Raw genomic sequence first — 72,089 nt, forward strand, 5'->3', positions numbered from 1 at the left:
GACTTACTTGATCCCAAAAGTGAGGCACTTATGAAACAAAGAAACATGAACAAACACTTAAGGCCCTAATTTGTACCTTCTCAATGGTGACCACAGACATTGGTGTTTGGGAGAATAAATCTCCTCTCAGCTGTAATGCTGAAATAAACTATGTAATAAATCTAGATTTGGGGAGAAATCTTTATCTTACATTATGTGTTTCTGTGAGACTTGCACCGTCTTCGCTCAGTTATCAGCTCTGCTACATACAACCTTGGGACTTAGGACTAGTGCTCTAAGGGCTGCAGCTGTTGTGCTAACTGCTGTGGTGCCAAATTTTTAGACTAATAATGGAAGGAGATAAGTCTTTTCTCTGAAAAATTGCAATTAAAATATATAAAGGATTCTGAGATACTGATGCCGAACCTAATTTTTCCAAAGCAGAAGGGATAACTATAAGACTATAGCCAAATCATGGCAGCTGATGTACGATGACAAGAGGACAAGAAATGTCCTCCAATTTCCTCCTATTAAAACTCTTCCACATTATATAGAATAATATTCATTAAGGTGGAAGAGGAGACCAGGTGTGATTATGATTGCACAGAGCCCTTTCTGTGGCACAGAGATCCAAGATTCCAGTCTCTGCTCCTCTTCTGTAATTTTCCTCCAAAATAATTTTGCAATTATCACTCAATATCATTGAAAAACTGACCTCTGTCTGATACCACAGACCTCTCCCTCTACAGTATATAATACTTTTACAGAAGTGTTGGAAACACAGCTCTGGCAGTTCCTCATTGTGCTGGGAAATTTGCACAATAAAGATGAAATAACACCAAGTGGGGATAATTTACTACTTTTAGTTTGACTCATGGGTGTGCAAGCAGTGATGATAGGCATGCAGAAGTCACTGTGTGAGTATTGGTCACACTAATTTTCTTGCATGTAAGTTTTCTTCTCTTCTGGAGACTGTAAAAGATGAGTGACATTATTTTTGTTTTTTGTGTTTTTTTGTTTGTTTGTTTGTTTGTTTTTTCTTTGTAGTTTTTTGTCATTATATAGTTTGGAAGAAGCTGAGCATCTGTACTTCAAATGACCATGAAAACGGAAGGTGGATGGGAAGCTGTGAGGTGGTGACAGACAAGCATCAATGCATGTTCAGTAGAAACATAAATGATGAGCAGTGAGGGTCCTTTCTGAACTAAGCTGGCCCACTTTTTCTATTCTCCTGCTGACAAGAGAAGTGTCAGAAACTTTCATCAAGTCTGACTTCATTCAGGGAACATCAGCAGGAAATTTAGCAAATAATTAGCAGTCAGAGTTTACCGTGAAGAATAAAGTTGCAGGGATATATTTTCTGTCTTAAGGTAGAGGCTTGATAATGAGGACTTCCAGTCTGTCAGTCTGTCGTAAAAGTCACAAATCCGTTTTCCCATGGCTTCTCTTTCTGTTAGTCTGAAGGTTACAACTTAAAAAAAAAAAAAATTTCTGGGCTTGATTTTTGTTTTTCGTATGTGTGTGTGTGTTTTTTTTGTTTGTTTGTTTGTTTGTTTTTTTCACTTTGATGAGGACACTCAGCATGGCTAGTCTAATTATTTTCTTCCCACTGTCTCTATTGCCAGCCAAAATAGCAAGTTTGCGTATGTAATGGTCTATACAAACTACTTACCCTCTCCACCCTGGCAAACTGGATCTTTCCAGAGCACAGCTCCAAAAAGAGGTCAGGTAAGAAGTCAAGCACCCACAGCTACCATTAAGTCGCTAGCAAGATAAAAGTATACATTGTCTCTCAGGACCAGACCTTCTACATACAGCTCAAAGTTTGATGCTTGAAGTCCTGCCAAGCACATCACTCTCATAGCTAAACCTCATTAAACATTAATTGCTTGTATCTTGCACCCAGATCTTACTAGGAGAAGTAAACCATGGCTCAGTACAATTAAAGCCACATGAGAAGTGGGATGTTGTTTGTGCTCTGCTCTGCTCTCCGAGACCCTACCTGGGTGCTGTGTTCAGCTTTAGGGCCCCCAGCACAAGGACATGGAAATATTAGAACAAGTCCAGAGGAGAGCCACAAAGATGATCAGAGGGCTGGAGTCCCTCTCCTATGAAGCCAGGCTGAGGGAGTTGGTGTTATTCATCCTGGAAAAGAAAAGGCTCTGGGGAGACCTTATACTGGCCTTCCAGTACCTAAAGGGAGCTACAGGAAACCTCAGGAGGGACCCTTTGTCAAGGGGTGTACTGATAGGACACAGCTAAAAGGCTTTAAGCTAAAAGAGAGTAGATTTAGATTAGATGTTTATGGAAAATTCTCCACTATGTGGGTAGTGACATACTGGAACAGGTTGCCCAGAGAAGTTGTGGATGTCCCGTCCCTGGAGGTGTTCAAGGCCAGGCTGGATGGGGCTTTTGAGCAACCTGGTCTGGTGTGAGGTGTCCCTGCCCATGGCAGGGGGGTTGGAATGAGATGATCTTTAAGGTCCCTTCCAACCCAAACTATTCTGTGGTTCTAGGATTCTGTCATTCTATACGTCCTAAAATCCCATTCATGTATGATGGGACGAAATTTCCTCAAATATGTTTACACATATTCTACACATCTACTGACATAGCAGACCCCTGAATTATGATACCAAAAGCATAATAATGACTACATATGTCTATGTTAGACCCTTGCCTAGGAGTTAATGGGCTATTTATAGAGTGAATACCTATGTACAAGGTTCATTTCTCAGAAATTTGAGAGCAATTTGGTTTAGGTTTTGTCTAAGTTACAGAGAAATACAGTGATAAGCTTACTGGGATGGTGGGGTTGCCTGGAAAAATTTGCTCCTGGGAGTATGTGGGACATAGAGCTATATAAAGGGGGGTTTTCTGAGGATTATAGGGATCAAAATTGCAATCATTGCACAAGAACTTCTGAAACACATACATCGGTGTTTTTCACACACATAGTAAGGGATAGGCCTTGCACTTTGAACTGCTAAACCATGTTTTTCCAGTGGTAACAAATGAAAATTACTGCTTAAAAAATAAAATAAAATAAAAGAGTTAAATTCAAGATATATTACTTTTTCCACTTTGCACTCACATTAGCTTACTTTTAAAGGATGGAGTAAAAATAACAGCTTCAAATAAAAAAAAAAAAAAAAAGGCAATTAATGTTATTACTGTTCAGGACAAAGTCAATTTTCTCATTAAAATAATTTACTCAATATATTACAACTATTTAATTTTCTAATTTTGATGATAGCAAGAAGTAGGACAGGAAAGGAAATGCCTGCATGGGACAAAGGAATCAACCTTGCGTTGGTGGAAGCTGTGGTTTGTGCAGTACCTCCTGTCTCTTCCAGAAGCACTATTACCTGCATTATATTCAGCATTTGCCTTCTCAACATTCTTTGTTTGCTATGGTGTCATTCACCTGAGGATCTCAAATGCTTCACAAACAATTAAACCAATCATCAGTAATTCAGCGCTGGAGGGCTTACTCCCTGCTTACCCAAGCTGCCAGCCTTTAAGTCCCCACTTGGTCAGTTTTTAAACCAGAGCTGGCATTCTCAGCATGGGAGATGTTTCCTGCACACAACTGTAATGTTCCTTCACCATTCTCCTTCAATCCTTCCTTGAAAATCACCTTTGCCAAGATGTCAACAACATTAAAACAAAACATAAATTTGACACATGGGTACATGGATGGAGCACAAGGGCTCCTGTTATACCAGCCTGTCATACACTCCTGAACCTGCTGTACCCAACCATTCTCTCCCTTCTTCTTCTTGGATTATGAGATCCTTCAGGTGCATTGTGGAGTCTCCCTCCTCAGAGACCGTCAAAAGCCACCTGGATGTGGTCCTGGGCAACCTGTTGTGGGTGGTCCTTCTGGAGCAGAGGATGGAACAGATGCCTTCCAGAGGTCCCTGCCAGCCTCAGCCGTTCTGTGATTCTATGGGATTTTTGTTTGATTATTTATTTGATTTTTGGGGTCCATGTCTATTAACTGTTAATTAGCCTAGGTCTATGTACATAACTGCAGATTGTTAGGTACTGTGATATTGCAGATATTATAGAAATAAGTAATAAATATAACATGCAAGTAATAAATCTAACATGTGAATGATGTCCCTACATGTGAGGAAATGAAAAGCGAAGCTCTTAGTTAACTTACTGAGTACTTAATCACACAACTTTCTAGTATACTTAAGCATACCCAATATAGCTGAAGCTGCGATTTCAGTCATCAATTATGGAATGTATAATGGTCATTTTTAATATTCTCAAGGCCAGTCTATTCATGTTCAGAAAACCACTCTCTTTACATGAAAGAGAAGTAAATGATCCCTTGGATACATGACAACTTTTATCAGTAATATAATATATTTCCTAGGCACATACTGCTGGAGCATTGAGGCCCAGAGGTATCATCCAGTGAAGTGAATGGAAGGACTCCCATTGAATTGCTGAGAGTGTGAATCAGGGATGAAGCCAGTTAAGGGAACCAGACATTGCTTGACTAGCACAGCATTTATGTGAGATGCCTCACTTGTTTTGAAAATTAGAAATCCAGGAAGGGGAGGATGATTGCAAAAATGTCCCATTCTCTCCTGAGTTTAAATCAAGACTTGACTTCTTTATTTGCTTGATTAGCAGGGAGCAAGTAAGCGGTCACAACTCTGATATCCAGAATGGACAGGAACCTGAATGTTCAGGTAGTCATATATCAAATGAGAAAACTGGCTTCTCTTATTTTAAACCTTGATCTACTAGAACTGAAATGAAAATCTCCATTGGTCACAAGCTTTACGATCACATATCTTGTACTTATTTTTCACCCTATTCATTAACTTGTTTAGAACCTGAATTCAATGGGAATTTCAGCAATGACTTCAGTGAGAGCAGTGTCAAACCTTTAAACCTCAGTACTTTTAGATGTGTATTTTAAAAGCCATCCAGAAGGGAATCATAGGAAAGAAACTGTTGTGATTTTACCTTTCTTCAAAGCTCAGGAGAAAAAAAAAAAAAAATATATATATATATATATATATATATTCTTCTTTAAATACAGCATCACGTACAGCCTTGAGAGAATATTTTAAGAAGTCAGAGAACTAAAATCTTGCTCTGTGATTGTATTGACTATCATTTCAACACCAGCTCTAATTGATGGCATACTAACAACTGTCTCTTTAACAAATTTGGTGTTGTCTGGTGCTCTCTAAATCTGACTTACTTTTTTCCAGTCCAGAATTTCTGAAAACCTTCCACTACCTGTTTTATATGTCCATCCCAATCTTTTCTCTTCAGTTCTTTGCACCTCCTCCTTCCTACTGCTCCCATCCCAATCTTTTCTCTTCAGTTCTTTGCACCTCCTCCTTCCTACTGCTCTTGCAATTGCACTCTGTAATTAATATTTATCATCTCCCTTCAGATGGCTTTTGTTCCAATAATTTGTTGTCACATATACTCAAATTGTCCTGGATACCATCTGACTCCCCCAGCCATTTGCAACTTCTTTACGGTTCCCTCCATGTGTAGAGGGTCCAAGTGTTCTTGTCTCTATCTGTCACTTCTGCCTGCTGGAAAGTGTTGATGCCCTCATTCAGCTGGAGACCTCAATGTATTGTTCTACCATCTGAGCCACCCAGTTTTGTAAGGAATGTGATTATGTTACCTGCAAAGCATTTTACATGCTGGAGGCTGAGCAGCACTTCATAAGAGGGAAAACAAGAAGGTCAGAGCTTACCTGACATCAGTGAGGCTAGAGGAGAAGTGAAGCTTTAGTCTGACCATACAGTATTTGGGATCTCCTTGAAGAAAGGAATGCCTTTCCTGCTAGTGTTCACTTGTTTCCTATTGAATGGACACCTCAGCTTCCCAGCGCATGTCCAAAGGGAAGAGATAAAGGCAAAAACAAAGAATTGCTTTCACCTGTTCTCACTTAACAGCAGCACTGCCTTGGGCCTGGGGACTGCAGGCAGTCAGCCAGATTTCTACCCTGATTTCCCTTCTGCTCTGTGCTGCAGATTTATTTATGCAAGTGCTTTTTGAAGCAGCAGCCCATCACCTTTAAGTGTTTCCTTGATCACCTGCTGATTTCTCCAGCCTGTCTTTTCTCAACAGTTAAGGCAGCATTAGACCTGTGAGTGATTTATAAAGAAAGGAAATACTAATGGTGGGACAAATAAAGATGGAGGTATTGGGCCTATTTTTCCTCTTCCTAAACCAAAGGTCAAGCATACATTATCAGTCTGAATAACCTTCAGATAAAGAAAACTACTAGCTGAGAAATAAAAAGAAAAATAATAATAATAAATAAATAAATAAATAGATAAAATAAAATAAAAACAATATATTTAAAATACTGTTACCTTGAAAAATGGTGACTGATTTAATAGGCCGAAAGAAACCTTAGGCTCTTCTGAATTTCTGTGACACACCTGAAAGAAAAAGTTCTAATTCCCAAGAACCAGCTGAGGGCCTGTGGGCCTGAAAGAATGTACTGCCCATGAGGAGAATTTCTAAAAATTATAATGGCTGGCCTAATAAAACCTTACCTCTTCTTACATACCCGGCCTAGCACTCCGTGCATATGCAGCTGTGGTTACAGAAAGGTATATGGTTGTACAGAGGAGTGTATAGAAGGCCTACCATCTTAGCAAGCCAGCAAAAAGTTATTATCTTCATAAGACTAGGCACAGGTTTGCAGTGGGAGACATTCTTAATGAACAACCTATTTGTGCATGTGCATTGATGTAATCAGCTATGGCCTAATGTTACAGTGATCAGTGTTACCCAGATGTAGGGATCTTGTCCAGCTTCAAATCAGGGTATGCCAGATTTTTTACTACAGTACAGATTTCTCATCAGAAGCACCTACCTGTGAATGCAAGACATCAACCTGGCAGATCAGGGCCTGGGACACCACCTCTCACTGAGCTACTGGTGATAAATATTATTTGGTTTGCTTTTGCTGTTGAATACCCATTAGCCCTGTTCACCTTGTGTTTCCTCTGCTGACAAGTACCAGGAATAACTCCTATGAGAGACATTTCTCATCTGGTTTAGGAGTGGATTAAAAAAACTTATAAGCATCTATGGAACTTAAACAAGACCCTACTTTGGATTTCCGAAATTATAAGCTAATTGTCCTCCAAGAACCCACTTTCTTAAGAGCAAGCATGGAGTTTGTGTCAACGACAGAAAGAAAACACCTCTCCGAAGTGACATAACAGAAACAATATTTCTAGATGATTGATAAGAGAAGGACTTCCTGGATGTAATTTTGGCAGGTGCCCATTAATTCTATTCTCTAGCTGCCACTATGACTCATAAACCTGCCAGTGAGAAGGGACCTCAAGTGGCCACCTACTCCCTCCTCAGAAGAAGGATTAAGCTTAAACTTTGACCAGACTAAACAAAGCATGCATAGCCTGCTTTTTTGTACTCTCACTGAAGGGGATTCTCTCAGCAGCCTCTTCAATTTTATTTCTTGTGCTCAACTTAAATCTTCTTTTCTGCCAAATTACCCCACAGGCATAGCAAGTAGTTTGCTCTCTCATTATAACAGCTTTTTGCATATTTGAAGACTGTTATCATGTCCCACATTTATCTTGCTTTTTCCAATCTGTACAAACCAAATTCTTTGAACTTATTCACAGTCTGTCTTAACCGATTCTCTGATAATTGTGTTGTTCTTTTCTGGGCTTTCTATCAACTGCTTTTTATTCCAAGAAGGACTTTTTTAAAATGGACACTTTATTTCAGGCAACGATTTCTCAGGACAAATGGAGGAGAATATGTCTCCTCTGCCTTGTGTATGACAATCTTACAATAACTGTCCCATAATTACAATGTCTGTTCAATGTGTAAATGCTGATTTTCCACACTGCTTTCACAATCTCTGTATTAAGAAATGTCTTTCTGTTTAATTCCATAATAAAACTAAATTTTAACTTTCATCTAGGAGGCTTATTTTAAGTCTATTGGACACCCCAATTAGTCCTTTGTTACACTTACAGTCTTTGTGAAAATTGCAGTAATTCCCAAAATGTCATGAGAAATTCTGTGTTGCAGGATTATAGGAAAAACTGTTTCTATTACTATTCTTTGTCCCATTCACCTAAAGGCAAGGACACTGAGCACTTTGTCATCTAGAGCAAAAGATCCCTTCACACATTCCTTTTCATGCCCATCCCATGAAAACCTACCAGATTCTTCATTAGCAATAGCATTCAGTTGAAGATGTGACATTTGAAAGCTGGTGTAAGTTGCCAACCCTGCTGAGAGAAAGCTTTGTGTGCAAAGTGTGGAATATGCACCTCTCTTCCCCACTGGAAGTGGAAACTGATGCAGAACAGTAGGATTTTTCTTAGGTAACCGAGTTTGTTTATATTCCAACTGCTAGTTCACCAAGAGAGACTGTCAAATGACACTCACACAGCTTCATTCAGAATAACAAGGCAGTTCCACTTGATGTATTGACTTGAGTTAAAGAGATTAAGACAGACAACATGTTTGGAGTCTGTTTTGGTGTCTCAGCCCCTACCAAAAAAATCTAACAACATATTTCCTCAGAGATGAAGAGTGTACACAAGAAAAAAGGAAATAAATTAAAAAAAAAAAAAAAAAAAAAAAAAAAAAAAGATCTTTTGAGGGTGGATGAAATAGCACCACCTGTTGCCCAGGACTCCCAAGAGCCAGGACTCCCCTGGATCAGCTCCACAGAGAGTGGGTCCCAAAGAAGAAGAAGATAGAGATTTTCCACCGTATCTATCCATGATAGATATAGCCATGGCCTTTTAGCTGAAGTACTTTAATTGCTTCCAAAGTGTGACCCTAGGATCTAGTTAGATGTCATTTCACCTGCTACAGTCAACCTTTTGAAGTGCTTGATTTTCTCTGTCTGGACAGGCAGGGAAAGTTATTCTTTTGTTGAAACAGTAATGAGAATGGAATTGTCTTTTGAGAGGCTTTTGTTGAGTAGAAGCTATAGATTCCCACTTTCCTTTTATTCTGCAGCAAACTCATTACTGTGGCATTGGCCACAAAGCAATGTATTATCCCTTTCATCTTATCCTTTGTCTTATTAAGACAAAGCCCCATCTCTTTGCTATTATTCCTTTTTTTTGGTCTATGTAATTAATACCCATGCCCTCACAAAGTCCTGTTTCTCAAAGTGTATTGGAAATAAACAACCAGAGCCACAGTCTTGGGCAGAAATCCAGGTTCCATCATCTACCACGAGGCCCAAAAGAAACTTTGTTTACTAGCTTCACCAGCGGCTATGTTTATTACTGCTTCCTGCTGTTCAGTTGGGATTGATTCTTTTGCAGATTATGTTTTTTTTTGTTCTGATTTTCCTTCTCCAATAGTACCCAGCTTCCTGTACCACATATTGCTCTGGCTCTGACAAAGCCTCCTAACCCATACAACTCAGACTTACTATTGATTCAAAATATTCCATCTACTTCTTTGAAGAGGAACACTTTTATCTGCTTACTCGGTAAAAGACACACTTAGGTTTCATGAGTTTGGCCACAATCTATAGGCCAAAAAGTTATTCCTCAGTAACTTCTTGACTGAACAAGCTTTTGTTACCTGCCTGACAGGAATATTTGAGGAAGGTGAGAAGGAAGCCACAAGTAGGTAGAACAATCTGAGTAACTATAAACATTAACAATATCCTGAGATACTTAGGATCCTTCCTGGAAAAGATAGGTTTGCTTTATATTCCATGTGTTAATTTGTGATTTACACAATATTGGTACCAACTTATAAAAAATGAAAACTGTGATAGCCAGCATGTTTTAAAATGCATTCAATTTCCCTACTCAAGGCTGGGCATATGAGATTTGAGCAAGGTAAACCTCATTTGAGCAGAAGGTCAGATTTCATGTGAGCTAGGCCAAAATTTTACAATTCCAAAGAATCTTAGCACTTCACACTGACAACAAAGATGTTTTTCCAAGTTCCTTGTAAGCAATATGAAAAACATATAAACAAATATGCTTAATTAAATAGCAAAGAATTTTAATATTCCTTTCTTAAAAGAAGAGAAAGATTGTAAAAATTGCATGTACATGGTATGGGGCAGTTTGTTGAACTTTTTTCAGGTGTTAAGGACAGTCAGAGAGATTTTAAGCTTACCTTGATAGTAAAGTGCAAGTACATAAATCAAATGTTTTGTGTGAAGCAAAAGGCACAAGGAGATGCTGCTCAGAATGGCACTGCAGGAGAAATTACACAAACCATTGCCCATAGAAAACACAGTATAATGAATAAAATTTGTCTTGAATTATTTATTTTTGGTGCTTTATTTTATCCCCTCTATTTTGCAAGGCCTGGAAATTGTTCTTGATGAGAGCTTTTTGAGTGTCTGAGTCTCAAATTAAAACAACACATTAATGTCTTCTGTATAGTACAGAGGTAGGAAGATTAGAGTGCTTAGAAATGCACTGGATTTGCCACTTTCCACTAATGGGACAACTACTGTGTACTGCTTTAATTTACTGTCTTAAAATATATACATGAGATACAGTATTCTTGAATGTATGATGGCTGAATAAAATTTAATAGATATACAAGTGACAGAGCAGAACTAATCCTTTACAAGGTACCAGCCCTGTCATAAACTGTATTTATTTTGGAATCTGATTAAAAATATATCTTGCAGCATTAGCAAGACCTTACAGAGAGGGAAATCAAATGTAATGTGGGTATAAGAGATTTCAAATGACCAGATCTTCTATAATTGGAGTAATTTTTTTTCTTCTTATTGAGGAAGGATTTTTTTTTTCTTTTGGTATCAGTGCCTGTTATCCTTTTAATATGTCTTTAGAGCCAATCCTTCCTGTCTGTGGATAACAAAGGAGAAACCTCCTTGCTGAAATGTATATGTGCTGGGCTTTACATTCCGGAGAAGCTGCTGATGAGCAATCTTCAGTATAAAATGCTACCTAACCTTAATAGATGGCTGTATCACTGCAGCTTGTTTGTTTGCTCTTAGCCCACACCAAATGCCACATCAGGCTTGGCTTTTAGTAAAAGGGGATTTACAAAATATGTGCCATGAACCTACCTGCGAAGTTACTGAAGCTGATGAAGGGTAAAGGTGACTTGACAAAAATCAATTTAAATCCATAATTCACTTGAGCCCTTAGTTTAGATGTAATGCTCTAGTCTATTGCCAATCTGATAGATTGAATGGAGGCTCAAACTGTCTCCATTTTCAAAATTAACAACATGTGCTCTCCAGATTCCTGACCAATGATGCCAGAATAAATTCTTGATGTACTCACTTGCAACCTTTTGTTCATAGAAAAAAGAAAATAATAATAACATTATGGGCAACTTTAGCCTCTCCCACCTCTGTAAAGAAGAACTTAAAGTATGTATCTAAGCACAGAAAATATCTTTAAAAACATTAACTGAAGTGTTTTACTAGATCACTACAGAGCTGCACATGGATAGAGTTGCAGTTCAAGATAAGAAGTAATGTACATTTCTAGTAAAGAAAATCATAAAGTCAGATCTGGGAGAATCTAGGCTGACTCTTTCCAGCAAAACCAAGGAGGACAAAGCATTATTAAGACCATATTATATTTTGCACACTCCAGGAAAGTCTCTTCTTATGTCTTAGAAGAGAACAATTGTTTTTTTTTGACATTCTATGTCATGATATAGATTGTCTGGCTCCAAGACAGAAAGAAAAAAAATATATATAAAAGTCATATATATATATCACAGAATCACAGAATTTCTAGGTTGGAAGAGACCTCAAGGTCATCGAGTCCAACCTCCAACCTAACGCTAACAGTCCCCACTAAACCATATCCCTAAGCTCTACATCTAAACGTCTTTTGAAGACTTCCAGGGATGGTGACTCCACCACTTCCCTGGGCAGCCTGTTCCAGTGCCTCACAACCCTTTCAGTGAAGAAGTTCTTCCTAACATCTAACCTAAAACTCCCCTGGCTCAACTTAAGCCCATTCCCCCTCGTCCTGTCACCAGGCACGTGGGAGAACAGGCCAACCCCCACCTCGCTACAGCCTCCCTTGAGGTACCTAAAAAGAGCGATAAGGTCACCCCTGAGCCTCCTCTTCTCCAGGCTGAACAAGCCCAGCTCCCTCAGCCGCTCCTCGTAGGACTTGTTCTCCAGGCCCCTCACCAGCTTTTATATGACTTTTAATGTTAGTTAAACTTTTAATTCCCACAGATTTAATTCTCTCTAAAATAGGTAGTCCCTTGCTGACATTTTATGAGATGTCTAAGGATAAGGATATGTGCAGTTAGAAGGATAATATCCACTTTCAAATCTGTTTAGAGAGAAGAATCATTTTGCTATTTCAGTATTTTTCAGCATATCAGAACACATTAGAGAACTGTCTTATGCATAGGAAGAGGATAGGAAGTGTTGTATTCACTTTTGAATGCTAAATATTTACTAATAACTAGGTATGAGACCCAAAGCTTTGGCTGGATCAACCTGAAATGTTTGGAAGAAAATACAGTCTAAAACTGATGACAGTAAGAAAAGTTTTAGAGGCAAACTCAGTGAAACATCCATTGCATACTGTTATACAGTAAAAGAGAACCAAGCTATCTATAAACTTCTCTTGATTATGAAAATAAAAGAAAAAAAAATCCAACCGACATATTTCAGTCTAAACTACCTTACTACCATGTGTATATAGGCAATATGTCGTATTTCTTTCACTTCTTTTCCTCCCACACCTTACAGAAGAACTCAGAAGAAAGAATAATGAGAGCACCTGATAACAGACACAGGAAGGTCACTAAGGAGGCCAGCAGAAAGCTTATTCCTGCACAAGAGACCCAAACAAATCTGCTACTGTAATTTCAGTCACTGGTTTCTTCAACATGTCCTTTGTTATCACTTCAAGTCCAAATACACAAAGTAAGCTGTTGATGTTCTGTAACAGAGAACTACAAAATGTTAATTTTTCCCCCTTTTTTTTTTAATCTTGGAAAATATCTCTTTTTCAGTAAAAGCAGATCTTTTGCATGTGGAAACAACTATTATTTCAAGAACTTTATGTACTATCTTCAGAAAAGACATTTCAATTGAGTCTTTTTGCCAGATAAGGTATTTAGGATGTAGAAGGTTACACCCAGGGTATAATGGGACCAGAACTGAGTATGGCATACCAAGATACACAGACAGATGGTTTAATCTAGAAGACCTGTAAGTAACCAAACCACATGTCTAGGGAAACTCCAGCAAATTTTCATGCTTTCTTAAAAGAAATACAAGTCTGATGGAAGTTTAAGGAAGAGCAGGACATTTTGCCCCACTACACCACCCAGCATCCTAGGGAAGGTGCTCTTCAGTCCCTGAGATTCACCTCCCTCTTCTGAGTATTTCACTTGTTGTTCATCCCCTTTGGGGTACAGAGTGTGAGACCTGGTAAAGTTTGCTCCCTGTCTAGCTCTACACATCAATTCACAGAGAGAAGCCTGGTGTAAGTTTCTCTCATGTATTTACCCTGTATTTTTTTCTGAGGAAACTTACTTATAATAAATGTAAATGAAATTGTACCTCCATAGATTACTCTTATGTCCATCCCTCCAACATACCGCATCTCCCATAGCAAGAGAGGGCAGAGCAGAAATGAAGGATCCTGAGCCAGGTCTCACATTTCTCAGTTTCATATTTTTAAGATTCATGAATCCAGAAACAAGCAAACTCTTCAGGGACCTTCTTCTCATGTGTCAAAGGCACTGAAACATTTTATCTTCACCTGGTCTTTCCTGCTTACCTTGCCAAAGTGGCAGCCATAGAGGATGAGATGGGGGAACAGCCAATTTTTATATCAAAATTTTTGTTATCAGAATAGAAAGTCTTCACTCCCTCCCTGTGTGACAGAGAACTAATCTGTCACCTTACCACCACTCTGTCAGACACTGCTTCTTTGTGCTTAATATACCACATACATTGAGTAGGACATTCTAATTTCAGCTTCAGTGGTATGAAAAAAAAGGAGATCCTGCCCATAAAAACCACATGCAATAGCTTGCCAACCTCTTAGAGGGAAACCAGTCAGACTGCGAGACGCAATAATAAGTTTCCCTCAAAATATATCTGATTACGTAACAGATTGCTGTATTAAAAATTAAATAAGGCTTGAAATATTCAGCAATTTGCAGGCACTAGGGAGTGTGCTTAATAAAGAGAGTGCATTAGCTGCTTCTGCTTTTTGAAATCCAGTCTATAAATACTGTAACATCTTCCTATTTCTTTCAGCGTGGGAGGACCAGACTTTGTGAACCTGCTTGTCAAAATGAACGCTGAATTCAGTTTGACTGACGTTGTTTTTAGCTCTGCCTTGGTATGAATGTTGGTCTAATCGGCATCTGACAATTGACGTTCACATCCCTGGGAAGGTTGCACTTTGTGCGTGCTCTACATGTAGCATGGATGTGGAACCTCATCCTTCCAGGAGAAGCAGCAGGACCTGAGTAGGATCCCAACCTCTCCCAAGGGCCACTCAGCAATTCACAGGACTCCATAGCATTTTACAAGTTTTGTATGGGTTATGCTAATGTCTTTTTAACACTCCAAGCATAGTTAATGCAAATAAGATATTTCTCAGGATTTAACAGAGTTAGATAGAGCTGCTTTCCAATGGGAGTTTGGAACACAAAGGCACTTCAGAAAAATCCCACTAGGTATTGCCAGCTACATCTTACAGTTTCCAGACACGCTTAAAAATTGGGCCCTTAGTGGCACAGATCTGACTGAAAGACATACATTAACAATAGGTGAGATATAAATTCCCAATGACCTGGGTCACAGAAGGCCCTAAATGCTCACTTTTTGTGGAATAATTATTCACTGGAAAAGAGAGAGGGGGAGAACAGTGAGTAGATGAGTAACCAGATTACTCACCTTCAGGGAAAAGCTCTGGTCCCTTTCCCAATATATATTCAAGCATATTACACAAAGTAAAACAGCTCTACCAAGGAAGGCTTAGAGGATGGTGACCACTGAGGATGTGGCTGTCAGCCCCTTTCCAGCAGCAGAAGCTTTTGACCTTAGAGAGAGTCCTATCCACAAGGTCAGGGGTTAGGGGGCACAGCCACAGGCACTGTCCTGCGGGGACTTCTCTCTGCCTGCCCTGGTGGTTGCAGGTGCCCTTCAATGGCAATCAGAGAGAGGGTAAACTCAGCTGGTTTACACTGAGCAGACACAGAGGATGGCCCAAGGAACAGAGTGCCAGAAGTTCTCACACCTAGTTACTGCGGGACTCGGTCAAAAATTCTTAGGACACTGTCATGTCATCCTGGGGGTACACTTCCATGGTATTGCTCCTCTCCAGCCGTGCAGAAAGAAGTTGTCAATCCACCACTTTTCAGGGTACTTTGCCCTTTTGTTTTTCTAAAGCTGCATGGGAAGTACTAGGTAAAATGAATGCGTCTCAGAGAAGTTAAATGGAATGACTGTGCATTGGGCTTACGCCGTTTCCTTCCTGTCACATTCAAACGCATCAGCAGCCCCGTCCAAGCACACACTGGGCTAGGCTAGTGAGCTCATCAGGCATGCTGTCCTCGCCTTCTGACTTCCTCTTGGAAATAAAAACGGTGGCCCTAATGAGAATTAATTAGGGTTGGGGGTGGAGGCGGGGGGGGTCCATCGTGTTTTTGTTTGTATTGTTTGTTTTCTGTAAACCCATGGAGGAAAAAAAAATCATATTACTCCTCCATGCAATATAGTAAACGTAATAAAAAAAAATGAACACATGGTAATTAGCTTCTCCATTAAGTATACCAAGCATAGACAATAGCAATCGTGCAGTGCTGATTACAGACATTATCCTTGCCTGGATTTCTTTTTTTTTCCACCATTCAATCAACACTGCTAAATAGAAACTTCAGTGTTCAATATTATAAGACACTAGCTGGCAGTTATACAAAGATGCCTTACACAATGTCATCTGGCTGCTTGCCTGATTCTCATATTACCTTCCTGTCTTGCCTTAATACGCTAATACGCATGGCTGATTAGAAGAAAAATGCAGAAGCTGCTTCCTTCTCTTCTTGCTTTTTTCTCCAGCTTCATGCCTTGAGGGAAAAAAGGAATCACACTTGCTAATTTCACCAGCAGCACTTAACCTGGGAACAGAGCAATTCCCTTTAAATTCCACATTAGTTATAATTCATACACAAACACTGCCTTGCCCCCAAACAGTTGGAGAGTGTTTGATTTCACTTTGAGGGAAACGTTGATTACTGTTGTTGTACAGAAGTCCTCTAGTAGCCTCAGTAAGGAGAGTCTCTTAGTTCAAAATAAACATTTTCAGCAGTTGTACGGTATCCAGGGGTTAGATGTCTGGAAACAGGATTTCAGATTGAAAATCCCAGAAGCTCAAATGACTCTGGAAAATATCTAGTAACTCCTTAAGTGACTGCTTTTGGGTGGGTTTGCTGATATCAACAGGCCCCTTTGGGGAGTCCTACTACCTTTTATGCTGTTTTCTTCAGTAAGATAAGTTATTCCTGTAAGATAAATATTTTTCACATGTTGAAAAAAAAAAAAAAAAAAAGTGGTTTTCTGTATTCTTCTTTGCATATATCTGCTTTAGTCTTTGATTTCTTATTGTAAAGCTACACCAAGGCAGGTGTTATACATCCAAGTTTCTCTGACAAGCCTTCCTTTTTTCCCTGGATATTTTTTTCAGGTTGAATTTGAAGTCTGGTCAGGTGTCCAGGATTTCTAGATGTCTAGCTGCCAAGCCAGAGCTACCTCTGTGTATCTGAAAATCCTGGGTCACTGAGCATACACATAAGCACACCTTATATCAGAATAATCAGTGCCAAGGATGCCTCAGACAGATGTCCAGGTGCAAGTCACCTTCACAGCAAATATCACAGGTTCAATAATTCCTGGTGTTAGCACACTCACAGCGCACCTTTCCGGAAAGTCATGGGGAAAATACTAGGACCTTAAAGTTAGGCATATGAGTCTTTTGACATTCTCAATTGATATAGTTATGGCTAGGTATATATCAAATTCTACAGGCTGAAATCTTACCTTGCAACCTAGTAATCAGTTCAGGAAAGAGCTGACATAAGAAAATGCGGATCCCATAATAAGTGACCCAGAAACCTGTGTGGCAGCTGGTCCTGTGTTGAACAAGACCTCTTCTCTGAGGATTAGACATTAGACACTACAACCAGTCAGCCACAGCAAGCTTGAAAACTGATTTTCCCTATTTGTTCCATCTCCATAACAAATTAACCTAGAATTAGTCTAAGATTTTAAGAGTAGACTTTCAATTTGACACGTGTACATATATATATGCATAAATAAATAAAAAACTATATACAAATATACAATGTTGTATAAAAACATTAAAATGTGTGTGTGTTGTACACACATATAGAAGACACTTTACGGCCACTTTCACCCCAATCTCTTCTCCCTTTCTAGCTTTGTGACAGCTACACATGAGTTTATGCAAGTGGCACTATATACAGGCAAAGAAATGGACTGGAAATTAAGTGCAAGGTGAGTGGAGATTCTTCTTGAATTGTCTGTTTCTTCAAAATCTGTGCCCAAGAAAGCAGGTTTTCTATGACCCAAAGATGAGGTCTAGGATTGCCAAGCACCACAGCAGACTTAGCATGAATTTAATTGCATGGGAAGTTAGGCTGGGGACACCTGTGTGCATTTGCAATGACCTGAGCAAGAGGTGCTCAGGTTTGACCTGAAAAAAAAAAAAAAAAAAAAAAAAAAAGCGAGAAAATTAGTAAATTGCTGCATTGAAAAACTATATTTAAAACTCAGTCCAAATTACACTTTATTTACACTTCAGATGGTAACACAAAGCCTTGCAGAGCCAGGAGTGTCTGGCCTTTTTTTGTTACCATGAGCCAAGCAAAAAGCAGGACCTCACAAAACCTGCCTGAAGCCAAGTAGCTCGGTGCTTAGATTAAGAGAGGTTTAAGGGATGCCAATCTGCTTGTGTCAGTCATCAAATATTGGTGTTTTCTTAAGAAGAGATTGAAGGTAAGGTGGGGAAAGGAAAACTCATTAGAAATAATGAGGTTCACTCTGTGGGTAAGAAATGTGTCTTTTTACTGATCTCTCATTTCCCTCAGCAGCTCCACGTCTTGCAATGGCTGAAGTACTGGTCATGAGTTCAGTCTGGTCCTCCATACAGGTCAGAATACATCTGAATATACTGGACAGTATATATCAAATACCAGGCCACTTAACTGCTACTAACTTCCTAATCCTGTGAGTGAAAATCTGGTGTCACATACGGATGCTTCAGACCTCAAACCCAGTCCTATTTCATGTGGGAATATGATCAAGTACCCAGTTTTGATTAGGGTGTATGAATGTATAAGTGTATTCCTGCAGAGGAAACATCTGATGCTAAAGTGTTCTTCAATGCAGAAAAAAAAAGCATCAGTGCCTGTGGCTGAAAGCTAATGTGAATTTTTTTTATTTTTTACTTCTTTTTTTTTTTTTTTTTTCCCAAGCAAAAACGAACCAAACTATTAGAGATATCTGTATATTATCCCTCTGTATGTGTCTTCAGATCAAAGATAGACACTTTTGTGGAACATATCTGTTAGCAAAACACAAGCTGCTGGTCTCAGAGAAGGTGTAATTGAGTAGTACTTTGTGATATGTGTATTACAGGATTCGGAAATGATTCTTCCTGATCAGAAAGATTGGATTCTGTCAGATTCAGAAACCACAGATAAAAATAAACATATGCAGAACATGAATACAAAAATAAAAATAAATAAAAATAAATAAAAAACACATCTTAAGAGAGTTGATCAAAGAGCAACAGCAGTTCTGTCCCCAGAACCCTCAGTGCAGGTCAGAACCATTTCCACAAGACACCTTGCTCTGCATTTCTCCTGAATTCTCCAACACCACCCCTTTCACTTCTTTTTGCATGAAGGCACCAAAGAGTCTAGAGAGTAAAAGTTTCCTCAAATGTCACTAACTATTCCAGAAATACTTTAAGAAAAGATATGTTGAAGGTCAGCTGTTACATCCCTCAAGTTCCATAGGCAACTGAGATCACCCTATCCAGTTCTACTGTGTTCGCATTAATAGTTCAACTGAGTTCATGCTATCTGGGATCAAGCTTTTGATGCTGAATAAGCAGAGTTACTGTGCCAGACATCTACATGATTTACTATGATTTAGATGAATTGTAGATACTTGGTTTAGAGTCTTAGGTTTTAGTTCTTTCAATTTAGCTGGAAAAGAAAAAAAAAAAAAAAAAAAAAAAAGAACAGGAAATTGACGTTTCTCCTAACAAGACCCTTTCTGGACCTCAACTGATTTTTTTGTGTGTGTGTGTGTGTGCTTTTCTGTGCAAATGGTTGCACTTTTGCATTAGCTAGTTATTAAAGCAAATTTCTTCAAAAGTCACTTTAAATGTGTATCGGTATTTACTTCAGTAATGTATTTTGAAGCTTCCTGCAGTCTTTTCATGGTGAAATATCTTTCTCTTGTACATCTTATAGAAATCTTACTCAATGACTTGCACCTCTGTTTTTTTAAGTTAACATATGGAATAATATGGCCTCAAATGACTTTTGACCTTCTCTGTTCCCTCAAAACCACACTGCAGTATACTGATATGTGCATTTTACAGTAAGTAATATTTACTTTAAAATATAGTCAAAAGAAGCCAAGGGTTGCCAGTATTGCCTATATTATCTGCAGAACAGCTGGTAAATGCATGAATACCCAGATTGTTGCAGTCATTTTTCAACTCCTTATTTTCAAGCTAAAATAATGTTATAGCTTATAAACTACAACCAAATAAGGTAATGAACTCAGATAAAGCTCAGGGGGAAATGATAGATAAGGATGTCTTGGCACAAATTAAGAACAGTCATTTAGGATCCATAATAAAATCTGGCATTTTGCCAGCTTGCCAGCCATTAAGTTAAAGGTCATTTAAACCATGATCAAGATTTTTTGTTTGTTTGTTTTAAAGAAATAAAGAACTACTTTGAATTCTTGAGCTTAAATCATTGGAAAACACTTATCTATGTTTAAAGAGAGAATTTTGTATCAAGCTGGTGTGAGTACTTTACCCTGATACTCTGTTTTCATTCTGTAAAGTAGGTTCTTCTGTGCAGAGTTTAGCACAAGGCTGTAATGTATCAGACCAGAGAAAAAAAGTGCAGTGAGATAATGCTATGGGATAATGTTGGTTGGAATGAAGCTGGGTGCTGGCTACAATGCCTTGGGGTATACTCAGAGGTAGGACATATCTCTTAGCTCTCTGTTATGCCTGGAAAAGAGAAGTCCTCCCAAGCCATGTCTTGCACAACTCAAGTCCATCAAATGCCTCTCAAGGTGTGAGTTCATGGAGGGGCTGAGCGCACATCCATCTTCTTTGGCATTTCTGTGGCTGTGGAACAGCTGAGTGCATCAAGTTGTGGTTTTATGAACAACTGGGTGAACCAAAGGGCTTACCAGTTCCAGCTAGCAAAGTATCACACTTTTCCCAAAATCCTCCCTGGTTTGGCCAATTTTCGTCTCTGTCCCAATAGAGTTTGAACAATTTGGGGCAATTGACAATTTATGGGAGAAAGGGACATAAGGACAGTAATTCTAGATCTGTGCCAGACAGGAACTTTCTCATTCACAGGCAATGGCAAAATACAACATTTATAATAGGGAGATGCAGCCCTATTTATAATAGGGCTCTACAGCTAGTTACAATACAGGAGGCTTCACTGTATGAAAAGATTAAGTTTTACATCTGTATGATCTAAATCAGGTTGGTTTAAATGCCAATGCCTTCAGTTCTTGCAATACATTTTCCCCTAAGTTTAATATCTCCTTCATAGTGTGACCTTCAGTTTATTTCACAAGACCCATTTTTTCAGTCTTTTGGTGGGAGAAAATTAATAATAAGGCTCTTGTGTAGGAGGAATTGTGGTATGAATAAGCTTGTTGAGAATATAGTATTGAATTTTGCCCAATTTGCATGAATTTCTCAGTGTATTTTGTATATCTGCCCAGAGCTTTGTGTGTATTTTAATTACATCTCAGTATATATATTGCTGGCTCCCACTGTTAACTTTGTCTGTGCCACAACGTAAATGGTTGGAAACACAAGACTGATAGAAATTTACTTCAGTATTGCTTTTTTTGTAATTAATTTGTATCTCACTTAGTTTCTTGCTTTTTCATGAGAGGTGATACTTTACCAGAAGGTCTGATAAATCTTATGGCCTGGAAAGCTAAAAGAACAAAACTATCACAAAGATGGTAAAATATTCATTTGAGTAAAATGTTTGATTTAATTTAATCTATTTTTTCTCTCAGATAGCTTATTTACTGAGATTTGGACTGAATAAATTTTGTTACGCCATTTTTCATTCCTGTTGCCACCAACCTACTCAGAGTCTCTCCTCGTTTATTTATTTATTTATTTATTTATTTATTTATTTTATACTTATGCCTTTGGTTTCGGGCATTATATTTACCTTGTGATTGCACAGCACCTACCACATCAAGGTACTGACCTACTGAGTATGTCTTGTAATTTAAATGTATTATTACTACAGTTGTTGTAGTATTAGTTATTTTTATTAAGGAACAAATGCTGTTTGGCAGTTATATTCATTTTTTTCCCAGTCATGGTAAAATGTATTCATGAGTAAAGCTTTTCGTTACCTTGGTCACCATTCCACTGGGAAATTAGCAGATACATTTTTCCTTTCAGAGCACAGTTTGTAAGCAACCAGCTGTTAATACATAAACTAGAAGAAACACAGTTTGGAGAACAGAAGCTGCAGTATGGCTGGCAGCTATAGATATACCTCTAAAAGTGAATTGGTGGTTAGACTAGATAATCCATGCAGTTTGCTGTAGCCCCAGGCCCGATGTTTCATCTAAATTTCTCTGCTTACTCAGCATTTACAATACAGCACACAGGCATGTGGGTTCTCAGCAGAAATTTGCCAAGGAGCTAGCTGAACTGTGAGGTGTCAAACTGGGTCAAGGGTGAAAGGAATGAAAGTTTGTCGTTTTAGCCTTTAATATAGCAGGAAAGTAACAAACGTCAGTATACCTGTCACGTAAACACACAGCCATTTTGAATCATAGAATCATCTAGGTTGGAAAAGACCCTCAAGCACATGAAGTGCAACCATCAAGTACAACCATTCATTAAAGGCTGACTAATTACAGATGAACTGAGCATGTAAGTGGATTGCTAACTTTAATGATGGCTTAGCATGGGCATCCAGAAAAAAAGGGCATCCAGAATTATTATCCTGAGTCACCATTACATTGCCATTTAGTCACCACTACCTGTCATAGAGAAAAATGACCTTGTGTCTGAGTCCCATCCAGGGATGGGAAGCTTGGGTTCAGCTCCCAGTCCTGCCTCAGGGGCTGCATGTGACAGGATTAGATGGCAATATCCTTGTTCACAATGGCAGGTAATTCTTCTGAAAGAAACAGGAAATAAACAAGTACTGAACAGCAATTAAGTGTAAGCAGGGCCGACTGTGTGTGAAAGGAGGTGCTGGAATAGTTATTCAGTATACAAAAAGCCAGGCTTGGCCCCAGATGAACCCACATTTTCATTCATATGAAAAGCATAAACAGCAGTATTAAAAACAAGCCCTTTAGCTCTCTGCATATTTCAGGTCTTCATTTGCAAAATAAAAATAATATACTGCTTTGAATAATAATTATTTCCTCTGTCTTGTCAATTTGGACTGCAAACGCTTTGGGTAGAGAGTGTCTTTTCTCTGTTTATGAGCAATGCCTGTAGCGCAGTATTCCTGATCTCATCTGGTAGCACTGCTGCTGTACAGGTGAAAAAAGTCCTGGAGTATTCTGTAAAGGTTTTGAGCTTTTTTGGAGTTATGGTTTAAGAAAAGTCAAGATTAGTCTTTTGCTAGGAGTTATTATAAAAATCCTAGTTTTGCTAGGATTTTTTAGGCAAATATGGTAAATACAAGAGAATCTGAGAAGCAATTTTCAGACAATATGGAGTTCCTGAATAATTTCCAGTAGAAGTGAAATAGGTGAAACATAATGAAATTATTGGGTTTTGAGCATTATTTATTTTTTACACATCATTATTTTTAATTCCCTAAATTGGAATTCATCATATCGCATGTTAACACTCTAGCACGATAAATAATTCCTTCTTCTCATCTCTGCTCAGTCTCTGTGAATCTTTGTCCACCAAAAAAAACTTTTCGTAAAGTAACAAAACTTTTCATAAAACTCATAAACAGAGGGGTAAGGGATTTCACTCACACTTACCAACTGGGATCATCACAACAAATGTGGAAATAAAATTGTCAGTGATATAGCTGCAATCCAGAGTGAAAGTGCCTGAAATCTCTCTGGAGAAAGACCTTTCCTGCAAAATATCCAGCCTGGCTTCCCAGAATGTGGAGCTTCAGATGAATCATTAATATTGCAGAAAGCAGCTGCTTTGGGGGCATAATTGCTCAATACCCCCAGACCTTGACCAGGAAGTATGACCATCTCCCAGTGAACTCCCTATGTTTCTTGTGCCCACCGAAAAATCAAAATCTTTTAAGACCTTTATTTAACTTGAATCTGAATTTTAGATTTTGGTCTTTTTTATTTATTTTATTTTACTTATTTTTATTACCAGACAGAGGCAATCTCTCCTTTCCTCACAAGAAATATTCTAAGGCTTCAGAGTGTGTTATTCATGATCATTCTAACAATTTTTTTCTGGAACCTTTCAGGATCGTAAGCAAACACACAGAATTATTGGCTTCACACATAATGATAAATAAATGTTTTTTGTCTGCAGACTAATGAAACTTGCTCTCTACACTTTACCCATTAAAGTTTAAGCAAATACCCTTTGGCATGTTGCAAGCACTTTTACCTGCAGAATAATAACATTGTCTTTGATTAAAGCCTGGCCGTCTTACAGATCATTGATTAATAGGAAAAAAGTGTGACAAGACTTTCAAGGAGGGAGTGGATATTGAGTGGATCTCATATTTTGTAAAGAACTCAAATTTCTTTTTCTTTATAAGGAATAGTTTTCTGGTTGAAGATGGAAATGAAATTGATTACTTTTTTTAAAGAAATATTCTTTCAGTCACTGTGATGCGTGTCTTTACATAAATACGAGTTTGTTTAACTCTCAGTAATTCTTCTGCTAAATCCAATATCCTTGTAAGCTGCCCACAAGGTTTTTGTATTAATCTGTCATTTCATAACTCCAAACACATTTCTTTTTTCTCCTGATCATCTTTTCACCATCTTTCCTGCTACAACTCCATGTACCTCTGCGATTGGATGTCTCAGTAATGTTTCATGGTCTTCTGAGATACAGCCTGCTTGCTTGCCTAGAACTCTTTTCAACTGACTCAGGTGAACACGTGCGAGGTTACAGGTATTAAATTGACCTACTGGCAGCAACAGAAGGTGATAATTTTTCATCTTTTTGAATAGTTGGCTTTTATATAACTGTTGAAAGATAGGTTGGCATCTCTTGCTGCTTCTACAGAAGGGTTCCCCTGAGAGTTCAGGGCACTTCATATCTTGGTCGAACCGTGTACAGCACTTTTATGCTCTTTTGTGGCTGCCTAACATGTACATATTTGAGTACTATAGGCATGAGAATTCTCTAAAAATCAACTGGAGATTCATTAAATTTAAAGTTGGAAAGGCCATAAGATTGTCTAGTCCTTATATCACAGGCTAATTATATATCACTTTTACATGGTGCCTGAAGACTTGTTTCTGACAAAAGTATAGTTTCTACAAAAGTATCAAATCCTGATGAACATACTAAGCAATGGGGAAAAAAAAAAAAAAATACTTCTGTGAATAATCTGCTGTAATAGAAATCACCGTTAAAAACATGCACCTTATTTTTCAGCCTAATTTTTCTATTTCCAGGCGTTGATTCTAGAGGAGCTGTTTAGAAAACTGTTTTGTTGTTATTGTTGTTTTGTTACTTTGTTCAATAGTTTTTTTGTTCTTCATTAAAGTATTTATATAGTGTCTCCAAGTCACTTTTCAGTCTTTTGTCTGATAAACTGAACAAATTGAGGTTGGTAAGATTTTTTTCTGTGAAGCATTTCCTTCAGGTCTCTCATCATTTTTGTGTCTCTGTATCATTGTTTCAAATTTTTCAACAACCTTTTAAAAATGAATGTGCCAGAACAAGCAGTGTTATTCTAGTATTAATCTCATTCTAGCATGTGGAAGTTAAATCTTTTCCTCATTTTTCATCAGTGATCTCCATTGTACACATCCCCAGGCTGCACTTTTTGGCATGTTGTGAAAATAGTTTTGGAATTAAGACTTTCAAACTCCTAAACCTGTAGAAGAATCTCATTCAGCAAAATTTCTACCTGTGCATTAACTCCTTCAGATCTATCATTTAGCCGGTACCTAATCCCATTTCACATATTCACTGCTGATATTTTAAGAAGCAATTTTATAAATAAGGGTCAAATGCAGTGCTAAGCCAAATATCTTAAAGAAGTTTATCAATCTATCTTGGTCAAACAAAAATTAAATTAAAATTATAAAAAATATCAGGTTTGTTTCACAAGACCTCTTTGCCATAAAATCATATTGTTTCACATTTATACATTTTATTCTTTATCATTTATTGCTTTTCATCATATTTTCTGCTGTTCCACCTTACACTGATGGCATATTGGCCATTCTTTATGTAATCTATGCTATCCTTCTTGATTTGTGAGTACCATCATAAATTTAGTATTTTTCCAGACATCTCTCTTTTCCCTGAGTTTCCATGATACGTTTCTAGCCAGCTCTTTTGGAGATCTTGGAGAAGTTATGCTATTTTTTAAACATTTATCTTTAATGGACACTATTATCTTCCTTAGTCAGTAATGGTCTGGACTATAATTCCTAACACTAATGCAATAAAGTACTTCATTCTCTTTCCTTCCAAATTCTTCAGAGCCCAATTGCCTTTAACAGTCAGAAAAAGTGTCAAGTACCTTATAAAACACCTGCACATTTTGTCAAAATACCCTTTCCAAGGCTCTTCTTGCTGCTGGTGTTAATGGACACAGAGTTCAGTGGCTGTCATGATCCCTGCTTAATCTGCCACCAGTATGGGAGGTAAGAGTCTTCTGTTACTGTTTATTAACTAAAAGCATATTTTATCAAACTTTGACTTTCAGGCACTTGGAAAAGAGAAATAACACACCATATGATCTGAACTTCTATGAACTCCAATTTCTGTGTCCCACATCCCTTTCTGTGTCCCACATCCCATCTCTCATTCAGATGCCATTGGACTCACCCAGGGGCTCAATGTTATTGGGAGGTCATGTGCTAGTGAATGCACTGCAGGTGCAACATCGTAAGATTTACTGCAGGTGGAACCATCTAGAACGCAGTTGGTCAGGGATCTGCAATCAACTAGGCAAGAAGAGACACGAGATTCTGACTGTCTTTGCATTGGTTAAAAGACATGAAATGAAATTTCATAAGTTTACATTTAATAAATATAGCCTGAGAGATGGACTAGTGTCTGAAGGAGAAAGCTAGTTAAGGTAGCAATGTTGACACCAAAACAGAAAGGTATATATTGGCCAGAAATTTATGCAGGATGAAATCCCTGATGTAATGTGGTGCTGTAGTCTCCTGGCCATAGTCCATAGCAGTTCCGCTCAGTGCTGTGTCCTTTGTTTTCACATTTCTACATAAAGCCACATATTTTTTGTGTTACCCCTGTTTCTAAGTTTCTAACAATCTGTTATTTCAAATGGCAGGTTCAATGCATTGGGTAACTTCCCTTCCTCTGCATGGTCCTGGGTAAAAGGCAAGTTAAATGACCAGCATTTCTGCTTCTGTTTAACCTCTACCATTAATTCAGCCTCATCCTACTTATCCTTCCAGGTAACGTTGGAGGTGTCCATAGGATGCCTTTACAGCAAGAGCAAAGCAATGGCCTCAGAGAAATTACATCAGTCTTAAAGCAAGGACCACTTTTTGTCAAATGAAATAAAGTGTTTGGGCAGAAGATCCTCTCTGATAAATAAAATAAAATAAAATAAAATAAAATAAAATAAAATAAAATAAAATAAAATAAAATAAAATAACATACCATAACATAAAATAACATAACATAAAATAACATAAAATAACAAAATAAAGAGAGCACACAATAACCTATCTCATTGCTTATGCACTGCAAATGAGGATTTATTTGGGGAGGGAATCAGGATTGCTTTTCATTTTATTTACTTTTGTTTGTTTGTTTGTTTCTCATTAGACCAAAAATATTTTTCCTCCCATTTGAATAATCATGATTACTGCAGTACCACCTGTGACAGCTGTAACATTCATTTGATAACGAAATAGACAGAAGGCAGAATTAATATGAAACTGCTATTGCAAGAATAAAGAAACAGAAAGGAGATTTTTTGTTTGTTTGTTTTAGTTTAGACAAGCGAAATGAGCAAAAATATAAATTTTTTGTTGTTTAGACATGTAGTACTCTTCATGCATATTAGAAGTGACCTTTCTTGTTCCAAAGCTTTATCTTTTTTCATGGCACACATCAAGTGTCTTATATTAAGCCAATTAAAGTGTGGGGACATTCAGAAGGCAATATCAAAAATAATAGCTAAAGTAAAACAAAATGGATTTACAAGCAAACAGCAGACAGTACTCAGGACTGAAATATATTTCTCTCTTTCCAGGCTAAGCAGGGTTAAGAACTCTACATATCAAAAGGAAGAGAACACACAACTGCTTTCCATGAGCTATAAAACAAAAGCAGAATATCACAAAGCTCTTTATTGTTAGGGTGGAAAGGAAGAGGAAAGAAACTTTAAGAAAAATTTGCAAGCATATTTGAACTTTCTAAAATATATGTGCCATTCTTAATTATCCTTTGATTAATTTCCTAATGTAGTTTTTGGTCTGTATCTCACTTGGCAGCTGTTAGCTGGAAGTATTAGAGATTTGAGGGGTTTTGATGTAAAACAACCCACATACTGTGAATAAGAGAAAAGCAGAGCACTTAAAATTAAAACCACCTTTAAAAATACCACTCTGAATCACACCTGAAGTTCTGTTTTGGCCACTGTCTGTGTGAAAAAGTCAGTATGAAGTCTTCACCTCACTAGCCCCCTGTTTGATGGCTGCAGAAATGCAACAGCTTTGTAGAATCTTTTTTTGTGGCTGAACTTCACTTTCAAAGCAAAGAGCTCAATAATGAAATCTAGCATCACTTTTTATCTCAAAGTAATAATTGCAGAATACATGTAAGTTACAAGATGTTACGGTTGTGTCATAGCTCTGAGTACCTCTGTCATCTCCTTTTTTCTACTTGCAACGAGAGAATCCTTGCTGTTAGTGTTACTTTTCATAAAACACTGTATTTCCAAGGTGTGGATATCCCCATATGTCAAACATTTTAGTTGTTATGCCTCCCAAATGCAGTCAGATCATCATGGCTTTTTAATTTAATGGCAATGGCCTTAATTAGATCAGATCATCAGCTAGAAAATTATGCTACCACAAAATAAACATATTAGCACAGTGGGAAGAATCCTGCTTGTAGACTGCATCCAGCACTGCTTTGTTCTTGAATTCAGTCTCCAGCCTGGCTTCCTGCACCCCTGCTCCAGGCTGTGGAGCACTGCAAAAATAAGTCAAATACTCAATAACCTTCCCGGGCACCATAGATGCTGAGTTGTCAGGTGAACACATAAATGAAAGCTAAAAATCCCACCAACCCATAATGCAGCTCAGTAGTGGAGTGCTTACAAATTTATTATGCATACTGACAATTGTTGTGGCCATCAAATTTTCTCAGCGAGTTGAGTGGTCCAGCTTTTCATAGATTTTAAGACCAGAAGGGATTGCCCTGCTCATTTAGTTGATGTTTGCAATGAGGTCTGAGTCCCAAGCAGCAGTGTCTGCACAAAGGCTGTAAATTCCAGGTAACTTCTGGTTATAACACACAGTTTAGAAATACATATAACTCTCTTTAAGCAACTCAAATGGGGGAAGTCCATCTACCATGGGTCAATATTAAGGTGTTCAAATATGTAAATAAAATACTACACTGCATAACCTAGTACAAGACAAAAAAAGTTGCTAATATATTTTCCATTTCCAACCCATTCCCCCCTGCCTTCCTAAATCTTACATTCAGCACTTCACAGGTAGCAGAATTTAATTACTGAAACACATCAATCACTGGTTTTAAGTCCATTGTGAAAAGCAAATTAGGTTTCCCTGTGTATTACAAAGGCCTTTCCTTCATTTTGCAATAGAAATGACATAGCACAGGCATGAAAAGCACAGATAGAGAAAAGATGGAAGAATTGAACTGTGAACACAAGTGGCATATTTATACTGATGGACACAAGAACACCACCCGAATAAGAACATTGTTGGCCTGCCACATAAAGGCATATTAGTGGGAAAGCCAATAAGTGTTAAATGCAGTTTAGGAACTGCATTCATGTACACAAATTAGAAAAGCCAAGAATCTCCCTTCATTAAGGCACTGTGTCTCAACAAATGTAAGAATAAGCAAACTGGTGACAAGCAATATTGATGGGAGATGGGGCTGGAGGTTACAGCTGCCACAAGGGGGTAAACTAGGGATGACTACAAACAAGGCAAGAATAGACCATATCCTTTTGTGATACCTTCCAGCCACCAGCAATTTCCAGCTCAGGGAATTCCTGTGTTAAGTCTGGCTTCTGTGTAGTTGGTATTCCCCAATGTATTTATTTTTCATTAACATGTCCAGTCTCCCCTTGGTCCCCCCTAAACCTCTAGGATTCACTGCATCCTTTGGCAGGCAGCATCACTGATGTATTACCCACTGCAAGAAGAATAACCCAGTTCTGTTTGTTTTGAAGCTTGTACCTTCTATCTTACATTGATGATCCCTAGTGCTTATAGTGGAAGAGACAGTGAACAATCAACCCCTATCCATCCTCTCATCCTCACTCCTCATTTTATAGCCTTCTAGCATGTCTCCTGTAATTTGTCTTTTTTCCAGAAAGAAGAATCTTAGCTTACTTAGCTATTCCTTGCACAGAACACGTCCCATATATTGATGGCACTTGATAATCAAGGACAATTGAACCTTTTTCCAGTTCTACTACATTCTTTCTGAGATGAAAAGAACAGAACAGTACAAAGACAGAGATGCACCATGCATTTATATAAAGGTATAATGACGAACTCTGTTTTGTTCTCTGTTGGTTTACCAATAGTTCCTAACATTTGTGATTTTGTTGCTGTTGTTGTTCACCACTAGCACTTATTTTCATGGAATTACCAACAGTATCCTCAAAATCTCTCTCCAAAGTGGTAAAGGTTAGGTCAGAAGCCCTCAATTTACAAATGAAATTAGAATGATATCCTGATGTCTACATTTAATTTCATCATCCATACATTCACACATACATTCACAGATACATTTTTTTTCAGTTCTGTCTTTGCAGTTACATTTAGTTCATAGCAATATTTCAATATCTGCTAGGAGCACAGCACACCAAAGCCTGCACACAGAAGTTTGTATCTCCATTCCTCCTGAAACATCAGTGTGAGCAAAGCTGAGACGTGGAGTCTCAGGAAAAAAAAAAAAAAAACTTGAACAGGGAGATACAAGAATGAACCTGAAAGAGCTTTCCATCTGTCAGCCATTAATAACTCATCTCCTTTTGGAAATCTATACTGCAACTTGTTCAGTCATTTTATAAAGGAAAAGGTAAAATTCAGCATCTGTGTATGTGCATGGAAATCTCATCTACGGTCTGGAAATGTAAAAGAGGAAAGAACTTTTAAAGGCTTAGGAAATTTTGTCCTTACAATGAAGTCTCCTCTGGGTATATCTAGTCTGTGCCACTGCTTTCCTTGTAAAATTTGATAGTGTTTTGTTTTGCTTTGCTTTGTTTTGTTTTTATTGAGATTAGAGGCAGTTTTTATTACACTGTAATAAACTGGATTTTTTTGCAACCATGATGAACAAAGACAAAAATCACTAGGGAAGCCCTTCTGGTAAGACACAGAACAGATCTCTTGAACCTATTTGTACCAACTTTAGTAAAGAGACATTATCACATCCTGCATCACACATTTGTGTGAAATCATTGCACTTTGTCAATGTGCAGCAATATGGTAATGCAGTCTCGTCCTATGATCAAATTGTGTTTGAAAGTGTGATCTGGTTTCTGGTTCTAATTTTAGGTGTTGTCTGCATGGATATTACCACTTACATACTTTTTTTAAATTTTTTTTTTTTTTTTTTGGCAGGCATCCATTAATTGCTCACTGAAAACATCTAGGAAGGGCATATCAGAGCTTTGTTTTGCACCGTTTTACTTACGCTTATTTTCCCTTCTGTTTGGCCCCAGAAAAAGTATTTTATTTCACTATAATATTCTACCAAACAGCTTTGTGAGAATTTAAAGGTTGACAGCTCATTCAGAGAGAACTACGTTGTAACAACAGTTGCAAAATATTTTTTAACATGGTCTTAGCCAATTTCCACCAGGCTTTTCTAAACTCCTTCCTCCCTTTCCTGCCCCACACATACTTCAGAGGGTTGCAGAACATTTAATTTGTCCTGGGTTACTCTAGTGCTGCTGCCCACTGTTACAATTACTCTATTTCATCTTTCTCTGCTGCTCTGGTGAACTCTCTTTTATGTTAATCCAAGTAGCAACACGTGCAAAGTGCTTAGGGATCCATCTGAATAGCAGCACAGTGCAGATGTAGGATCATTACCACTGATAGTTAAGAACCTTTCTGATCCCAGAAATGCTTGTATTTATTTTGTCTAGAGGCAGCCTTCAGGAAAGAAGATGGCACAATTCATCATGGTCCAAGAATGCAATTTTTGTTCTTAAGCCAAAAAAAAAAAAAGTGATAGGGCAGGATTTTTCCATCTGTGGCTCATCCCACCGGGCATGGTAGAGGACAACCAGAAGGGGCTGAAGAGTTTCTTCCATCCAATCCATACCAACAGTGTTCCCAGACCATGAGAGCTAGTGCCTGGGTGAATTCCAGCTAAATCCATCCTTTGCTCTCTCCATCTTCTCTCCCCCTCCATTACCACATCTATTTTAAAACCTCTGGAAACCAGTGCCAACAGGTCGCAACATATTAATATACCTCCTGGGGTGTTGGTGGGCCAGGCTTTAACTGGTGCATGACTGAGTGTTTCAGTCCTGGCTGCGTGTTCTGATATTAACTGTGTTTGTCATGCTACGTAAGGGCCATGATCAGCAGCTGGCCTCAGGCAAAGGGAAAGTAATCAGTCCTTTGGAGAACTTTTCCAGTGGCTGCCAAGAATTTTCTGCATGAGGAAGCCTATTAACAAGCATCATGTGAGAGAGTGTTTACAGAAAGTCAGAAAATGCTGACCCAGGATAAGGAAAATGTCCCTTCTATGTAGTTTCACAGCTGAATAACTCTCTGATATTTCATTGAAGGAATTTATAGATAAAAGTTACAAAATAACCATTAAAAAAAAAAAAAAGCATCTTTAAAATATGTTTACACCAAGAGCAGCCTGGACCCACAGGGTAATTTTTGAGTGGAGATCACATCTCAAGGGACAAAGGAGTGTTACTGTGGTGTAATATCTGTGCAAAATAAAACCTCAGAGGTCAGGTGGAGCATCTGACCCTCAAGCTTCTTACTCCTTGCTTCACCTTGTAAATGAGCCACTATGATGACAAGCCTGAGAAATCCTTGTTCAGAAGTTAACTTGATGTGTTCCTAAATGAAACTCAATAAAACCTCAAGACGTGTAATGAAAATAAACTACACAACTACCAATGGCAGATATCCTATTATTTATAACCCTAAAGGAAAAGAGCATTTTTAAATTCTTTTCCAGGAACTTTGCCAGAGGAGTGAATATTGACATAAACTATGCCTTTTAATTCTGTTACAATTTTGTTTTCTTAGGCTATAAAGGTATGGCCAGAGCTGCAGAATTTAAGCTTTTAAGCTGGCAGTCATTTTCCTCACAAATATATATGTATATATATAACAGAAAAACTTCTCAGACCAAATATTTACTAATTATATCAACAATTTTGTTGTGTTTGCCTCTAAACTTTCCAGTTACCAAAATGTAGCAAGTTCCCAGGTGCTCGTGAGTTGCCTGCCTTAAGCCTGTCACCAGGGATTTACAAAACCCTTGGAGGAGCAGTGCTGATGTTCTGTCATGTCGTGCTGATACACTCCTGTCATCTGTGTGATCATCCTCTTGTCACTGAGCTAGGGCGGGGGAGTCATAGGCTTTGCACCCCATCTTTTGCCATCTGTGCACAGCTGCTGAGACCTTATTAGCTGTGTTTAAACCTGGAGTGAAGAAGAACAGAACCAGTTGCACCAGAAGAGATTAGTCCAACTTGTTGCCACATGACATGCTTGAAGTTAAAACTCAGTATTGCTGCTTTGAAATAGTGATATTTCCATTTAAAAACCTGGTAATCGAATCACCCTGAACCAAACTGTTTGCCTTTGTAACTGAGATTCTATCTACAATGGCATTTAACAAAAACTGTAAACACAGAAAAATGATTTTTCCTTTTATGTATTACCTTGTGCTCTTAGCAGATAAATTTCAAAAGGGTTCATGTTTTATCTCTGTTTCAAACTTCTCCACCTTGTGTCTGCCTGTGCCTATGGAGAGTAACATGTACATCCTTAGCTGTGTGCTCCATGTACGTACACATATGGTGGTGATGCACACAAAGTTTCAAAGCAGTTTAATAAACAACCTTTAATAAACAACCTTTACCACTGCAGGTGAGCTCTGCCAACTAAATGTGTCTGTGTGGTCTCCTAAACTTCCCAGATTTCCTTCCAGCAACAGTCAGAAATAAAAAATGCCTGATAAATGTTCCTGCCTTTCTTAAAAATGCTAAATCTGAAATTTCCTCCAGAAATTATACTGGCCTGATTTTTGAGGGGGCTTGCTTTGCTTTCCTTCTTTGATTTAGGTAAAAAGGATACTAAAATCCATGGTTTGTGGTGAAGGCAATAAAGTAAATAATAAAAATCACACAAAAGTTTTGTTTTGTGACCTTTTTTATGCATCTACTGATATAAAACAGTATCTGTTACCCATGCTCCACACTGGCCATGCAGCTACTGAATGGTATTTCAGTAGCAAAGCAGCCACACACTGCAACAGCTCCTCCCAGAGCTGTGAGCACAGACATGTGGGTGTATAGGCAATGGGAGAACGTGCCCCAGTGGAAGATGTAGCCTCCATCACCTCCTGAAGAAAGGTGTGCATGGAACAGAAGGTTATGTCCTGGCTCTGCCTGGGGCAGCATGCTCCTGGGGTTCTTTGTTTAGATTTGGAAGTGAAGCTTTGGACAACACTGTCCATGGATGGAACGGGTGAAGATCTCTAACCCAGCAGGTGCTGTGACTCCCCAACTGTGGGTCTGCAGGGGCATTGGGCTGCCCGCCTGAGAGCTGCTCTTGCTAAACATTAATGATTAACACTGCTGATGAAAGTGAGGAGGCCAAGGGAGCAATTCTAAATGACCTGGAGAGGTCAGAAATATTGGCAGGAAATGTCAGTCCCTGGTTCAATTTCGAAGAAAAAATAGAAGAATAGACATGCTTCAAACAAGCCGGAATGCTGAGCTCCAGCAAAATGGAGAAAGCTTGAAGAGCAGCCTCAGAAATGCAGCTGTGAACAGCAAACTACCAACTATGAAATGGCAGCAGCAAAGGCAAAAGCAACCAAAATATCAGGATGGCACTGCAAAAAAAAATCAAAAGTCACTGTATGGTGGTGCCTTTTGCCCATCCACTTCCTGAGAAATTTTTACCTCTGTCTGTAAATGCAAATTATTTATGATGTGATTGGAACATAATAAAAAGTTTTTTAATGTGAAATTTTGAAATATATTTAGTGAAAATATTGTGAGAAGAAATTCTTCTTACAATAACAATTTCTAATCACAACTTAAAGCTTAATTTTCAAAAATATTGTTTTTAAATAAATGAAATCATAATCCCCACGTCTCTATTTGTAAAAAATCCTTCATGCCAAAAACTTTGTTTCTATGAAAATAAAACGGTCTCTTCTAGGAAATATAGTTCAATCAAAATTAAAAAGTGGTTGAGAACCCTTCTGTTTTCTACAAACTATTTTAACAGAAACATTTTGTCAGCTATAGATAAACTTTACCACCATATGACATATGACATATGACAGAGACAGGGGCTTTGCTGTCAAGGAGACACCTGAATGTAGGAGCACACATAAATATCAGTTATCATCACCTGGACATAAGCACAAAAGGTTAAAAAAATTAAACATTACTGGTATGAATGTCCATCTAAGAGTTGTTAAGTTTTCTGTGTGAGCCTATGGAATCTTCAAGACAAGTTCCTCATTAGCCTTTGGATTTGTTTGTGAATCTTTGTGAAGGTGGCCATCATGACTGGCCCCACTAGGCATTCAGAGTGTCTTGAACCATTGTTAACATCGTGATAGCCTCCTCCAGGACTACTCTTGCCGTGCCAAGTACAGCATGGTGTTTGCAGGACCTGCACGGTGTAACACAGAGGGAAGCAGTTCCCCTCTCTTGTCAGAGCTGGAATATGAGATGTGCTATCTCCTCCCCTCACCAACATTTTGTCTCCTAGAGGAGGTGATTTTCTATCTATAACCACCAGCAAAAGTAATCTGCAGCACTGGACTGGCTGATAGGGGCAGCTCTTCTGAAGTTCAGCACGGCTGAGACCTCAGCAGAGAAAGACCTGATGTACAGATGTGGGGTTCATGGGGATGGGACACTGTCAAAGACCTTGTAAGCAACAAGCAAGTCATAGGCCCTTTTCCTGTAAAAGCTGCCTTTTCCTAAGACAGAGCATGAGGTGTGTTGGCAGGGATTGCTGCTAAGAAAGTTGACTGAGTCACAGAGATCAAGACCCCGCATTTCTACATATCTGCGGTCAGGCAGAGCCTACAGGTCACAGTCAGTGCACTGTGCTGCCGTCACCACTGGCAAAGGTCTGGAAGTACAAGAAGCACATGATGGGAAGAAGCTCTTTTTTCCCTGTGTTGAGCAATGGAATCAACCATTTACTTCCACAATACTTCTTCCTTACAGTGAAGGGTTTATACCTCAGGAAGGGGAGTTTTCTGCAGATGGTTTCTGCACAGGTTGGCCTCCAGTGCTGTTTTCTTTGCTCTAGGTAGGAGTTAGAGGGGCACAGGAGACATGAAGTCTTGTTGGGACAGCTGAGATTGTAGCAGGCACTGGTATGCATCTTCATCATTGCAGAATCACGCTCTGCTCTATGGCACAATGCTGCAGCTGTTCACCTTAATTCCCTAATATTTTCCCATGATTTGGCACTTGAGAGATTAGTTTTCCAGATACTTGAGGACCTCATTTGCAGCCAGTGTGCTATGTAAGCTACATGGGTTGGATCACAAAACTGAGGAAACTGCACAACCTATACAACTATATAAGCTATACATCTCACAATCTGAGTCATTGGTATTTCCCAGCCATCCTCAAAAGGATGGTCTGAAGGGAAAGAAAGGCCTTGTCGACCCCTTTGCTTTTCTCATTCTGTACCAAAGAGTTTTCTTTGCTCCTAGCTCTTACCCAGTTCTCACACATTACTGTGATACTCTCAGATCAATATGTACAGGACAACTCAGGTTGGAAAGAATCTCAGGAGGTCCAAAATTAAACCTCTTGCTCAAAACAGGGTCAGCTCTGAGATCAGGCTAAGCTGCTAAGGATTTGATACACCTGGATCTCAAAAATCTCTGCTGATGGAGAGACTCTCTGGGCAACCTCTCTGTCCTGTTGCTTGCCTGTCAGCTTTCAGTGGCTTTTCCTAAGAAGCACTTAGGCATATATTGTCAGTAGCTGATCTCTCCTTTCCATACATTGTCCTCAAAACCCACATATCAAATAGCTGTTTGGCATGTTCTGGACTGAGTTCATGGCAGTGTGGCCCCTCTGCAGGAATTTCTGGGGATCTGTGGCCAACTGCAGGTCTGTGACAAAACTCTGCACACTCTATGCAGTGTTTCTTCCATCCGACACCTAAACAAGTCCATTTGGAAGGCAAAACTGTAACTTCTGTTGCTATAGCTATTTGTCTTTGTTGCTATGGTGATAGCAAATGAGTACAAGGATAATGGTCATCAAACCCCCCAAAAAATCTCCGGGATTTTGGTGCTGAAGCAGTTAAGGGAGCAACACTATGATCTGCCTCAACTGAAGGTGCACAGGCAAGCACAGACAGAGGTATTTAGGGACAGCAGCTATGAGAGTGACAGAAAATTGCAGGCTACAATGCACGATGCAGTAGGAATATTTTCTCTGCATTGGAACAACAGTTAACACTGTACAAAGAGACGCTTCCCACAACTATTTGTTACAGGCTTGGCAAGATACAACTGAAAGAGGTACACAAGGATCTTACTGACCTTTTGCAACTAAGACCACACAAGCTCATGCAATGCAATTACCTTGTGTTATTGTGATGAAAGAAAATTTCATTTCAACTCTGCACCCAGGCAGTAAGCATTCCAATACCTTATTTTTTTTCCAGGAATGATGTCTAAGGGAAACTCTGAGTCATCCAGAAAAGGAGGAGATGAATAATGTCCACCTTGAACTGTAGACATAGATGAGAACTTGCCGACCAGACTTTGGGAAAAAAAAAAAAAAAAGGGAAAAAAAAAATCTTTTCCCCTCATAGAAAAAGAGGACGATAGTTTGTGAGGAAAAGTGGAGCAGGGGAACATAAAAGCCTTCCCCAACTCAACTACTGGACAGTAATATCTTCCAGCATCTTCCAGAACAATTGGTTTCAGCCAGTGTCAGAGCATCAGACTAGTAAATCCTCAGCTTGATGCAGCGTAGCATCTCTCTTGCATTAGAGACATGCTGCAGGGCAGGCAGATTCATATGAACGTTGGTAATGGTTAGCAACATTTTGCTCTGTACATACTCTGCCGCAGGGGCTTGAAAGAGAACCATGAAGCAGAATGCTGTCTGACTTGTTTGCAAATATGAGGGAAATTCTGCAGGCAACTTTGCTGTACTCTATCCTGGAGATTAAAAGCACTGCTATCAGGAACACATTGTGCAACATGTAAATTGTATTGGTTTTAGCTGAGAGTTTGCACAGGAATTTTTATTATTTAGCTTTCTGCATATTTTAGAAGTAAGGAAAATCTCCTTAGGAAAGGTAGATTGCTTTAGTTGCTAGAGCACAGAGTAAAACAGGTTTGCTTGAGGTCAGATCCTGCAGTCTGACTGGCTTACTAGTGAATGCCTGACAGCTGAAAGTGAAACAGCAGAATTTGTTGCATTTTTTAAATGATTGAAGACAGGATTTTCAGCACACAGAGATCAATTTGCCTGTGGGAAGGACCCTTGCATCATTCTAGATCAATTGGAGCTCCTGCTTGTGTGCTAAAGAGCTGAAAATGTGCAGCAAGCATTTTCTGAAGGGCTTGGATTTCTAAAGACAAAAGTAGCAAGTTTGAGGAAAACATAGATCCAGCAAACTCTAGACTTAAAATCTGAGGTGTTCATGCTGTTGGAAAAGGTAAGAAAAATAATGAAGACTTTCCCAAATGAAATTTCAATAAGTTATGCCCAGATGCAAATTCAGTAAAATACCAAATGCTCTAATTTTGTTCCCTCCATTTCCCCCCAAAATCCAGGCTGAGAGGATAGTGTGGAGATTGTCAGGAAGAGAAGGGCCTTTGGGTGAACCTCCACTCTGTGGCGTGGTACTCTTTTCTGTAGCATCACATCAAAAGCAAGAGGAAGAGTAGGAGCAAAAAGAGAGGTAACCAGAAAATCTGCCATTTAGAAGCTCTCCCTCTTTCTATCAGCTTATTTTCTGCAAGATCCTAGAGAAGAGTCTGCAGCAAACACTCAATGCCTGATCTGAGATTGCCCTTGTAATTCTTCCTTATTCACACTCATAAACCCTACCAAGGTATGAGCTGTCTCATTTGGATGAGCGTACAGTGGCTGCCCCCTGGTCACATCATCTGTTACTCCAATACACACTGCAATCTTAAGCTTTACTTGAGATATTTAGGGCTGGATGCTTTCCCTATATGTTACACTGACTATGTTAAAGCATCAGCCTGCCCTGTATGGTCTCCGGGTTAAACTGATCCAACCCAAATTACATTTAAACAGATTCAAATGCATGGCTGTTGGCTGCAGTACAAATGAATAAAATTGAAATAATGCTCATCAGCTACTTCAACAAGGCCCCGGCTGATGCTGATTTCACCTCAAATGTCACACTGACAAGATGCATCTATGAGAAATTTCATGACAAAGGCTCTGAATTTTGAATGGAATAAAGTACAGGAGACTTACACTGCCAGAGTCCAGGAACCAGCAATAACCAGAACTTTTTAAGCACTGCACCATCCTGAAGAAATTGTAATCTTGATAAAGGCAGGGAGTCGTTTAGACTAGTCAGTTAGAAATGTCACAGAGGGGGACAGTGCCTGAGCTGGCACAGCAGGAGCAGCAGTGAGATGGAGAAGCAGTATGAGGATGTGATGGTAGGGCTACAACAGAGAGGAAAAACAACTCCCCCATTCCCTCCCACCCTTTCTTGGCTAGTAGAGACCAAGCAGTGACATTTCTTATACTAATGGTGACTGAACAATGCCTATGAACATCCAGGTAGACAAAGTAGTCACCATTAGAAACTTGTGGTAACTCTGTTTTGTCTTTGTGAAACTCTTCATCTTTTTCCTTACTAAGAAAGACAATTGAATAGGATTGACCCATTGGAAAACATGGATCGAAGCCAAATCATTCTCATGGAAAGGTTGCAGAATTGTTCTATGGGCTTTGAAGAGTAAAGGTAGAAAACCTAAGAGGCTGGAAAAGGTTTATACTCTTGTGAACTCTGGGCAGAATTAGAGTAAATGAAGAAATTTCCTGGAAGAGTCAATGCACTCTCCCTGAACCACTGGATGTTTTGATTCACTTAAGCTGTGTGTTTATGTTACTATTATTTCTTAAATTCACCTTGGTAAAAACTAACCGACTCTGTCCTGATACAATGAGAAACAATTGAGCAGGGTAAAGTGAAAGAAAATGAACAATGACCTTTCCTTCTGCAGAGCCCACTGCTGAGAGAGGCTGGAAGAGATCTATCTGGTAATGTTTATCTGACTAAGGCAATTTACTGGATGATGGCTTTCCCCAGAAGATCTAAGGACAAAAATGGCATAATATCAACTCACAAGGGACCCACTAATATGAGCCCTAAAATGAAGCCCTCTGTGCTGAACCAACTGTATATTTCACATATAAGCCATGCCATTGAGATGTTTAATGTTCCTCTGGAGAGCAATAGACCAGTGACAAGAAAAATAAACAAGAGCTAAAGATGAAGATGTCCTTGAACTGAAAGTGCTTCACTTTAGGAAACCCAATAAAGTGAGCGGGAAACTGTGAAGCATGATTGCATTAAAATAGGCAATATTTTTTCTGTCTTTGGTGGGATGACTCGGGCATTTTACACCGTAGTTCTCCATATAATTATGAGAAGAGTGATTTTAGCTTGCTGAGTATTACTAAGAGGTGGAACTCCATCTCTTGATAACAAAAATCTCCATCAGTGAGAGTTGAGACAGCCTGTGGTCTCCTGAACCTACCCACCTATCCTCACCATCAGGTTTCAGTGCCCACCTCTCCTTTCAACACCACACACACTTCCCCTGAAATTTCTGCATTTATACAATAAAAGTATCACTGATTCTGACTTTTTTCCTTTAGAACATTAGATTTTTAACCAACAATTGCTTTGTCAGAAAAATCCTTGCAAGCACCACATGTGAAATTTACTAACAACCAGGTTAATCTAATAAATATCTTTACTGTCATGCAGTTCATGCCCACAATATCCCAAGCTAAACAATCAAGAAATACATCCAAAGGTTTGTTGGCCTTGTTTTCAAATCCCTGCCTAAATGCATCAAAACACCAGGTCTGGAGTAAATATAATTAACTGAGCAGAGGTGCAAGGGTATGGCTGGTTTCATAGGGCATGTGCACAAATAAACATGTATAACAGCAAAGAACCTTTTACTAGGGTGAAATAGGGAGCACAAAATGTCCTGAGGTATAAAATAATACAGTTTATATAATACCAACATTTTAGTGCCACAGGTTCCTTTGAGGTCACTTTCAGGGAGAAAATGCAGTTTCTGAAAATTAAAATTTTCTATGAAAAGTTGTTATTTTTCTCTAAATTTTCATTTTCCATTAATATTTTGACATTTCTAATCTTAAATTGTTAGAGATTCCTATTCTATGAGGCAAAATATATTTCCAATTATCCTCTTTACTTAAACATAAAGCAGAAATCAGAGTCTCAAGATTGTTCGAATGATAGAAAATTCAAATTGTATTCTGTTTTAATTTCAAACTTGGAACTTGTGGCCTTTCTTAAAATTAATGTATTGATTATTATTTCCAATCAGCCATGTTACAGTCCTTATTTTCAAGCCAAGGTCTTTTTTTTAAGCGTGTCAAAAAGTAATCTGCTCTATTACTTTCAATTACAGTTTAATAATTTATGAAATTACTTAGTATCATACCTGCAATATGTCAGTCAGGCTTCATTACATTGCAATGAGGTCTGATTTAACACACTCATTATTGCTGCTGTTGAGGGTTTGTGGGGGAAAGATTCTTGTAGTTGTATTAATTTTAGCCATTTTGGACTAAAATAAGCAGCTACAGACACATGACAGTAAACAGCAGGGTACTTAAGCTTACCTAAGATTATGATGCCTCCTGATTGCAAACACTTGCCTCCTGGAATAGCTCCATGTTTTGCTCTCAGTTTGTGAAATGTTCTCCTAATTTCATATAGCAAATTGTTTTACAAGCAAGGATGAGCTATAAAAGCTCATGAAGAAGGAAAGAGCTCACAGAGCATTCCCTGGCAGCTAGCATACGGACAGCTTAACCGGCATGAAGACTTTTGGGAAGTGTTTATAATGGCATTGTCTTCATACAAAGTGCAGCCACAGCCATGCACGGCCTTAGGCTGACCCCCATGTTGTCTTCATGCTGACAGTGGTTTTGAGTTTATGCTCCTGATGTATGATATCAGTGCTGATACAAGGCAAAATGATGTGCCAAACAATAAGGAAATTTTCTATTCAGTTTAAATAAACTTTGATTAATGCAGCATTTGGGAAGGCAGTGTGTGAGGTTTTTTCCTTGGCATTAATTCTGAAAGTTACCTTTAGATGGCAGGAAAAAAAGGTTTGCCAACATCTGATGAACTGAGATGGCAGGTTATCCTGACCTTTGAGATTAACTCAATAAACACCAAAATTTCTATTCTGTGTTTCTTATATCCTGTTTGCATGAATCCTGCAAATATAATTCAGCCTAAGTATCATGAATGGTTTAAAAAAATGTACTGATATTTAACTACTAACATGAAAAGTTAATTTATCAAGCCCCTGTCTTTCCACAAAGAGCAAGCTAATTTTCCTGATCCTGTGTGTAATGCTATGGATGATGCCAGAGAGGACAGGGACCCACCTTCCTGCCTGCACAGGTCCTAAATAGAGTTAAAACAGGGAAAACAAAATGAAGCCAAAATTGCTCTTCGTTTATCTGGAATTTCAACAGGAACAGAATTAAACTAAAATTTAACCCTCTCAAACAATTGAAAACAGCCATTACTGCAAGGTTAAGACTTCTGACTGCAAGCCCCCAAGGCAATATTGCCTTCAGTTTGTATTTGATACAGCTCCAAGCACAGCACACTGAAGAAATAATCAGTATAATTCTTCGCTGCTGCTTTCAGCTCATTAGGAGGGTGTTCTGTTGGTTTTTTTTTTGCTTGTTTATTTGTTTTTCTTTCTTCTGACTCAAGCACCAGTGGCTGAAGCTGAATTGAGGCATAAATTGGAGGGGCCGCTTGGGTGCTGTGCTGCTGGGGAGTCACAGCAGCCTGGCGAGATGGGGAAGGTTAACTGAGGTTTCTGCTGGGGAGGGCAATGGCAGGTCTGTGTGTGGAATTAGAGTAGGAGCTAATATAAAGGGGAAAATGAATCACAGTATTGATGTCTGGAAAGAACAATATTATGACTATATGGATTTAATGACTGCTGATATCTAGTTCAGTGACAGGTAGTCTCATCCGTAGGGACAAAAGTACACAGTGTGCCGCGAGGAGACCTGGAGGCAATCCTTCAACTCAAATCCCATGATAGGATAATATGCTATGGCTCTTTTTATGCTGGAGGTGGCATCCTTTCTAGATCCCTTCTGAGTATGTCAGTTGATGATAACAGCATAATTTGCCTTAGAAATTTTAATTCCCCACACATACACACCCTTTTCCTTACAAAGGAGAAAAGCACGAACATTTCCTTTGAGCCGTCCTGAATAAATACTTTAAGAATATTAAAAATGAGAAGTGGATTAAAGCTTTCTGACTGAATTCCAAACCACGTAGGGTGCTTTGTTAATTTTAAAAGGAGAAATGTTATAACCTTCAGTGCTCACACTGTGACAGACAGGCATCGTCAGTGTTAAAGCATAGTCTATCTGTGGCTACGGCTAGATATATAATCTCTCCTGGAACAACATCTGTCTTTCTTTTCCTTCACATAGGAAATTTAGTGAAGAGCAGGTAAAGCAATTTTGTGACATCATGGTTGTTCTACAGGAACTCCTGGATGTCATTAGCTGTTGCACTTTGTTTCCCTGTATTTTATATTCAGCATGCATTAGCGGTTGCTTGTTTTGAAGTTCTCTAGGGTATTCTACAACGAAGTTGCCTGGTAGCAGAACAATCTGTGTTCCTCAGATATGCAAGTGACTAATTTTCCATCAATCAGAGATGAGACTTAAATAAATAAAGGTACTTCATGGGGCTGCTGTGCCTAATGATAAGCAATTATATAAAGTCAAATTAAGGCAGTTCTTTGTGAAGGTCCTGTGAAATTGGTTAAGCAAAAAGAATAACTGCACCATTTCAGTGATTCATCCTATTGCTCATTTCAGTGGGAGCATTATCTCAGTTAACTGATGCAATTAATATGAAAATGAGGAAATCATTGTTTAAGGAGATGAGGAGAGAGAGGGGGTCTTAATGCGGCAGCAGTGAAGAAAAAGAGTCACAGAGATGGAAATTTGCATAGGTCAATGGTAATGTAATGCATTTAGCACATATTCAAAGCTTAACTTGCATAGTAATACAGATCCATTAAATTCTCATTATGATGACCTGTGTCCAACACAATTCAATTTTTCTGAATCTTAATGATAAAAAGTTAATTACGGTAAGGTGAAAACCTTTTGTACTTGGTCTTAAAATAAAGCATTGAAAGGGCATTGAGACTATCTTTTAGATATGGCAGGTAGTTTCACTTCTGCTTAATTCAATATTTTATTAAGCATGACAAGATCTGAAGTTTGGCTTCTGTGTGCACTGCAGATTTTTAATGTAGTCAGTGACAATAAATAAGCCTTTGTCTGTACAATTACAATTTAATGCTAGTCATTTTCCACTTACAGGCTTCAGTTACAGATCACATTCTCAGTTTATCCTGCTTTTCTTATTTTTAGTAGCCAGAAAGCCTATCCAAATTGGGAAAGATGGAGGAAAATACATCCTTTCCCTTTCAGAACTTTATACTTATTCTAGCTTTTGTTCCACAGACATGTTTTTGAGCCAATGGCTCTTACCATGGTATAGTGCAAGGTCTCCAGCAGCTGTTTCTTGTCATTACCTGATTTCACTTCTCACCACAGCTACAGGTGGAAGATAAGTGTCTGAGTGCTGCTTGGCCTCACACCATTTCCTTCCACTTATCCCACATTCACAGATAATGGTCATTCTTTGACTTACTCATCCGAGACAAGCAGCAAATGTGAATCATGCTTTGGATTAAGCAGAAGGTGTGAAGATATGCCATAATCAGGTTCAACAAGGCAGGCTGCCATGTGAAACAGGTTGTTTTTCTTAAAAAACGAGCATACCAGTGCAGCACGTTCCTTACTCCTTTCCATTAAAGCCACCACACATCACTCAGGTCACGTCAGCTTGTATCAAAATGTGATTAATCTGCATTTAATAGATTTGTAAGGCACCTTTATTAACATCTGTGCAATGTAAATTGGGCTTAGTGCAAAAGAAAGCCAAGTCCTCCTCATATTTTCTCCTTGTCATGTTCTTTTATCCTGAAATCTGCATTATGCTCACTTTGGCACATGACTGGTGTTTGTGGAGGTGATCCAAGTGATGATTTTAGCCACCTAACACAGAGCCAGACCTCAGGATTTATTTGACAAAATTCAGACATCTGCAGAGCAGATGCCTGTACCTGAGCGGGTTGCTCAGGCCTCCCTGGGCAGGCAGTGGGGACACCCGGTCCCAGCATGTCACAGGGCAGATGTCCTCGTGTGCTCACAGGTGACAGCCCTGCCCTGAAGACACAAAGCTACACAAGAGAAATAAAACACTAAATCTCTGAATCTAAGCCTGACATCTAATCCCTGCCTCACTTTTAAGGCTACATTTCTCAGTTGTTTAAATTGCTACAGTCCCCTAAATGCTGCTAAATTCTGCTTCTTGACTCCTCTAGTGTTCGTCTGAGTCCATGAGGAGCAGTTTGATCTCCCAGGGAGCCAGTTCAGCAATCAGCCAGCAGAAGACCAATCCAGTCCCTGCCCAAGCACATACACACACACACACACATGGGGATTTTCCCCCATGGAGTGGGCACCAATCAGAGAAGTACCAGGGCTAGATTAAGGTAGGGTATTGGCTCACCTCTGCCCTAAGCTCCTCATCCCATCTCTTCTCTCCCATGGCTCAGAGTCCTAGCACCACAGAGGAGCTGCACTTTTAAAATTGTTTCAATGCCTTTAAATGCAAACAAGACCTAATATCCAAAAGTCATTTAGAATTAAATGGCTAAGTATTTTAGTAGGCCAGAATCACAGTGGACAATAATCAATCTTAGCAAGAGTTAAGTGTCCATTGTGGTCCAGTCTTAGGCATCTAAATATGTTTACAGATTTAAGCATATGTGCTTCAGAGGTATACATCTTTATGAACATTTGTCCAACCACAGGCTTATATTATAGAAAAGGTGGAAAATGGAGGAAGCATGTAAACCATGTGGTTACAGAGGCATTCTTCTGACTGCATCAAATGTTTTCATTAGTCTCCCTTCTGATAAGTTGCTCTCAGTCACCTGCTGACATCCATGAGGTTGCTCAGGTGCAGCTGGTCTAAGAACAAAATCTAGTTAAAAGAAACTGGAAAAACAAGAGAGTCCACTCAGTCACTCATGAATCACCTTTCCTTATTTGTCATTTCACAATATGAGCAAAGTAGGAAGTGCTGGATGAAACTGTGTGGTCAGACATGGAGTACATAGAGACCTGTAAGAAATGGTTATATAAAATTAATTGTGATTAGACCTAGCAGGAGAAATAACTTGTAGACAACACTAATCTTACTTAAGGGCAGGATATTCACCATGCTATTTCACAAATACAACTCTAATTAATAAACCCCAGTTAAAGAAGAAGAATCGATAAATACTGCTATTCATAGACAATGAATATTATGTGAGGAGGAGCATTAGATTTTAAAATAGGTTGGTTTCCCCCAAGTACAAATTAAGATTCTTTTACTGAAAAGATAAACACCAGGTAGTGACAAATCAGAGGAATAATCCAATTAAAGTTTCATTAGTTTCATTGCTTATGAAGATCTGACGGGAAAAAAAAAAAAAAAAAAAAAAAAAAAAAAAAAACTTATCTCAAGCATTTCTATTTAGCAAAGGGGGGATTCTGTTGCTAAAAATAGAGAAAATCCTCCTTTCAACAAAAACATCAACGCATATTGAGAAAATAACCTCTGATGTGCCATATAAACAAAGCAACAAGCAAAACCAATGCTAGAAAAGTCTTGATAGCTACAAATGGGTATCAAGAAATTGACAGAGCAGGTCTTGTGATATAAAATCTTTGAGATCAGATTGATTTCCTGTATTGTCACTAGCTACCATTACAGGATAATGCCAGCATGAGAACAGACTATGTCACAGATTACCTTTTGCTGGTCGTACAGGTGCTTTGCTACAAACACAACAGCAGTTTGCCAATAGAAGAAACCTTAAACAAGTTCTGTACAAAAAGTAGCCCAAACAAGACATTGATATAAACCACCAAAATCCTTTTCTTTGTATCATTCTCTTATGAGCTATTATTGTTGTGCGACAATGTCACCACGTATCACTGTCCAATTTCACTTGCAAGCTCCTTGAACAGTGAGGCTCTGAATCCAAGCCCTTTGCTGGTATAGATGATCCACTGGGGCCTAAGAAGCTATCCTAGGGACATGAGTTACAGCTTCAGCTATTCCAAAAGACTGTTTCTAATGACAGTCTTTGGTCAGGATAGAGTATATGAAACAAGAAATGATCAAAGTGAAAATTTCCCCTTCACAGCTTCTAGGTGTCAGGACCCTCTTGAGCTGGACATTGGCACTGGACTTACAGTACAACTAGGTCTGTGCAAGAGTTATCTGAATCTCCATGAATTAGTCTAATCTCTGTGAGATACCTTACACTTTTGGCCTTCGCAACAGCTGATAGTGAGGAATTCCTCAGTATGGTCTTCCTGTGTTTTAGACTATCTGATGATGCCTTTCCACCTCTGTTTTGAAGTTCCTTCCACTTTCTTTTGCATTAAGAAGTTATTCAGTTATCATTTCTATAATAACCTCTCTAGTATCCAGAGGTTATCCAAGGACAATAAGCTATTTCAAAATGCCAGAGCATTCAGGAAGCTTTTAATGATGTTTCCATGGGATTATGGTTCTTCAGTGCTTCCCAGCTTCCACTCCAGTCTGAAGTCATTCTTACACAGGTCCATCTGTATTTTCCACAGCCATTTGATCACCAATGACCCGAATGGATTTGTGTCCCCTAACTTCAAAGGTCTGAAATTAAGCTTTTTGTCTACACTCCTTGTCTGTGCTCTGTCTTTTGTCAGATAGATCCCTCTAGAGGGGCATTCAGATCACTTATCTCAGGCCCTTATTTTAGAATTAGATTAATTGCTGCCCATGAGTGCCTTTCCCTCTCCATTGATGAGATGACTGGCTGAGGCTAGATATGCAAGTTTCTGATAGCTAAACTTAGGAGAAATGACTCTCAACTTGGGTGCCTTCCAAAAGGCAGCCAGGGAAAAAAAAAAAAATCCTTACCTTGCATTTGCACAAGTTTTAGAAAATGATGTAAAATGGTTGGCTTTGGTCCACATTCACATATTTCCTTAGCTCCTCATTCTGCAGTACTGAAATCAACACAAACCCCATGAAGAATTTTCTAAAGCAAAAGATGCAATACCATTATTTATGTTTCAGAACTAATAGGACACACAGACCCCAAGTGACTAAGCAAACCTTCTGCCCATCACCTCTCTCCCTTCAGCATCTGCTCTCTGTGACCCTGACCTCAGAGAGTATGCCCTGCCTGTAGACACCAAGAGCTTACTTCAGACATGGAACCACATTCAGATTTCAAACCTCCTCAGACATGGGAGGATCAAAGACTTAGGTGAAATCCATTTCTGTTTTAAATGCCATGAGTAAGCTGGAGCTGAAAGGTGCTGTCTCCCATTGCCAGTCAACAAGGGCAGCCAGCTACCCTTGTGCAGCTCTGTAACCTTTCCATACAGCTACCTGCTAATATACTCCCTGGGAAATCAGAGTGCTTGCAATCAGCATTTCTCAGGACAGTGTCTCGCATGTCATAAATAGGATACCCGGATTTCCAAAAAAAAAAAAAAAAAAAAAAAAAAAAAAGAAAACTTGTTTCACTACTGAAGTTGTAGAAAATCAAGGAAGACAAAAAATGGCATCTTGCCAGGCTGTCAGTTCTCTTCTCTGTTCACTCCCAAGTCTTTGAGTCTTTGCTTTTGGCAAGAACACATCCCTCTGCTGCAGTGATCCCTGCATAAAATTTCAGTAATCACCCTGATAGTTTGCTAGACTAAATTTCGCTGAATATGCATACAAGAATGTGAAAAGCTATTTTTGTGCAACTAATCTTGTTCCATTCTCACTCACCAACAGAGAGAAGGGTATAGCAAAGGGAGAAAGTTACTGCTGTGGGAGAGGCAAGGGGTCTTATTATTTCACTTACATCAGTATAATGCAGCTGCCTCTTTGATAGCTTTAATGCAGCTACTTCTAATTTGCATTGGTGTAAGTGAAATCAAATAAAACCCATTACGTCCCTGAACCCCAGTAGGCGATCAATGTAATGCAGACTTTTACAACCCCAATTTCTTTCTGTAATAGCAAAGGAACAATATGGGTTTACAGAAGGGCCAGGCTAAAGATAAAGCTCCCCTCCTTTCTCTTTCTTAGGCTGCAATCAGAAGAATCTAAATGGCCATTTGAGTGTGAAGGCTAAGGTCAAGAAGGACAACAAAAGATCAAATGAGAGCCTGGGAGCTGAACCTGGAGATAATCTTTAAACTGAAAAAGGCTAAGTGCACAGAAGATCATCTACCAATTATGCAAAGATTCAGAAAATCAGTACATTAATTAAGATTACTTTATTACTTTATTAATAATGAAATCAAATTGAGTTATAATGATGAGTAGTATTCGAAATGAGTTATAATGTGAACACGATTTCTTTATATTTTAAATATACTTTTTTCAATTTTACTGCTTTAAATTTGCAATATAAAATGTATTTCAAAAAGAATAAGATACATTTGTTTTAATTGTAGGGTAAGGGCACACTCAAAGCACTTTTAAAATAGTGCACTTAGGCCTGTTTCAGAGACGTTTCTCCCTGCCTGTTCTTCTCTGGTTCTCCTTTTCTAGCACTGTCATCTTCATTTTTAGTCAGGAAAAATAAATAAATAAATAAATAAATAAATAAATAAATTCTGGTGCCAAAACCTTCTGCTCTGCAGTTCTGCAAGTTAAGACAGTCAGTCTGTAACTCCCTATTTCAGCACTTTTCTGATCTCTTCAGGAAAAAAAAAAAAAAAAAAAAAAAGTAAACTGGATTCTTGACCAGGTAATGCACAACCAGAGTAAGGCCAGAGTAAGGATCTCTCCAGGGGGGGTTGGTGCAGCTGACGGCCAGTTTACCACAGATGAAAACCCGTTATTCTTCATTCTCTTTTCTTCCTCATTTCTACATTCTTTGCTCACTTGTCACGTTGCTGCTCTGTTTAATGCAATAAGTGTTTTAGGGACACTCTTCATAGGAAATACATCATGAAATACATGCAATACTAATTATATGCTAAACAATCAAGAGGGAGACAACACCCTTCCTTCCATGCGTATTCCTGAGTCAGTAAAATTGCCAATTTTGTCCATAACATTCAGAAGTTCACTTGGCAATGAAATATCTGTTGGCTTATGTTGATAGCCAGATATCCAACTTTCTGGGGCTGGGAGTGATTTGTTTTACATTACAAATTGAAATGAGATGAAGGTATCTTAAAATGTACCAGCTTTCACACACCTTGGAGTGTCCTTTTTGACCATGCAGCACAGGAGCATCCTAGATGGAGTGCTCTGCCTAAGAGACCCATAAGGGAAGAAGGTACCTCAGCTGAGTAAAAAGTGGTAATATGGCATGTTGCCCCCCCAGCCCACAAATTCACCTACACAAATGGAGAGAGAAAAACCCACCTCCTAATGGTGAGCCCCAAGCACTAAGAGGAAAGAGATTTCCTGATTCCCAGTCTTGAATTTCTTCTGCAATGAAATACTGTCTACTCTCACAGTCTTCTGCTTCAACCTTTGCATTTCATTGCGGATATTGAAATCCCCATTCTGTTTTGACACTCGGAGATGCTCTAATCAATATCACTGGAAATGTCATTTAACTATTCACTTGGACGAAAGGTGATGCTGACATTCTACTTTTTCTGAGTTTCCCAAGAGAACATTTAATCTCTCTGACCTTGCAGATATTTAAGGAACCATTCACAAGATAACATTACATTGTGACAGCCAGCAGGGTGTTTCTCACAGACAGCATTTTGCCTACAGGGACCACAGAAAACATCTGGATTCAGATAGAAAATGATAATAAAAAAGAACACATTATTATTGTTCATCAGTATTGCTCAGTGATATATTATTATTTCTGCCTGTTGGAAACAATGCCATGTGTTGTTTTTTTTTAAAGCAAAATGACTGCGATCTATGAATCTGACAATGAGAAGCTGTAGTCGTAAAAGGATATGAATAAGATTTACATGTTGCTGAACACGGAGCAGCCACTGCCATCAGTGATAGGTTCCTCCTGATGTTTCTCATCCCTTTGGAACTAATATGAATGTACCCAATGGATGTGCTATCAGATTCAGGGGTCAACAGGGATGGTGTTCACTGACTTCTGTATCTAAGGAGTGCTGGCAAAAGGAAAGCGATCTGCTTTGCAAAGCAATAGGAAGAGATACAGGAGTTAAACAGCAGAGATCAGTGGGACCCTCATGAAGCTGCTTTGGTTGGTCAGGTGTGGGCACAGCAGAAAGCAAAATAAATTAAACTCCTCCAGCTGGAAAATAAATATGAAACAGCAAGTGAATTTGTGCACTTCATGACTGAGTGAGCAAAGCTTAATTCTCTAATTATTACCTCTATCCTACCCACTGAGATAAAGAGCAAGTTAGGAGAGATAATCAGGTTCTAAAATACTGCGCCCTCTTGAATTCAGCCCAAATGTAACAGTCAGCAGTCATTCCAAATGAATGATGTAGTCTCTTGAAAGATCTGTGATAATATAATATTTGCTATTTTACAGCTTTATGTCAGCAGCAAGCGAAGAAAAGCTCCATTCTTATTTATTTCTAACCCATTTTGCATTGCTAATTCATATGGTTGAATCACAGAATCATGCATCTACTGCACAAAAGTCTGGTTAAGGATTCGACATCATATTACTCTAAATATTCATATTCTTCTAATGTAATCTAAATTCTGCTAATATCACCCAGATGTTATCTTGCATTCACAGTCTTTGGTTACGTCAGTGGCATATCATATTAGGATTGATCAGAAAATTCTCTGGTTTTACAAAGGCACTTCTGTCATGTACAAAAGAAAAGGAGGGAAGGGGAAAGGATTCTTTATAGCTTTTGCAATGTGACAAAAACAAAAGATATCAAGAGAATAATTCAAAATTCTACTTGCAGTCTGATTGTGCATTAATTATCCTGTGACCATTAAGAGTGCCTGATAACTAAATAACACTCTAATTGTTTGTTTCAGCACCTCAAGATGAAATTTTATTCATTCAATATCTGCACTAGATAAAAGCAGAGAAATGTGATTTGGGTCAGTACAATCAGGAAGGGTATCAAGGAAACCGATCAGTTCCACCTTCTTATCTCTTCCCTTTCTTCATGGAAAAGAAAAGAGCAGTTAAGAAATGAAAGTCTGATTGTACAGCATATAAACTTAACACAGAGGAAGACAGGCAAGTTCACACAGGACGTGGTCAGACAGCAGTCAGCTACTGCAAGCCATCAGATTGCAAACCAGCTGCTGGAGCTGAATTTTCAGGAAGTGACACGATTCTGAGAGTGATTAAACCTGCTACCATGGTAGATCCCCTTCCAAAATTTGTTGTTCCAAAAAGTGTGTTGTGTGTAAGGAAAGGAAACAAGAGAGGGGAACAGGCATCCCCAATATCCATATGTGACTCTTGCAGGCGATGGCCATAGCAAGGGGGCAGTGTCTCAGCATCTTCAGCAAAGCCATGCCAACTGGTGATGCTCAGAGCAGCATAAGGAGCCTCTTGGTGAGCTGGTTGCAGGAAGAAAGAAGTCTGAAATGGCTGTTTGAGCACAACAGAACAAGGTCCACAGAGCAAAGTGCTCAGTGCTGCACAATGCATATCTTGTGTTCAACTTCAACAGGTTCTAGGCTGATTCTATAGGTTTGATGTTAGCATGACAGTGAACTAAGCGTGCTTCTGGAGAGTACTTTCCAATTGAGCTTCATTTCAAAGGAACTTATTTTTATGTCTCGAGGCTGCTTTATGATATTAATCAAAGTATATGAAGTAGGAACAACTGAGAAATGCAAGGTGAAAGGACACATAGATTCTGGGATAGATATATTTTAAATTACTTTAAATATGAATGAATCCAATAGCCAAATAAATGGTCATGAGTGACTTAGTGTAATGTTTAGTATAAGATATTTCCTGTATGTGCTCCTTGGCAGAGTTAGAAAGCCTTTTTAATTTCATCTTCTTGTTGATTCACGATGAATTTCAGACTCTAGTAAAGGGCCACATCCTGAAGTCCTTACTTATTCTTCACTCAGTACTTACTTTCACAAATTTCTCAGAATTTTCCTGAACAAAGAAAGAAGCGAGGTTCCCCAGGTTTTCTACACTTGATATGCAATGTGCTGCCAAATGGACTCCAGCTCTGAGTTAGGGGCACTGCTGTGTGGGCATACAGACACCTCCAGGGCAACCTATCAACCTAATAAACAGGAAGTCAGAACTAAAATACAACAACAAAGAACAAAACACTCAGGTCACCCAGTTAGTGAGAGGTGTTGAGTCTTCTATTGCCTGTAATTAAGATCCATAAACTCAGAGATATATATTTCAACTCCATCTGCAAAAAGAAAAGCAAGGGAGGTTCCTCCTCACAGGACCTGATAATCCAATTAGAGCATCCCTGCAAAGTCAAAGAACCAAGTTCAAACCACTCTTCGGGATGATTTGATTTTTATCTCTTCTCTGCTGGAGATCCCTCCTGTGGGAGCTGTTCATTGTGCATACAACATTAAATATTTAGCAGGGTCTGAGACCTCAGCTTCCTTGATTTCAGCCAAGTGCACTTACCAGAGGGTCATAGACTCCGTCAGACCAATTATTACTTAGCTCAAAATTGAACAGAATCAACTCTAGCAGAACAGTTCCAGTAGGAGCAGTGCCCATGGAAAATGGCTGATCAGCTGGCACATCAAGTCATTTTGCTGGCATGTGAGTCACCAAAGCCTACTTCAAAATTGGAAATTTGAGTTAGGGTTTCTCATTCCCCAGAAAGCACTGGGTCATTTTGGGAGTCAAGAACTGTAATGGCTAGGTTACAGGTGACCTTTGCATCCATAATGGCTCAGGACAAGCTGTTAAAAAGTGTGTGGCAACACATTTTGCATCATGTCGTAGAACTTTAGTGCCTTAGCACATCTCCATGGACCAGCTGTTATTTGTCTCTAGAACAGGAGGATTGCCCAAGTAAGCTAGGCAGGATTTCCTGAATTACTAAACTCCTGAGTCACTTAGAGAAGAGCTCGGAGAGAGAAGTGGAAAATGGTTCAGAGGATCCTCAATATGGGGTCTCCTATATGTGTCTCAAGAAAATGGAGGAAAACTAAAATTTCCAACCTTCCCCTTCCTTTTAACAGAACTGTCCAACAGACTCTGAGACCGGTCTATGACCGGTGTGATGTCAAAACCTAACCTACGTATCTCCCGGCTGTAAAACAGAGATGTAGGAAGGCAAACAGATTTTTCCACTTTTTAGGGTGCTTAATACATTAATCCCAGGGAGACCATGTTGTTGGGAGATACATTATTTGGATAAAAGTGATTACCATTGCAACACAGCCCAGAGGGAAGCAGTCCTGACACTAATATGAGCAGAAATATATATGTATACATATATATATATATATATAAAGGTATATAAATAATTTTCTCATAGGTTATTGCAGGTCAAAGATATATATGGTAAAGTTCCAGAACAGTCACTGGAGGCAAAATAGCTGCAGACCTTGGAATATAAGGGGGGGGGGATCATTAGAGAGGATGTTGCAGAAAAGCCTAGGTCTCCTTGGAAGTTCTTAGAGCCCACTGTGATGAATATCATGTTAAAACCTAACCACCTTGATTAGATTATCTAGAGCTAACTCGGTGTATCGAAAGTGTAATCTGTGGAGCTGCAGGATGTGCTATAGTGGCAGACACTGAAAGTGCTCCATTAATTCTTATGAGGAAGAAAAATGCCATAACAGAGTTTGGCCAAGTTCTCTCTGGAATGTTGGAAGCAAATAACTAAGGATATAATGTACAACAAAAGTGATAAAACATTCTCAAGGTACTTGCCTGAGGTTTAAATCAGTTTGTAAAGGTCCCTGAAAATCATATGTATAACAAAATGTTGAGGTAAGCACCAAAACATTGGTGTGAATACGCTTATTGAGGCTCTGTGCTAGACCCCTTCGTGTGACATCTAGCTCTGAGTGATGTTTGGTGACTAGTTCATTGACTTTGCAGCTCTTCATATTGTTCCCAGTTTCAAATTGACACTGAACTAAAATATTTGACTTAAAACATTGAGTGCAATCAGTGCAGTATTTTAAATGTTCCTTCTGCACTGTCATTTGTGGCTCGCATTTTAGAGTGACATTGCATGGGAAGTTCATTTGTATTGAGCTGGTGTTTGGTGTGGGTGTGTGGGATGGGTATTTGGAGTGCTGTCCTTTGCCATCCATGGTCAGGGGGTGGGCTCCAGGTGGGGTACCCAAGTGCACTCTCCCCTTCCACCTTCTGGGTGAACCTAGCCTTCCTGTGCAGTCCAGAGCCGTCATCTGCTCAGCCATGCAACAAATAAGTGCAGCAAATGAATCGGACAAAAAGTGAATTCTTGCCTCAGTAATGATACAATTCCCCAGGGTTTTCAGTGCTGTCAGTCATCTCAAGATTACAGGTTTTACGGACAAAGCAGGTGGATGAATATGACATCAGTGTAAAGATGCTGGTATCTGCTCCCTGCTGTATTGTTGCAATGACAGACGTGCATTTCTACTATAAGAAGGGCTACAGAAACAGACAGGTCATGCTGACAAGACAATACATATATTTTGCAGGAGAAGCTAACAGTGCCAAATAATATGGTCTTGCTATTTCTTTAAATTTGAGTGATTACACAGATAATCTCATGTCTCTTTGAATCACAGTTTACGGGTCTTCACCGAACCATTTAATCCCAGCAGGCACTGTGTTGTTCTAGCATCCTGATGGACATTTTCTCCCTGGCATATGTTGAGATTCAAATTCAGTCCCTGCCCTGTGCCAAAAAAAAAAAAAAAAAAAAAAAATAATAATAAAAAATCAGACTATGAACTGGATCTGTTTGTTTGTCATTATCAGTTGACACTCAAAGCATGCTAAGAATTTTCATTGTATGGGGTATGACCAATGAACTCACATGACAGCTCTACTGTGGAGACAAAACTGTTCTGAAAAAATACATAGATGATTTGTCCTAAAAGCCTAAACTTTCAGTTAAATGTACACGTTATTTTAACATTTTTGTGCCTTTCTGTTTCACTTTTAACTTTGGAGAGAAAACGATGAAATCACAAAAGGCTATTGCTTCAAAAATCAGGAAATCTCAGCAGTTTAAAGAAAGTATTTCACTGACTGAGGTATTCAGCTTCATTTTCAGATGGGGGAGTCTGAAATAGCATGGGACTTCTCTGGACCTTCAGTGCTGCTCACTACAACTTACTATAAACTTTGGTCCATTTAGAGACTCTTCTGTATCAGTGTAGATGGCAGTATTAAACAGCTGTATAATCCACCATATAAATTTTTGTGTCTTACCTTACATTAATGTACCATTTAGGTTACAAACAATATTACTTAAAAACAGGAAAAAAACAAGTTTATGGCAAATTCAGGCATTAATCCTCTTCCATTTGCTCCATTATATGGATTATAACACAGGATTTTTCTGCCTGTTATTTTATTCCATCTTTATTTCCATTGATTGGTATAAAATAAGAGCATTACAGCAAATTATCTGTAATCATAAGACTATCTATTTTTTCCCTTACATAAAATAATATAATCCCATAAATAGAGCTGGGCATGCACTGGATTTCTCCTGTGCAGAAAACTCTTTAATTAAAGAAAACTAATCCAAGATAGAATGAAAACCAAAATGATAAGAGAAATTAAATTCTGAAAGAAAATCAAATAGCATGGGCTTTTTGGAATTAAAATTGAACCGTTTTATCTGGAGCTTGACTTGCTGCAGGACGTTGCAGATGCTAGAAATTCATATGAGTGCAAAATGCATTTGGATAAATTCATGGAAGAAGAATCACTGAGGTGTATTCAACACGGAGATCCCAGCTCTGCCTCACAAAGCTTCTGAACAGTAAAATGTTAGGGGCTCCTAAGATGTTCTGGAAAAGGGCACCAAAGTGCCTCCTGGATGTGGAAGAGTTCAAGTTGTCCCTAAGTATCTGACACCACCACTGTCAGAGACAAGATGAAGCTGTGGCGTCCCTGTGGTGTACTGGTTCTCAGGAACCAGTAATGCTGGTCTGCTCTAACTTTGCATTTTGTTAAATTAAAATAATAAGGGAAAAAAGCCTATCATAGTGTAAAAGTGAGATTTCTGTTCTGAAAAGATGAGAACACCCCCCTCTCAATTAGCCTTACAGAGCAGAGTGACCATGCACTTTCCAAAGTAAAAGGATTGCACCAGGAAATATCTTACACCCGATGGTCTCCATCAGCTTTGATTTATATGCTTAGCAATTAGCAGTAGAGAAGCTCTCGGAGTGAGACAGAAAATAACAACATTTTTGTTTGTACAGGACTGGATTGGCTTTGATCAATGCTTGTAAATGGCTGGAAATGCCACAGGAAGGAGATTAAACTGTAAAACTTTGCAAATAAATTTTATGTGATAAGGCCAAACTTTTAAAACTAGTCAGAGCTCTTTCAATAAAAAAATGTCCAATTTTGAGACTGTGATGTAGCTGGTCTCACACATACGTGGCCTGGCTTTATGTAAAGTGCTGTAGCTGCCATTCACCTGCACATCAGTTCTGAGATGAAATTAGAGGAGATGAACAGTACATATATGCAAGTTTTCAGATTTTGCAGTAGCCATTACAACTACAGGTGCTGTCTATTAAGAACAAAGTGCTTAACACATTAAAAAAAAAAAAATGGAAATAGAACTTGTCTAGAAGGGCCTAGACTATCAAAACTAGGATGCATTAAGCATCTTAAATGGAAGAACAATTTGGGGAGTTTTCATTCTTATTACATTTAGTCTTGCACTCTGTGGAAGATGTCAGTGTTTAGGGGTCCCTAGTGTTATGCTTTAGTCATTACAGATGAGTGTTTTCAGTTCTCCAGGTGGAAATAAAGTGTTAGACAATAGTCAGCACCCCTGTCACATGACAGGATATTTTCTGTCTCCAGAATTCAAAAGCACTGCAAATGTTTTTGTTTGTATGTTTGTTTTACATATAACAACCCAACTTTCCTCAGGCAGGAATTTAAGAACTTGCAAAATATGCAGGGTTTTCCCATGGAAGAATAATACCATTACAGCTAATGGAGAAGCAGAATGATTTGTTAGAGCCATTGGGAAAATGATTTCAACTATAAATGTTGAAGGAAAGAACAGGAACTAATAAATGTAAAACTGTCTGTGTGACTTGAGAGTCATGCCTCATAGTGCTGGCTTGGCCCCAGCAAACGCCATCTTCAAGACAGAAATTTACACTCAGTTGCCCAACTATTTTCTTTCAGAAGACGATGATGAAAGAACAGAAATGAGTCAAATTGCAATCAAAACGTTACTCAGATGTGCACCTTAAAGATTTCCTATTGCAAAATAAAGGAACAAAACAAAATAAAGTGTTTTTCCATCTTAGCCCAAGCTGCCAGACTGATTCTCTGCTTATTCTAGTAACCGTTTCATATGAAATATATTTTAAAAGGCTTTTGAAAGAGGTACAGGTACACAAGATTACTTTGCCTTCTGTACGGGAACCTCTGACAATGCTGGTGCACCTCTTTTAATTCTGATCTAATTAATTATTTCATATAGTTTCAAAGAATGAGGGTGGAGAAAGGTTTCTTCATTTCCAATATTGACACTCATCCTCCTCACACCCTTCCCACTCTCCAAACCCAAATGGGCACTGGGGGTTTGTTCCCCCCTGCTCTGACACAGGAGATGGGGCAGTGGGTCTCCTCCTCAAGAGCCTCCTGGGCACTGAGCTAACGCTGAGCTCTAGCCTGGCACTTACAGAAGAACCGATAAAACAAGTGCATCAGCTTTAGAAAAAGGCCATGAGCAACCAAAGAAATGGTGGTACATAAGTTTGAATTCATAGGAGGTGGGTAAGTTCAAAGAAAAATTCAGAAACTTGGATGGTCCCAAGATTTTGGCCTCTGGAGGCAAATGAGAAGTCTGGGTCTGAAGAACATGGAGCACGTTGTGCTACTCATACCACGGAGCTGAGAAAGAAACACATTTTCAGGTTTAAAAAAAAAAAAAAAAAAAAAAAGATACTCGAAAGATGGAAAAAAAAATGGTTCTTTTATTCATCTAAGCCCGACACTTCAAGTAAGAAAATGAAAATAAATTAGCAGTTGACATTTTATATTTTTGTGGGTGAATCTGCATGTATGAAGCACCCAGAAATAAAAGCTTCACTCCATTTTTACCTTGTTTTTTTTTAGGTGCTGAAACTTACTGAAGCAAAATAAAGCAATGAACTAAAGTAGAGGGAAGCAGACTGAAGTTATTAACAGGCTAACAGCATGGCCATCGCCTAAGGCCAGAAATAGCTGATGGATGATACGACAACAGACAAATCCTCATTACAATTGTAAATTTTGTGTCCCAAACAATTTAATCTCCTCAGTATCATCCCTACACTCACTTTTCTCAGCAGCTGCACTACCTTTTAGCATTGGCATAACTTGCTTATTCTGTATCCCTGGCACAGAGAGTGAGCTGAGATTGTCACCGCCAAAGTAAAATGATGGTTCTGGAGGAACATCATGGTGGAGGAACAAGAGGGAATGTCCAGGTGTGCACCGGTCAGCCTACAGCATGCTGACAAGAAAGGCTGCCCAGTAGCAAATTTTCTGGGGAAAACCAATGGGAGGAAGGAGCACCCACCCCACAATCACCGATAGATGTGGTGCTCAGTCCATATCACATGGCAGAGAGAGATGTGCAGGCACAGTGTGTCTGGCTGAACCGTTGTGTTCGTACATTGTCAGTTCACAGATGAAAAGAAATCTTCAAACTAAGACAGTTGCATTTAGGCACAAAAGAAACTGCAAAACTCAGAAAGAGCCACAATCAAGTTTGACCAGAAAAACACCGTCTTGCATATCCACATGAACTGTGTTCACATGCTCTTCTCCATATAGCTTTTTTTTTTTTTTTAATATAGCCACATAATTATGGATTATATCATAAAGCATACACAAAGGAGTTGAAGTAAAGATTCTGGGCCATCTTTACTCCTCCTCCCTAAGCATCTGGTGGTTTTATTTGCAAACTATGTAACGCTTTTTATGTGTAGGATTCGTCTTGCTCACAGTAGGTGAAACAGACTATAATGTGCAGATCTAACTTCCAGTCTGCTGTAAACTTGCTGCAGTCACTAAACTAATACACATTGCAAATGTGGCTTGCATATAAAAAATACAAATTTTATTTTTTTCCTTGAGTCATGTATATTCTGATTGGGGACCTAGCCAGACCAGCTCTACAGAAGAAACTCAGTTTACCTTCCTTTAAAAGCAAGTGATGAGGGTAACTATCTAGCTGCTTGATTAATGAAAATTGTCTTCAGCATGAAGCCTATGACTAGCATGTTCAATAGGTCTCTCTTTACTGATAAATTACCATATATCTCCAAGCATGCTATAATTAGGTAATAGGGCAGAGCTGTAAATCTAATTCAATTTTTATTGATGTATTTCAGCTCTATATTCCATCCTGTGGGACAGCTGGAAAACCAAAGTGTTGTTTTTATACCTTTCTAATTTCAGAGAAATACATCCACCACACTCATGGAAATCTTCTGGCTACAATCTACAAATACTGAGAGTATTAAACAGGGAAGTCATGAACTCTTGAACCATTTTTTGTTGCTTCTTCACCTCTTTCTGCTTGTTTCTGCATTCCAAGCTCACGTGAAACAGAGAAAAAAAAAAAAAAAAAAAATTGAAAGGTCCTTTCTCATTGCTTAGATGCTTCTGCTGCTGTTTCTCATTTTATTTGAGCTTGGGTTTAGCTCACCTATAAATTCACTAGTGTGTTGAATCTGCCTGAAAAGCAGAGAAGCATCCATGAAAGAATGGGCCATCTCAGCTTATCAAGGTCCTAAACAAAACAGTATCAGCCTCTCAGTTCCAGCTGAAAGGACTGACTCTTCTATTTTGTTTTGGATTATTAACCTTTGGTTTATATGAAGTGCTGCAGTTTGCTCATGTCCTCAGCAAGATAACCTGAAAAGAATTAAAATTCACCGCTGGGATGTAATTAGCTCATCCTGGAAGTCATTTTGCACAGTACAAGAGGAGAAAAAAATAAAATAAAATATATAAAGATTATCAAAATTTGCACATTGAAATAGAAAAGTTACTGATCCAGATACGCCTCAATTTATTTCACATGGAAGAAGTAATGACCTGAATCATCTTAAAGGTGAAATGCAAAGATGAAGCAAACTTTTCTGACTGATACTAGCTTTACATATTGTCCCAAACCATGAACCAAAGTGTGGTTACTATTCAGGTTCCCCTTCCCAGGGCAAAGCTTCAACTAACAAACCAACACTTTCTTCTTTGCCCTCCATAGCTTACATTTCTCTGTGCTTACTACTGCCTTCACTCAGTCTAATTGTCTCCCCAGGTTGCTCTTCAGCTAATTAGGGCCAGACACAGGTAATATCAAGTGATTCATTCCACAGGCTTCTATGATGCCAAGCCCCACGCCAACCAGCTGAGAACCTGGGCTGCTCTGTACTTCTATTTTCTCATCCACTGGACTCCTGTAGCATACAAGGATTCTCACGTAATAAGTTCCAAGGGAAACATCAAAGAGGTAGTTTGACTGAATTAGGTTCTCAAATGTTATGATACATTGATATTTCCTTACAAAGGCAGATTCCAATATTTAATTTCTGAATGTCTAAGTTCCCTTTGAGAGTTGGATGAAAATAATTTTCTTCTCTTGTAAGAGTGTAGAGAGGTGATTTTAGTGAAGGTTATAATGGCAGATATTTTAACTGTTTCTTCATATGACAGTGAGCATGCTAAAAACTCCTCAATAAAGCTCTAGTTTCCTTTAACAATACGTGGTTAGTCTGCTCCTATTTCACTTCTGGTCAGTATCGATTATTTATTTTTTTTCTGAGTTATTTGTTGCCTTTCCATTATCCCTTGTCTGTTACTCTTTGGGAGTCCTGCATATTTTTTTCCTTCCATCAGTTTACTTTAAGGGCTGATTTAAAGATAAGTCAGACTATTCAAAAGCTGTAGCCATTGGCCATTCTGTCTTCTGCAGAGCCCCAAAACTGTGTTCCCTTCTGTTGCTATGTCTGACTACTTGTGCGCAGAAATACATGCTCCTTAAGTTATGACATGTCAGAAAGCATCAAAGAAAAGGATTATAGGTATTAATAAGAAGCTGCTGACAAGATGGCCATTGGCAGAAAGAAATAACCATTTAATGTAAGACAGAGGAAGCTAGGATTTTACTTGTGAATAGAAAGACATATTATAGATGGGAAATAATTTCTATTTGCCAATTTATTATTTGAATTCTATTACTTCGAGAGTTTTGCACTGATAAACAATAGCAATAAGAAAAGCCTGGACATTTTGAATTTTACTGGAGGGCTTATGTTATAGCTTTCTTAGTTTGCAAGAATGTGTCTTAGCCTCTCATCACAAGGTAAATCTCAGACTTTGCCTAATTTATGGAAAGGCAAAAATATCACTGGTTAGAACGAGCAAGCTTTTCAGAGGAGAACAAAATAAATCCAGAAAACTCCGTATTTTTCAACAGACAGTACTAAGTCATTTGAGAAAAAAATGGCTGCTCCCATCTGGTCAGCATCTGCTAGGCTCCATGTCACTACAGAATGTGTAAGATTTTTTTTCCGCTAGTTTTATTAACTTATCCCAAATTTAATTTCAAAAACTAAGAGAGATGAGAGAGAAAGAGAATCTTTGTATACCTGTCCTGGTTTGTGTGCACGTGTGTGTGTGTATACACATGGTATAAATACCTGCCCTGGGACATTTCTGTACTAATATCTCTTGTGTAAGATGTAGCTCAAATACTTGGTCAGTTCTGCATGTTGATCCCAACCATCTTTACTTCAGTTCTCAGGGACATGGTTCTTTAATGAGAATTACTATAATGACTGCTGAAAGACCCCATTACAGCCTTTCAGTACTTAAAGAGGACTTAAAAAGTATGGGGAGTGACTCTTTACTCAATCAGATAATGACAGGACAAGGAAGAATGGTTTTAAAATTAAAAAAGGGAGGGAAATTTAGAGATTATGAGGAAATTCTTCATTCAGAGGGTGGTAAGGCATTGGAACAGGTTGCCCTGAGAGGTTGTGGGTGCCTTGGAGGTGTTCAAGACCAGGTTAGATGAGGCCCTGAGAAACCTTATCTATAGTGTGGCACCCCTGCCTATGGCAGGGGAGTTGGAGTTAGATGGTCTTTGAGGTCCCTTCCAACCCAAGCCATTCTATGATTCTATTCTGTGATGTTTTATATCCTTTACTTATTACTAGCTGAGTGTTGGCCAATGTTTGTGCTAAATTCATGACAATCTGTTTGGTCAAGAAAACTTTCTAAACTGGTGAGACAAACAAGCAATGATAAAGGAAAGGCAAATTGGCATAGCCAGTCTCAGGAGCAGCATTAACTCAGCCTGGCTTTGTCTTCCAGCTCTGTTCTGTGCCCCCCAGCCTAGGATATCTGCTCAGAGTGAGGTGCAAGTAAGTGGCCAGCTTGCAAACCACAGCTACTGATCTCACATCTCTTACAACAACCATGAGGATGTTTTGTAGTTTACTTGATTCTCTTCACATAAAAGGCAATCTCAAACAATGAACAATGTCAATTTTGTCAGTTAGTATCATCCGATTTTCATACTTATTAAACATCTGCCTTAATTTTTCTTACTGTAAATACTGTAAAATTTTCCCTTTGAAGTACAGGTGAAAGAAATTCATGTGAAATATATGCCTGTGGAGGTAGCATATTTTTTGGAATCAGTGGGTTCCTGACACGGCAAAGCAGTAAATGCTTTGTTTATATGAAATGCATTTTCATCCAAAATGTCTTATTATCCTGTTTATTGGTTCGCTTTCACCTGTTTTATAATATCATTGTTCCACTTTCCCCAGGGAATCACTGTTGATTTGAAGCAGTATTAGATAAAGATAAGGCCATACCATACTTCAGAATGACTTCAAGTTTCCTTTATTTTGAGAAAGGTTGATTTAACATTAGATCAAGCATCTCTTGAGATCTTTTCATAAAATTGAAGTTCTACTGAAATATCATGTTTTGAGATAATCACATGCCTTAGAAGTCACAGATTATGTGTATCATGTAAGATATTAAACCTGTCAAGATGTTGTTTTTAATATGTCTTTTAGTTAAGACCATATCTTGACATGAATTATTCCTAGCATAGTCTCTCACACACTGGTTCAGCAAGCAATCATCCACTACATCCATCATTTCTGTTGCTGTCTCACCATATGTCTCAGAGGGGGTGGAGGGGGGAAGTTTCCAGTTAATCATTTTTTTGCATTTGGTATGCAAATCACTTAAAATTGAATGATGTGGCAATTGTAAACAGAATTGTCCTAAGATTGAAGTTTTAGCACTGAGTTGTTTGATAGGTTTGCTGTTTGTTTTTTGTTGTTGTTATTTGCTTGTTTTTTTCTTGCATTTTAACAAAATTTTACAGCTACAAAAAATTCTCATGATAATCTCTAGCCTATTTCCTCCTCAGAGATATGTTTGCAAAAAATTGGGTGTATATTATCTTAGCAAGAGGCGTCTGCTTGTAATATTTCAAACCTTCATCTGCCCTTGACAGCCATGACATTCATCTATCTGACAAAAAAAATAAAAAAAATAAAGTGCCAGTCAATGAGTGAATACTCCTTTAAGTAAATCTGTTAGCAAAGCATAATGGGTGATGTGCTCACTGAGGCTATATTGGCAACTGCATCCTCAAAGGCCTTGTGACTCCTATAGGCAGTGGGTGACACAGGGCAGCCAGACTCAGTACGGACATTCGAACAATAAAGCTTTTGCTTTTAAGAACAATCTGTTTTCATCAGCCGTGAATTAATCTACAGAACAGTGGCACTGCGTAGGTTGCTCTTGGCTCTCTGAAGATGCATATAATGAGATAAACAATGGCTTGTTAAGTTTCAGATTTGTTTTGTAACCTCATGGAAAATTCTGTGTACTGCTTCTCAGCATTGGGAATTGTCCAGCTGTAAACGCATATCAGTAAAGTACAGAAGGCTCAAATTTAGGAAACGGAGCAGAGCCTAAATAAAATATTTACAAAGAACCATGAAGGCACTGAGACCTGTATTTCTCAGATATATAAGCAAGGATGCCTGTGCAGAACAGGAGAAGACAGAGGTGGAAGAAAGGACAATTATCATCCTTCTGATTTTTTTTCTGAGGTCTGTGCTGTGTGTAGACTACCACGTAATCTCTCAGGGTGCCTATACTTTCTCTGTGGACTGTAGCAGAGATCCATGGAAGCTATCACCACCAACAACTGGTTTTGATTTAATACTCTCTCTGCAATTAAGACATTTTATAAGCAGCTCTTTGTTTTGTAGGATCATCAGGTCAACTTGTAGCTTAGCTCATGAGACAAATACAGCAGCTTACTGAGCATGTTTTCGTCTTTCCATTCAGTCAGAAAAGCTTCATACTTCTGATAAGGGATCCTCCTACATGGAGCACTGACAGACAATCCAATTAAACAAAAAGGGGAAAGAAAGAACATAGGGTCAGATATTTTTATTATTACTATTTTATTTAGTGCTTTATGCACATAGAAGCTTGTAGCTACATGTTGGAGCAGGAAGGGTACGCAGATTTCCTTCTGTCAGGTGACTACAAACTGCTGGATGATGCAGTGGTATCCCCTCTTGGTCCATCTTTGATCTTGAATTTTGAAGGTTTTCTGCATGGTGGAACAGCTTCAGTCAGAGAGACATATGCTCTCTGCCCCCTCACACTCCACTCCATCTCTTGTAGCCAGCATCCTAGTAGCTGGGCCTCTCATCTCAGGGAGAGGTGAGCTCTGGGTTTGAGTACCTCCAGCAGGGCAGGAGGCTGGATGTAGTCCCTAAGATTCTTCACAAGTAATCCAGCTTTCACTGTAAAAAAGCATAACATATAATGTCAGGCAGTTGTGGAGAAATAAAAACAACTTCAAAATAAACTTAGAAAGTAAACTAAAAAAAATAATTTCAAAATTACAGTTTTTAGTATATGTACTTCAATTTTGTCTATTTTAGTCACTTTTTTTTTTTTTTTTTAATTATAATATCCTCAAACAGTGTCTCTGGAAAGCAGCCCCATTAATTCTCAAGAAGAAGAGTTACAAATGCTACATTTCCTGCTATTGACAGAGAAGTGGTTGTTTCTCAAGCTGCTTGGATATTACAGAATATTTCTCTGCTGAGCATTTCTGCTATTCAGAAACAGGAGATCTTGTAGTTTAGTGACCATGAAGGCAATTCTATCCAGCTTGAAGTTGTTCTTTGGAAATAAGCTGTGCCACTGTGCCGAGAAATTACTCAGATGTTTCCCTCTTATACCAGTACTTTGAAACTGGGCCTGAATAGTCCTGGGTCACAATATGGAGCTTCAAAGCCCTGCATCTTCATTTAAATATCACCACCTGTTTTACATAAGGAATATGTGGCTCTTGAAGAGGCAGTTGATTTCCTCCACAGATACCCGCTTCTGTCTTCCCTATTTGCTGAGCCACTCTTCAATCACTGCAGCTCAAAAACCAGTGACCAAAACCTCTGTGGCTCATGCCAGTATTTGGGTATCAAAATCTTTGCCTTTCAGGGGTGGAACAGGGGTATGCAGACCAACTGAGGTATGGCATTTTTCTCCTATGTCATCCCTATGTTATACCCAGGAGAAAGAGCACAGTCTTTGTCCCAGACAACTTGAAAAATGATTATTTACTCCTCTGAAATATGGCTCTACTTTTTTTACTGTTAAATTAGAAACTGAAGATGTGACACAAAATTTGCTCCATTCCTTGAAAAAGAACTAATGAAACAGATGTGGGTGGAAAAGGTCTTTGACCAGGAACCTCACCTGAGGAAGGCCAGTTGAGGACTCTGTTTCACACCATTCTTAAGAGGAAAGGACACTTCTTCTTTAGCTGAAAAAGTAATGACCACTCTCTGAAAATCATATATTTTATTTTCCCCGGGTAAGTCACAGACATTTTACAATGGCAATAAAGTTTTAATTTAAAGCATCAGGGATACAATCTTTCAAGAGTTAATGCTTGGTTTAGTCTCTGGCAGCTCTTTGGTCCAATTCTCTTGTCTTCACTTTTGATGGTCCATTAATGAAGAGATGAACTGCAGAAGAGAAACTTGATCCATTAAATCTATACCATTAGTTCTTTTGTCCTCTTTATCAATTGTATCCAGACCCAGGTAGTGGCTGGAATTTTCCAAAACCACCTACTGCTTGTACCATGTTTCTTTCCTGTTTGGGCAGTTGCTATTTTAGTCTGTCTAACTTTTGACTACAAGATGTCTTGCATGAGAGGAGACTTGATATGAATACAAATATTTCATTGACTCATTTTATTTCTAAAAAAAAAAAAAAAAAAAAAAAAAGCTATGACTTTGCATAACTCTTGATCTGGAACGTATTGTTTTGTTGCCTAAAGAAACATTAATCATAAATTCAAAAAAGACAGGAACAGAAATAACAAAGATGAAACTGGAACAAAAAATGCATAAAACATCGGAAAGATGTAAATAAATTTGCCAAACATGCCTGTTATATCCGAAGAATATCAATGATTTTATAGAAATAATTGCTTACATGCTAAAGCAAAATGTTTCTGATCATGACTGTTGTGTTCTGTTTTGATAGCACAAGATATTCCAGTGTCTGAAGCATCTGAAACATTGAAGTCATTTTCCTTTCAAAGTAAAAAGAAATATCAGATACAGAAATAGAACTAACAATAACAGCTTTTTTGATAATAAAAAAAAAAAAAAAAAAAAAAAAGGAAAAAGGGAAGAAAGAAAAAGAACAAGTTTGAGTAGCTTATTTTAAGGAAAGATAATGAAACCAAATTTTCTTTTATTCTGAAAAAAAAAATGCTATGAACATTTTTAGCATAAATAGATATTCATTTAAAGATCTCTTTACTTGACAAGCTATTTTCTTTGAAACATGAACCCAGAAGGTTCTCAACCATTTCAGTATCTGAGATCCTAAATGGCAATAACTTTTGCTCAGTGGTAATTTCTCTGTGATAGCAATTTTGCTATTTATAATACTTTGTGAGTTTCTAAATGCTTATCACCTTAGAATGAAAGTTATTTAACAATATTATGGACAGGCGAAAATTATTTTCCAGCTACAACAGGTGAGGCTAAAACAGACAGAGACGGCCGTGCCAAAGCTCTATTTTGGATGCTCAATTAGAATTCTTCTAAGCTAAGCACAGAAAAGACAGAAGCATCTGAAATTAATGGGCCTGTGTTAAAAGCTTGATTAAGGACACTCTGAGGAGAAAACTACAAAAACATAAATGAATTCACTTGGTGCAGCACTGTTGCCCATTTGAGGCTACGTCCCTTCTCTCACCACGGTGCACAGGGAGGGTCAGCCACAACTGGTGCTCATCCTTCTTCACCGCAGCTGTTACAAGGGACTGATCAAAATGTCTTCATCCATATAAAATCAGGCCACTTGAGGATTTTCCATCTCAACACATGGAGGTGTCACTTAAAGGTTGTAAATGGGGGACGTACTTCTTCTGCCCTTCTGGGACAGAAGGTGTAGGGCTGGGAGAAGCAGGACAGCACATCTTGGAGGCTTGTGGTATCCGGCCACAGTGGCATCCCCCTATGCAAAAGCCACTATGGATGTGTGCAGGCCAAGAAAGGGAAGGGATGGGAGAACAGTGCCTGGCTACTCTTCTATGTTTAAACAGGGGCAGGAGCTTCAGCACCCTGTGGTCCTGTCAGCCTGAGAGGAGGGGCTTGTCACTTAAATCTAGGGGGTTTGGCACTGTTACCCAGCATGGAGTTAGAAAATGCACACTAGACAAAATATGTTTCCAGTGTTAAGGAAAAGAAAGAGAAAAGGATTACAAGAGCAGTGGAAATACTATACAAAGGATTTATCTATTCTCTACCTGTCTCGCTTGTAGAGGATTTGGATGGATTTTAGCTACAGGGAGTCAACTATTCTGACTGTGTATACAGTAACGACTGCACAAATAAGCATGGTCTCCATTCAGATAATACAATCAACCTCTTATTTCCTTATATTACTCAGCAGCACCAGAGGCGCATGTTGTCTCAGTTTGCTGCGCTGCCTACCTGTTTCTATGCTTCATCCAACACTCTTCCTCTGTAGGAAATTGAGCCCACAGTCGTCTTCGGCATATGGATTTTCTCCTTCTTAGGGGCTGCTAACATCTCATCAGTCAAGGCAGGATGCCAACAAAAAAGCAATATATTTTTTTCTGAAGCCAAGGGGAAAAAAAAAGACCAGCAGCAGTGAAACTTAAATTATGCATTTTACTCAGTTTATTAACTGCTAAATTTCATTGTAAAGAAGCTTCTAGAGTGTATCACTGTTTCTCTGTCTTTTCTTTCCACTCTACAGAGACAGGAGGAACCTGCATCCTATCTAGTATGGTACCAACCAGTAAAAAACACAGAGAGTACATTTAACAGAAAGGAGAAAAGAAAGCATAAAATAACATATAATTATTTTCTTTGTCTCTCAGAATACATACAAACACACACACAAACATATACACAGAGTTTTCAATGCTGTTTTACTAAAACAAATCTTCAGACCCCCAGCAAGAAACAAACAGTCACTTATTAGTAAGGATCCCAATGGATATTGCAGTCTGACTACTTGTGCTTTTGAGATGTAAATATCAAAATCGTTTTTGAAGAAGTAAAATGTAAAAGCAGTTAAAGTTCAGGGTTCCATTTTTTCCTCTTCTTTTGATAAATGCATTTACATTTTAATTTTCAGTGTTTTCAATTTTCATCACTGAAAGGCTGTATTTCTGGATAAAAAGCACAATAATAAAATGTTCTCCAGTCCATAATTTTCTTGTAATTCACAGAAATGATCTGAGGGCATATAGCTCATGACAATATGTATTATAGTGTTCAGAGCAGAGAACTCAATTGTTAGGGCTGCAATTTCAAACATATGTATATTAATGAACTGGCTTTGGCTTCATTAGAAATTCCTATAGAGTTTTTTTTGCTGACATAGAATCATCTCTGCTATAATCTTACAAATCTGCAAAGATTGTCAGAACTGTGCATGTTATTTCATTTATTCGATCAATATATGTGTGTCAATGCCAATTACCCTGCAGAAATCCATATAATAGTCGTATTTTTTTAGGCCCATATGGCATCATAGATTATGAAAGGAACAGAACAATGCAACATGCCACATCTTATATTATGTGGCAAAGCAGTGTGGCTTTCTTTATATGAAGAACATGCTATAAATCCTTTTCTGCTTTTGTTGAAATCAGTTCCCTTCCTGTGCTTGAAATGATAAAGCAGAATTGTCTAATGTTAAAAAAAAAATAAAAAATCCAAACACTGGAAACATTATTGGTCTTTACCCATAGCATGGGATAGATTTTACCTGTACACTTTAATCACTCTGGCTACTAGAAGGAAAATGAAGAAAAAATTATTGCAACTTGCCAAACTGACAAGAACGTCTACAGCTAACAACTGTTCAATGCGGTACCCATTATAAAACGTAAGATTGGTGTGCTGGGCTATAAAAACATAGAGACTCTATTCTCAAAAATAAACCAAAACAAAAAAACCTGCTACATCAAGAAATAAGATTTGTTGAGAAACCAGAGCATAAGGCAAACGTGTAGGAGGTCAACAAAAGCCTGGTAGATAAAGCGCAGAAGTCTGAAAAACAGCATAGAATGGAGAATGCATTCAGCACACCACTGTAGAACAGAGACAGTCTGCAAGTAATAACCAGCTTCCTTGGGGGAGCCTCTGATTTCATCTCAGCAAGAGAGTGTGCCACCATCAGAAGTGCCCCTCTGCCTTCTAAGGAAACCCAGGGAGCTGTTTGAAGGCTTGTTCTTTGGGGAAATTGCATTCTTCCTTACTGCAGTTACTGCAATGATTTTTTTTTTTTCCTGCTTGCAGCTGGCACCTTGCTCTGCTCACATTCACTTCTCTTTCCCTCGCTAACACTTCATTTTCTCACTGCCTAGCTTTGCAGAGGCTCCCACCAGCACCTTTTGCACACAATTCTTTTATGTCTTCTGATCAGGTTTCATTCTTCAGGTTAGGCCACCCTTCTCCCCTCCACGTGGCTATCAGGTTCTTTTATCCTGTTTCAACACAGAGCGATGGGACTATGATGGAAACAGTTCCAACCCTCTGCTCTCCCTCCTTCAACTCTTGTGCTGTTGGAGCTCTGGTGCCTGTTGGTCTTCTCCTCTGCCTCCACCACACCCCACCTGGGGAACAGAGAGCCTCTTCTACAGTAAGAGAATAAAAAGCCTGGCCTTTACAAAACAGTGACTGGAGATTGGCTGCTTTGGAGAAACATGTCTAAGCATAAAGAGGGAAGACCTGTTTAAGCTAAAAGCTAGAGGAGGCACTAGCGTCACTGCTGTAAACGATGCATGAACCACATCATACTGGAAACAAACAAACAAGGTTGGTCTAGGAGTCTAACTTGTTTTAGGAAAAAAGTCAAGAATAAGATCATGAACCACGATGCTTGCTTGAATCTGGTGTGTCCTCAGTCCTGGTGCAACTGATACAATTTTAAATGTGAATGTTGTATAAAGGGTAAAGTACATTAAAAATAGGAAGGAAGCATATTGGCTTCTACAGTGATTGATCC

This window comes from Netta rufina (assembly GCF_964035555.1).
Source record: "Netta rufina genome assembly, chromosome: 4".
Classification (NCBI taxonomy): domain Eukaryota; kingdom Metazoa; phylum Chordata; class Aves; order Anseriformes; family Anatidae; genus Netta; species Netta rufina.